This window comes from Arvicola amphibius, chromosome 6 (genome assembly GCF_903992535.2).
Source record: "Arvicola amphibius chromosome 6, mArvAmp1.2, whole genome shotgun sequence".
NCBI lineage: Eukaryota > Metazoa > Chordata > Mammalia > Rodentia > Cricetidae > Arvicola > Arvicola amphibius.
This window is the reverse complement of record NC_052052.2, coordinates 118,191,674-118,263,762: the sequence shown is the minus strand read 5'-3', so window position 1 is coordinate 118,263,762 and position 72,089 is coordinate 118,191,674. Positions and strand designations below refer to the sequence as shown.

At 41.0% G+C, this 72,089-nt stretch overlaps 1 protein-coding gene across 1 annotated transcript; it reads right to left on the bottom strand.

The window, feature by feature from the left end:
* Window positions 1–33,682: 33,682 nt before the first annotated feature.
* Window positions 33,683–54,333, bottom strand: Inhba (inhibin subunit beta A). The gene is given in 5 exon segments (XM_042055237.1): window positions 33,683–38,585; window positions 38,587–38,948; window positions 47,857–47,952; window positions 47,955–48,355; window positions 53,082–54,333. Coding segments are annotated over 4 exon segments (1,272 nt in total). The 5' UTR covers window positions 48,244–48,355; window positions 53,082–54,333; the 3' UTR covers window positions 33,683–38,060.
* Between the last annotated feature and the right edge of the window lie 17,756 nt (window positions 54,334–72,089).

Sequence of the window (72,089 nt, the reverse complement as noted above, 5' to 3'; positions counted from 1 at the left end):
TTTCCCAAGCTAGATAAAGACTTTACTGAATTTGTGGGGACTCAAATCCTAATGGTGACCCCGAATCCCATTTAGCTCATAAATGAGTGAGCTAGTAATATATTAAAACTAGTTCAATGAGATTATAGTCTTTATATGGAAAAGTCATTTGCATTTGTGATGTCCAGGGGAATTTCTACAATTAAAATCTATCTCTGCAGAGTTATAATATAGCCTCATCAATGGAAAATAATCTAAGCTGAATACTGTGCATATTTTGAGATAATACCTTAAGGACGTTCATGTTCTTTCATGCTTATTTTCAAGCCTTACGTTAAAGTCTGACAAGAACTAGTCACATTCTATTTCAATTTGTTAGCTTATGTGCAGTGTGTATAATAGGCCCACACACCTCTGCTAAAATCGACATCTCTTAATACATATACTCTACCACGTCTTTTCACCGCTGTGTGTCCTGAGGCTGGAGCAGTAGTTGCCACATAGTAAACATTAAGTAAACTTTTAAAAAGTATTTTACCTTATTTGAATAGATATTTTGTCTGCATGAGTGTCTGTGTAACATATGCATTCCTGGTGCCTGTGGACACCGGAGAGTCTATTGGGTACTGGATTTATAAAACTGGATTTATATACAACTTTAAGCTATCACATGGTTGCTGGGAATCCAACCTGAGTCCTTGGGAAATAGCTCATTGCTTTTAATTGCCAAACAATCCTCCAGACACAACATGACCTAAACTTCTGATTAATGGGAAATTTTGCTATTTATCAGCATGTGACATAATTAGATAGGCATCTAAGAATCTAAATCCTCATGGAGAGAATAACAGCTGTTATAGAATCTATAAGGTGAAGTATGCTCTCAGTGTTTTTACTTGGTTTTGGAGCCTGAAGTTAATTTTTTCATTCCTTGTAAAAAGTAATACATAAACTTTCTGAATTTACTTATACGTGTGCCTATGAAAATCTTGTCAATCACTGGAATAAAATGCTTTATTACACATGTGGGTTCTTTTCTTTAAATAATCTTCAGCAGGTATTTGGGCAGAATATGGTCTGGCCATGGGAAACTATGAATTTTCTATTTTCCTTTCACACAGACTCATTGGCTCTTTCTGAGATGCAAACACTTCCTCCAAGTTCATGGTCACTAACAGTCTAGATGCTGACACACTTCATTTCCTACTGGACAAGCTATTCTGTTTAATTACTTGGATTCCAGGTCAGATGTTAGTTGCTCTGCTTATCCTGCACTTGGATTGCCTCCGGGGTATTCCAGTTGTCCCTACAAAGATAATTTGTAATTATTATCTAAGTTAATTAAATGTATTTTAAGTTTTGTAGAACTAAACATCGTACATTAAATATATTTTCCCTCACACTTCCCTACCCTCCAACTTGAACCACCACATCCTGTTAGTTTCCTTTGTCCCCCTAGACAGATCTACTCAGTCTCACATACACAATATGTATGGCGATATCCATGTATGTGTGGTATAATCTAGGAGCATATGATATTTGTTTCTCTGAGACTGGCTTAACTCACTTGCTATGACTGTCTCCCATCTCATCTATCTCTCTGCAAACCACATGACTTTATTCTTCTTTATGACTGAAAAATAAGATTCCGCTGTCTTTGTGTAGTTTATTACCTTTATCAGGTTCTCTGCAGTTGGCCACATAGATTTGTTCCATAATTTAGATATTATAAATAGTGCTGAAATGAATATCTCTATCTAAGTATCTCTTGATGTGTGGACCTAGAGTCCTTTGGGTAAACAGCTATTCTGGATATTCTATTTTCACTGGATCAACTATCTGCTTTGCTGTAAAAAAGGATTTAAATTTCATGAGGTCCCATTTTTCACCTAACAATTTCAGAGTATTAATCGCTACATTAAGGCTTTTGAAGCATTTTGTATTATTTATGTGCTGGGTGTTATAAGAATCTAGTTTCATTCTTGTGAGTATACTTATCTAATTTTCTAAGCATGTTTGTTGAAGATGCCATCGTTTTTATTATACTTTTGGCATCTTTATAAAAATCCTAGAAGCTATAGCTTTATGGGTTTACATTCAGTTTGTCTATGCTATGCCACTGACTTACACATCTGTTTGTGCTGTGGAAAATCCTTCTGTATATGTGTTGCTTTTATTGGTTAATGAATAAAGAAGCTCTTTGGCCTGTGATAGGGCAGAATAGAGCTAGGTGGGGATGACTGAACCGAATGCTGGGAGGAAGAAGGCAGAGTTAGGGAGATGCCATGTAGCCATCAAAACAGACAGATGCCAAAAATTTGCCTGGTAAGCCACAGCAATATGGCGAAAAACAGATTAATAGAATGGGTTAATTTAAGATACGAGTTAGCTAGAAATTTGCTTAAGTGATTGGCCAAGGAGTGATTTAATTAATATAGTTTATGAGTGATTATTTTGGGTTGCAGTTACATAGAACAAATGAACAGCCTCCTACAACATATTTGTTTACGTGGACAAGGCTGATTCTATTACTGTGGCTCTGAGGTATAGTTCGAAATCAGGTGTGTTGATCCCTCCAGAAATATTCTTATTGTTCAGGATTGCTTTGGGTATCTCCAGTCTTTTGTGCTTTCATACAAACTTTGAGATCGTCTTTTATAGTTTTGTGATGTTAAATTTATTGCAATGTCATTGGCTCTCAATTACTTTTGATACAATAACTGTTTTCACAATATTTATTTTTCCAGTCCATAAATTTCTTTCTACATTGTTTAAAATTTCTCACTGTAGAGGTCTTTTTATGTTTAGATATGTCTTCTTATAAAACATTTGGGGACAATTGTGAATGGAATTCTTTCCAGGATTTTGTCTTAGAATGTTTGTTATTGATATAATACATCAAAAGTAATAGGATATAATATGAACATACAAAAATCAGTAGCATATATACATATGATATATATATATATACATATTTCCATCTACTGCCTTGAAGTCTATATTGCTCTTTTTTGTTTGATTGTTTTGTAAAATTCCAAAGAAATTGTTAAGTTATTTATTTAGGATCTCTTTTGTGTTTTAATGTAAGCAGAAGCTGGCCTCTCTCCTAAACTTTCTTTCTTGTGTCCCAAAGGTTTTGATATACTATGCTTTCATTTTCTTTCAATTATGTGAGTTTTTCATTTTCTTTCTTCATATATTCAATGGCCTACTCATTGTTCAGTTGTCTGCTTTTTAATCTCTATCAGTTCACATATTTTCTGCAGTTTCACTTGCTGCTATTTTCTAGCTTTATTCCACAGTAGTCAAGGAAAATACAAAAATTGAGAGCAGCAATAGCAAGAGTTATTTTTGAAAGGTATATGTTGATCCATGTCATTTTGTAGACTCAAAATGCTTGGTGTTATCCTAGTACTTTCTTGATTAACTACCATCCCATCGTCCTATTATTATTTCCTGATGTATTTTGCCTTTTTCTTTTTAATCTGGAGATATCCCTCCAAGACATTATGTAGTCTTAGTGACTCAGTCATGCATTCCCCTATTCTACTTTTATCATGGATATATTTTTTGTCATCCAGATAGGAAAGTCCTCAGTGATTATACTAGCCAAAGTTGACAAGTGTCATTTCAAGTCCTTCTGATTTTAAAGCTTCTGTTAAAAGAACAGCTCTTACTCTGATATTTTCACCTTTATTGTGAAAATGGTGATTTCCTCTTGTGGCTTCCAATAAACTTTCCTTGATCTATTATTTAGTAATTTGACTGTAATATCATATGGAGATATTCATTTCTGACCTTATCTATTTTCTTCTAAATGTTTGTTGTACCTCGATAGGTATCTCTTTCCCTTGATTGGGAATTTTTCTGATATGATTTTATTGAAAATATTTCCATGCTTTTAGTATGAAATCTTTTCTGTCCTCTATGCCCCTGATTGAGACATGGTCTTTCCGTGATATTCGATAGCTCTCACATGTTCCAAGATCACTTTTTTATTATGAATATGTCGTTTTTCAGTGACTCTACCTTATCTTTAGCCCAATATTTTGTCTTCCCTTTGGTCCATTTTATTGAAGAAAACTTCCAAGGAACATTTTCATCTAACTTACTTAACGTATCATTTCAAGTATTTCAATTTTGGTATTTTTTCTCAAGTATTTCTTGTCTCTCAAGTGAATTCCATTTTTACAGCATCTAATCACTTCTTTGTACTATTCAGCTGTTTGTATTCTTATTATTTATTTAGATGTTTGTGACTTCTTTGATTTATTTGAGTACAAATTTTGGTAAATAACCCAAAGTACTCATAGAAGACAAGAAAGTAGAAAAGGACCTAAGGTAATTAGGAAGAAAAAAAGATCCATAAAGGTGTGGGTGGGGGGAATAGATGCAGGTACTATAGTCTATAAAGATGTAAATGGAAAAAGTAAAAAGAGCAGGTGTAACTGGGGAGGAGATAGGAAAGCTAATTCAGGGGGAAGGAGGGATGTATATCACTAAGGTTGTTTTAAAAGGACATAGAAAAATATTATTTTATAAGTTCACTTAAAATAAATATGATATGTGTGTGTGCCTGTATATATAGGAAAACACTCTTTGGATTATTTACCTCCATTTCAACTAACTCACTCTTGATGTGGATCATCATTGTAATATTGGTAATTTGGAGAGGAGACATATTGCCCTGGTTTCTCTTGTCTCTGTATTTTCTCTCCTTAAGACTGTGCATTTGGAGATTAGGTTATTACTTGGATTATTTTAATTAGGGCCACTTTCATTCTTCCAGTAGAGGGGGTCTCAGTATTCAAGAACTAGGTATCATTTTCCTCTGTTAGACTCATATCAGGATACCAAGTTTGCCTCATAGTACTTCCTTGAGAGTAGAATACTGGTCTGTAGCAATAATCACTACAAAGAGATATGTCCACTGTGAAACCATAGCAACAGTTAAATAGAAACCATCACTCTGTAAAAATTAATCTCTCTAGGAAGTGAAGAGACACTAAGAGTGCTGTGTGCATTAACATATTAGTTACTGAGGGTATAATTGGAATGTGGGCAAAAAGCAGATTATGAATAAGGATTGGTCATGGACTGACAGAGGAAAACATACAGTAGGACACATAAGTAAAAGTGGGATTAGTATCAAAATGAGAGGTAGCTGATGTGGTAGCTTTGGCTAAAGGTAGACTGAAAATAGAGAACTAAGCATACAATCAAGAGGCTAGAGAAATGAGTCTGTAGTTAAAGGCATTGGCTAGTCTTTCCGGTTCCATAGGTTCTATTCTAAGCACCTACATGGAAGTGTACAACTGAAATCTATAGCTTTAGTTCCTGGGGGATGGGGGAATGGCTTCTTCTGGCCTCCAAAGGCATCAGCATACAAGTGGTGCAGAGACATGCATGCAGACAAAATATTTATAAAATAATAAGATAATAATCTTTAAAATTAAGAACTACAATCAGATACAGACAAGTACCAGCTTTCAAATGGCTGAGATACTGGGACCTCACAAGCCAGGCCATTCTATGCTATTTGGAAGAAGAAGATAAATAAGGAAAGAATAAGGAAGGAAGAAGAGAGTGAGGGAAGAAATGGAGGAGGAGAAATAATAATAATATGTAATAAAAATAGAACAAGGTAGAGATGGCTATCTGGATTATAAGTGAATATTAAATAAAAGAGAAACATTGTGAAAGGGCAGCAGCTCCAGAGGGATAGAGTGTATGAATACTAGCTGGCCTGTTTGCTGATTCAGCTTTGAATCTCTCAGTAATTTTTCCCTGTTGGCTGGGAATTCCTTGGGATGTCTAGTCTCAAATGCTGATCACAGCACTGGGGAGTCCTGTGTTACCTCTGTGTCTTCCTTTGGAAGATTGGCTTACAGATGCAGGTCTGGCATGTGGGCAGTGCCCCATAGATGAAACCTTACTTGGGAGGAGCAATACCACTGAAAACCCTTTAGGAGCCTGCTTGGAAAATTTTGGGCCTGTCTACGTACAATTCTTTCCATTGTCCTGCTTGGAACTTGTGGGAAAGTTTCTCTACAGACTTGAACTCTCACCAGATTTCCAGAAGTTCTGATTCCAAGTTCTCTGGAGCCTAGCAATATTCTTCTGGACAGATAAAAATGAGTGTACCTGTGGTAATTGCTCTGAGTTCACAAGAGTATGGTTCATAGAGGGTCTCAGACTGTGTGGTCTCTATAATAACAGAGGACTTTTTGAAATACCTTTATCATTATTCCACAAAATGCTTAGTGTCAGTTGGTAAACACCTAGCACCAACAGGTAGTGTCTATCTGCTAGTACCACTGCTTCACTGGGTCTTCATTCTTTTTCTGATCTTTAAGATTAATGACAGGATGAACCCTTCTTATGGCTGTCGCTGGCCCTCAGAAACTGCTGTCTGTGTTCTCTCACTCCGAGAGCAGGGAGCTCTCCACAATATGCCCTTTTCTGTGAGGTACTTTCTAGAATTTTCCTTGCTGCTTTCTAAATTTTCCTTTGCTATTTCAACGAGAAGTATTTGGGAATCACCCACATCTTTTGATACCTGTTACCCAGCTTTCCCCATTTTAATTTCTCGAGAATCATGAAGGCTATGCCTGAATATCATCCACAACCTTAAAAAAGAAATAGCAATGGGCAGTGGTGACACACCCTAATCCCAGCACTTGGGAGGCAGAGGAAGGTGCAACTATATGAGTTTGAGGCCAGCCTGGTTTATGGAGGGCATTCCAGAACAGCCAGATTGACACAAAGAAACCCTCTCTCAGAAAAAAGAAAGAAAAGAACCAATACTTACATATGAAGCAACAAACACAATTCTCTTTTCAAGAGGTTATACATATTGCTGTCCCCAAAATAAATGTTAAAAGTTTTTCCCTAAGAAATTATCACTTTAAATTCTTCACCTTGCTAGATTGTTTTAATGATATAAATTCTAGTTTTAAAGGTTATTTTTTAAAAAACCAAAATTTTTAAGCTTCTATTCAAGCTAGAGTTTAGAATACTGATTTCACATCGTCCCACATTCAAAAAATATACTAAAAAGAATATGTGGAAGAATTAAACATTAAAGAATAGGTATCTATTGTTTATTATGTGCACAATAGTGTGTTAGTGATTTGTAGTATGGTTTATTTTATATAATATCCCTCTGAAAGAGTTATCATCTCCTTCTCAACACCATCAATCTTTGTATATATAAGAAGCTGAGGGCTCTGAAGCCAGAATAATTTGGGATGGGGCTGAAGTTGGTGGGTTCAGAGCCAAGTGCCTTTGCTCTCATCTTTCCTTTAAAGCTACAGCCCCTCTCTTCTTTGTTTCATATGTTCCTCTGTTAACTGGTAGAGAAGGCTCATATACTAGAAAAGAGAACTGCAAAAGAATTTTTAATCACATTTATATATAAAATTAAACTTTTAAGATTTCAAAACTTAGCAAAGTCAATGTGCAGAAATGGTATTAAACTGACTTCAGATAAGGATTATAAAAGGTTAAATGTGTACTGCTATCAAAGTGTTCTTGCTGGGAAATTTCTAAACTCCTATTTTTTGTATTGCAAAAGGTTTTGACAATAATATTTGTAATTCTTATACTGATTTGAACTAGGGTTTTAAAAAAATAACTACAAAGAAAGACCCTGACTTGGTTCTAAACAAACAGCAGTGTGACGTTAGCACCTTCGTTTTAAACTTTGCTGAATGAAAAATGATAAAATTATTTAACTGGCCTCATTGGCAGCTTAAAAAAATATAGTGAAGAAGAGAAGAAATTCTTCTCAACACACCACCCATCCCTTGATCACATTGCTCATACACTAAATTAAATTTTCTGAGTACTACACATCCTACCTCAGGGCCTAGCCTGGTGAGTCCTTCTGAGCCTTCCCTTCACCATGTATCATTTTTAATTCCAGGAACTAGACTGAGTTCCACATCTAGTGTCCTGTCCTAATCTGGACATCCCTGCATATACTCCCTAATACTTCTCAACTTTGGCCAGGACACACATCTTACTTGTCAGCCTTGGACTACTACCATCTTTAGCAATTGGAAAATGCAAGTCAAAGCAATTTTGAGATTTGTATCTCTCCCCATTCAGAATGGAAAAGATCAAGAAAAAAAACAACCACAATGCTTGAAGGAAATAGGAATTCTCATCTATTGTTGGTAGATTATTCCAAATTGGTCCAACCACTCTGGAAATCAATGTAGAGAAGTCTCAAAATACTAAAACTAAATCTATCATTTGACCAACACATACCATTTGTGATAGTTTGAAGGAAATTGCCCCCCAAAGAGAGTGGTACTATTAGGAGGTATAGCCTTGTTTGAGTAGGTGTGGTCTTGTTAGAGGAAGTATGTCACTTGTGGGGGTGGGCTTTGAGGTCTCCTATGTTCAAGCTATTTCCAGTGAGACAGACCACTTCCTGCTGTCTATAAGAATAGATCTCACAGCTACATCTCCAGCACCATGTCTGCCTGCAGGTCACCATGATGATAATGGAACAAACCTTTGAAACTGTAAGATGCACCTCAATTAAATGTTTTCCTTTATAAGAGTTGGCATGGCCTTGGATGGAGAAAATGACAGAGCCCCACATATGAGCACCGGACTGAGCTCCGAAGGTCCTGATGAGGAGCAAAAGGAGGGAGATCATGAGCAAGGAAGTCAGGACCGTGAGGGGTGCATTCACCCATTGAGACGGTGGGACAGAACTAATGGGAGACCACCAAGTCCAGTTGGAATGAGACTGATGGAACAGGGGACCAAACCAGACTCTCTGAATGTGGCTGATGGTGGAGGAGGACTGAGAAACCAAGGACACGGCTATGGGCTTGGACTCTACAGCATGGATGGGCTCACTGTGATCCTTGTCAGTTTGGTTGCTCACCTTCCTGGACTTAGTGGGAGTTGGGAGGACCTTGGACTTAACATAGTGAAGGGAACCCTGATGGCTCTTTGGTCTGGAGAGGGAGGGAGTGGGGGTATGGGTGGAAGGAAAGGGGAGGGAAGGGGGAGGAGGGGAGGATATGGAAATTTTTAATAAAAAAATGAGGGAAGAAAAAGTTGCCATGGCCATGGTGTCTCTGCACAGCAATAGAAACCCTAACAATGATACTCAGCATTCTACCCTGCAGATACTTGCTCAGCCATATTCATTGCTGTTCTATTCACAGTGTCTAGGGAATGCAGCAACCTAAATTTTCTTCAAATGACCAATGTATAATGAAAATGTAGTATATATACTATGCAACACTTTTTAACAGTAAAGAAAAATGAAAGTTGAAGCTAAATGGGTAGGACTAGAACATATTGCATTGAGTGAGGTAATCTATATCCTTCCTATAGCACAGATTCCACTTGTTCTATCTCATCTGTCTACCCTAGCTTCAAATCTCCAGATTTAAGTCTGTAACCTGCAGTAACTACAGAATCCAGGAAAGTAAAAAGGGACCATGAAGAGGTCGAACAACTAAAAAAAGAAACAGAAGAACGCAAGCAATTTGAGGGGAGAAAGGGAAGGAATTAGTGAGACTTTATTGGAGAGAAAGGAAATGGGGCTGATACAGAAGGAGAGGGAGGGAACAGGGGTAATAATATTAAGGATATTTTAAAAGTTAAGGAAAGAGATTGTTGTTTATTACATAAAATAAAAAATAATACATGTAAGTCTATTATACCTTCTGTGTGCTATGAATGTTTTATTACCATTGGGCTAATAAAGAAGCTGCTATGGCCTTTGGCAGGGCAGAATACATCTAGGTGGGGAAATCCAAGCAAAGATAAAGGGTAAAAGAAAGCAGAGTCTGGGAGACTCCAGCAGCTGCAGGAGACAAAAGATGTGAGGGAATAGCCACCAGACGCATGGTAAAATATGGAATAATAGAAATGGGTTAATTTAAGTTATAGAGCTAGCTCATAATAAGCCTGAGCTAATAGGGCAAGTTGTTTATAATTAATATTAAACCTCAGAGTGGTTATTCAGGAACTGGTGGTGGGAAAGAAACCTCCAGTTACATCTATGTATATATATACATTGTTTCAATGTAGTTATTCCTCTGAAGCTGCCAATGCTCTCCCCAAAACTCATAAATTCTCTAGCAATAACCCAATATCAGGCATGAAAACTTTCAAGAGTTTTGTCAGAGAAGCTCAAGAGGCACACAAAACAAGAAATGATTTTTATTACCCTTGGCCACCTCCCACAGGCTGAAGGTAAGTCCTTAATTCTTAGAGTATAGTGGTTCAAGTAAGAATGGCCCACATAGGAACATATATTTGAATGCTTGGTCCCCAGTTAGTGAAACTGTTTGGGAAGAAGTGTGGTCTTGGAGTAGGTGTGTCATTGGAAGTGGGCTTTGAGGTTTCAAAAACCCACCTCAGGTCCAGTCAGGCCTCCCCTTATCCCTCTCTGTCTCTGTCTCTCTGTCTCTCTGTCTCTCTCTCTCTCTCTCTCTCTCTCTCTTTCTCTGCCTGCTGCCTTTGAATGAAGATAAGAAGCTGTGAACTACTGCTTCAGTGCCATACCTATCCATTTTCCACCATGATGACCATGATTTACCCTCCCAAACTATAAGCAGCCCCCAATTAAATGCTTTCTTTAATAAAAGTTTGATTTGGTACTGGCGGATCTCTCAGCAATAAACAGTAACTCAGACATGATAATACCATGCACTTTGGACATATCACCGAGATATTCTAAGCTGGATCTGACCTGAAAAGCCTCCTCCAGAGGACTACCTACATAGTACTAGAAGATACTGTATAGCTTATGAAGGATGAAAGTAACCAAAAAGCCACACCCAGCTGTGACACCTATGAACACAATAAACACCAGCATGGCATTCTAACCCAAAGGGTACAATAAGGTCACTCAAAAATTCAAAGAACAAATTAAATGATCACCGGAGCTCAGTCCTAATTGAAACATCTATAATACAAAGCTGCACCTAAGATGCAAAGAGCATCATGGAAGAGAAGACAAAAAGACGGTTAGAGTCAAAGAACCAGAAAAACTGATGTGAGATTTTTGTCTCCCAAAATAGTCATGAGGATTTACCCATGATGCCTCAAAACATAGCTGCTTACATAAACATGAGCAAGCACAACACTAACAGATGTGTAACATAAAAGGGGGCAGTCTTATAGGGCTCCATCCTTAGATTAAAAACCACAGAGAAGAAAGAAATGCTGAGAACTTGAGTCACTCTTCTTCCTCAGGAATGGGTTTCCTGAATAGTTATCAAAAAACAAACTGGTCAGCCTGAAATAATTTATACATTTAAGTATCACTAAATTAACTATATATGCAACAGCAACAAGGTAAAAAAAAAGCTATAATTTGAGCAGAGTGTGGGTGAAAACATGGGGTGGTTAGAGGGAAAAGAGGGTAAAATGATGTGTTTATTGTATTAATTAAAAATAAGAACTATAAAACAGTAGAAACAGCATTTCAAAACCTTGAAAAAGCTATGTGTGGTATTAGTTATCCAAGTTCCAGTAACAAAGGAAATTGAGTCAGGATGCTGATATGAGGTCTAGGAGTTCAAGGCCAGACAAGGCAACAACAAGGCCTCATTTCTCCATATTAAAAAATTAAAATATTATTGAAATGATATCATAGTAGAATAGAGAATAGAACATGAAAATCAATTATTTGTGGCTTATCTTCTATTCTTCGAGGAAACAGTGAGGACATATAGAAGATATGAAATTCTCTGCAAGTATTTTCTCAAATTCAGTTCATGGGAAACTGTAATCAAGAAGAGCCAAGGCTACACCTCATTCTAGTAACTGAGGCTTGGTAATATATCAAAGTTTCCCACATGGTGCTTTTTTTTATGCTTGAAGGAGTGATGGAAAGCAGCTAATCTTGGCACTGTGAAAGGCCAAGAGAGGTCATTGGTGAAGGTGCAGCAACAGTTGCTGTGGAGACCCCAGAATTGAAGGGGGTCAGGGAGAGAACTGAGGCACCATGTAGCAGGATTGGATTACCTAAAGAGAGGTCACAGAGGTCAGTGGTGAAGGTGTAACCTGTGGTAGAACCCAATCTATGAGGAAACTCGAGTACTTTGGGGACAATTCCCAAGGAGAGACAGCTGTGGAACGCAGCCTGGATAAGCTTACAAAGCAAGCTGTCCTGTACTGAAGATAGAGAAGAGGATATGGGGCCCTTTGGAGGCCAAAGAATCATGAATGGGTCCCACATGTCAAACTTGAAACTTGTTATGTCTAACTTGGGGTTTGCTTTGATTTGAATGTTGCTTTGCCCTGCGCCTTCCTCTTAGAAGAAATCTGTTTGTTTATTTCCAAGAACCTGCAACGGAGAGACATTGAAACTTTTCACTGTTGCTGTTTGAGACAAGGTTTCTCTGTGTAACAGCCCTAGTTGTCCTAGAACTAGGTCTTGTAGACCAGACTGGCCTCGAACTCAGAGATCTGCCTGCCTTCTGCCTCTGGTGTACTGGGATTAAAGGTGTGCACCACCGCACCCTTGAACTTTTAGAGACTAGATATTTTAAAGAGATTTAACTTTTAAATATTAGAGCATTTGAATTTTTAAGACTGTTAGAATTTAAAAAATGCTTATGTTTTGTATTTTGATAGTAATATTAATATGTGATGGGGACAAATAAGAAATGAGATGTTATGGTTTAAAAGTGTTTATAGTTGTGTGTCAAGCTAAAAATGGATCAAATGTGCTTGTTGGTTCTTGTCAACTTGACATAAACCTATCTAGGAAGAGGGAATCTCTTTACAGAAATTTTCTTACTAGAACAATGTACAAAGAAGCCTGCAGAGCATTTCATTGATTTACAATGAATGGGAAAGGTCCTAGACCACTGTGGGCGATGCCATCCCTAGTCAGGTGGTGCTAGGATATATAAGAAGTCAAATCTAGCAAGCCATGAGGGAGAAAGTCAGTAATCAACATTTTCCTTCATGATTTTAGTTTACCTACTTCCAGATTTCTTTTTGAATTCCCTGTCCTGACTTTTCTTTCATAATGAACTGCAAGAAAACATAAACCCTTCCTTTCCCAACTGCTTTTGGTCATGGTGTTCATCATGGCAATGGAACGCGAACTAAGACAACTTACAATGCTATACTTACTTTCAAGACTTTGTTGGTTTATTGTGTTCCATCTAAAATGTGGTGGCCATTGGCCCGATTAAACACAATGGCTCCCTACAATAGCTATAGAGGTTTCTTCAGAGTTCCTTGGCAATCTATCCTAAGCAGGTACATGTAAACTTGGTAGTAAGCAGTTATTACATTGCTTATGCTTATGTTCAGATATGGGAATGGTGGATGCAGCTAAAGGCTGAGACTATAGAAATGAACTAAGTAAAGGCTTTGGGGGCTGTCCATTACCCTCCCTGTGACATTTGGAAAGGATATCAGGCTTAACAATTTAGAGTAAATTTTTGGTCCCATTAGCTCCGACTTCTCTCTGTCCTCAGTTCTGACTCAAGAATTTAGAATAAACCTATATTTCTCGCCTGAACCCTTATTTTAACTTAAGAGCTTATATTCTGTTCTGAAACTCATCAGTCCATGACCACCATAGATGAATGTCCAGAATGACCACTATAAGACTGTGACACACTAAGGTGGGAAATTTTTAGCCTTGACGCTGAACAAGGTTTGAAATCTGGCCAACATGAAACAACTTCGTTCCTTGTAGCCATGTCCTTCTTCTTCATCTTAACAAAAGCACTACTTAGTCAGACAAAACATAGGTGTTTCTGCTTCCAGTTAGCATCGTGGAATGTGAAAAGACAAGAGAGTATGAGTTGAGAAAAATATAGGGGAAACAAAAGAAATATGAAGCAGCTGTGACTATTTTAAACCTTGACTTTGCCCGAAATGCCTGTGTGCATAGATCCATATTTTAAAATGCATCTGAACATTTACCCAAGCCTATATTTAGCTCCTCGATTATTTGTTCTGCCTTTCTTTATCATGATTTAGGCTTCATATTTCATTGTGTGGAAGGCATATGTGGCAGGCTAATGGTCTAAATACCTCAGTCTCATTTATAAATATTTATTGCCAACTGGTGTGTTCGTGTCTTTGAAGTCATGTGCGCGGCTCATTGTGAGCCTACATTTCCCTCCTCTGCTGGAAGAGACAACCTACTCAGCATTTTCTTTACATCAAGGGAGCTTGGCCTCTAAGTGATTTCTTTTTATAATTCTTCATCTCACATCGTTCACCTCTCTAATTGTCATAACTTTTCCTCCTTTACTTAACACCCCATATGGTAAAGACAAGAAGCAATAAACGTACTATGGTGATCTGTGTTGCCAGTGAATGAAAGCTGTATTACAACCAACAACGAGTGTCACTGGAAACCAAGTGACAGTAAGTTTAACAGAGACCAAAAGTCTCATAACACAATATAACAGTCCAGAATCCACATTTGTATACCAGGACCAAAAAAATCTGAAGCTAAATGAAAGATGATTTGAAAGCTCCCAAGACAAATCCAATACCCATTCACGATGCAAAATCAGCAATATATCAAAAGAGGGCAACTTTATATATTTTATTATTTTGTTAAACTATACATGTTTTTGGCTCCACTCCCTTCCTCTTCCCTCCACTTCTACCCTCTCCTATAGTTCCCATACTCCCAATTTACTCAGGAAATCTTGTCTTTTTCTACATCTCATGTAGATTAGATCCATGTATGTCTCTCTTAGGGTTATCATTGTTGTCTGAAATTCTCTGAAATTGTGAATTGTAGGCTGGTTTTCTTTGCATTATGTCTAAAAGCCACTTATGAGTGAGTACATATGATATTTGATATTTGTCTTTCTACGTCTGTGTTACTTCACTCAATATGATGTTTTCTAGCTCCATCCATTTGCTGGCAAATTTCAAGATGTCATTTTTTTCTGCTGTGTAGTACTCCTTTGTGTAAATGTGCCACATTTTCCTTATTCATTCTTCAGACAAGGGCATTTAGGTTGTTTCCAGGTTCTGGCTATGACAAACAATGCTGCTAAGAACGTAGTTGAGCACATGTTCTTGTGGTACGATTGAGTATCCTTTGGGTATATACCCAAAAGTGGTATTGCTGGGTCTTGAGGAAGGTTGTTTCCTAATTTTCTGAGAAATTGCCATACTGGTATCCAAAGGGGCTGTTACAGTTTGCATTCCCACCAGCAATGCAGGAGTGTTCAAGAGGGTAACTTTTGAACTTGATAGAATATCTTCAAAAACCTTATCTAACTTTTGTTAATTATAAAATATGAATTAGTTTAACCTTGGACTAACAATGGAACAAGGATGTCTTCCCTGACTCAACTAAAATGCAAATAAACCTGGAAGTTACAGCTTATGGAATAAGGCAACAACGATAAGAAATAACAATAAGAAATAACAATAAGAAAGCAACAAAACTGTTTCTTTTGACAACTAAAGGAAAACATTTTTCTACCAAAACATTTTTAGGAGAAATGAGTATTATCAGTGAGTCACACTATATAAGAAAAGCATTCAAAATTGATTGCATTTCTATAAGTAATAATTACCACATAGATACTGCAAGCCAAAAAAGTATTATTTATAGTACTTTAAAAAGAGAAAAAAATAGGTGTGATTTTAACAAACCTGCACAGAGCTTCCAAGATAAAAGAAACCAAGGCAGAGTGAATAATGCAAAGACATATAGTATTTATCGATTGAAACAATAAGATAGAAAAATGCTATATATCTACAAATTGAAGTACATGTATAATGCCATAGTTATCAAAATCCGTACATAATATTTTGTAGATATGAAATCTTCCAAAATTTTTATGAAAATCAAGGATCTGGAACAACTGAAACAGTTTTCTTTATCATTATTTCACACACATATACATACATGTCCACTTTTACCATTCCTTCCCAGTATCTCTTTCTAGCCTATACTTCCACTGAACCCCTGCTTCTTCCCTATCATATTTCAAGTCATTTTGTTTGTTTATTTGTGACCCATTGCATTTATGTAGGGTTGACCTACATGGGCATAGATGAGGAAGAAGGAAAATTTCCCGGTGACTTCACTACTGAGCAATGTTACTAGTCCTTCCCCAACACCCTTTAAGGGACAGTGATCTCCTGGGGAAGTGTGGATCCTCCTGAGACTTTCCTCATCCATGACAGAATATTGGTGGGTCCCAGCTTTTTGGAAGTAAATCCCTGCTCTGTAAGCTCAGGGGTCCAACAACCGTGTCATGTGCAGAAGACAACTTGGCACAGCACTCCTTTTCATGCACTGGCTCTTATTTCTACTACATCGTCCCCATGGAGACGGTGATGTAGCTGTCCCATCAGAGATGAGCACTCAAGAGCTAAGAGAGGTTTTCAAAATTGGAAGGAATCAGACAACACAATTTTAAGACTTACGGCATATTTTGAGAAAGAAGAGAACATGAAGTTGGGTGGATAAGAAGGTTGGGGGGGCTCTGGGAGAAGTTTGGGGAGGATATATAAACATGCATTATATTTTTTTCTTTCTTTTCTTTTGTTTTTGTTTTGTTTTGTTTTTTTGAGACAGTTTTTCTCTGTGAAACAATCCTGGCTTTCCTGGAACTTGTTTTTTAAACTAGGTTGACCTCAGACTCACAGAGATCTGCTGCCTCTCCTCCCAAGTGCTGGAATTAAATGCGTGTGCCACCACAGATTCTCATGGCTTGGCAACTTCTTTTCCACAGAATGAACGGAAAGAGACAGATAGATAGAAAGACAACTACCTGGGAAGAACAAAAAGATCCCTCCAAATCTAATCTTGGAAAGGACTTTCCCAACGTTTCTATGGTATGTTGTTGATCACACAGTGATCCAAATGCAATGTGTGATCTGATGGGAGGATCACCCAAGGGATAAGTTCAGAAAACAAGGCTGGGGTGTGGCTGGACTGGAGTCTGGCTGTCAAACCAGCAGGATACAGATGGGGTATTGATACTTTTATATTAAAAGAGTATAATTGCTGCTTTAAAATCGTAGAGAAAATGAGCACTGGAAGTAACCATTGTCCTCTATGCAGTTTCACCTACTGTTAAGAATATCATTTATCCAATCTTGAATTTTGCAATGCAAATGGATGGAATTAGAAAACACTATCTGAGTGAGGTAAACCAGACCCCCAAAATATGAATATGGTGGTGTACTCACTCATAAGTGGATTCTAGCCATAAACAAAGAATATTGAGCCTATATAGTTCATGATCCCAGAGAAGCTAACTGATTAAGGTGAACCCAAAGAAAAAACCATATAGATACACCTGGAAATTGGGAAGCAGACAAGATTGCCTAACAAAATTTGGGAGCATGGGGTCGGGAAGTAGAGGGAAGGAGAGAAGGGAGAAGGGAGGGTTGGAGAGAGCTTGAAGGAATGGGATAGTTGAGATGGAGGAAGGAAAGATATTAGAGCAAGAAAAGAGATATCTTGATTGAAGGAGCCTTTGTGAGGTTAGTGAGAAACCTGGCTCTAGAAAAATCCCAGTAATCCACAAGGACCCCAGCTAAGACCCTAGCAATAGAGGAGAGGGGGCCCTGAACTGTAGTCAGACTGATGATTATCTTAAATATCACAATAGAAACCTTCATCCAACAACAGATGGAAACAGAGGCAGAGACCCATGCCGGACACTGGACTGAGCTCCCAAGGCCAGATGAGAGTGGAAGGTGGTGAGATTCTGAGCAAGGAGGTCAAGACCATAAGGGGTTCACCCACTGAGACAATATGCCTGAGATAATGGGAGCTCACCAACTCCAACTGGACTGAATTGTTTGACAGTTGGGACAGACTATGGCTAATGACAATGGCACTGGGATTTGTCTCTGCTCTGCATGTACTGGCTTTTGGGATCCTATTATCTTTGGATGTATACATTGCTCAACCTAGATGTAGTGGGGAGGGCCTTGGATTTTCCACAGGGCAGGGTACCTTGCCCTCTCTTAAGATTGGAGGGGGTTGGGGAAAGGGTGTGTGGAGGGAGTGGGAGGGGAGGGGAGGAGAGAAAGAAGTGGGAATTTGAATTGGTATTTTTTAAAGTAATAAAAAAATTAAAAAAGAAACATCAATATCAATGTCCAATGCTCTTGAACACTTCTAGCTTTTTGAGCAGTTATTCTCCAGTGCTGAACAATATGTGATTCTGTGGGTATTTCATCTATTAAATCTAAACTCACTTGACTCGGGCATTGTAGAATTTCTTAATATATAACCTAGCACCACCTCCTACTCACATACGTTCATGCCCACTCACACATTTACGCTTCTCCTACCTCATCTTCTAATGTGCCGTAAAAGCCTTCCTGCCTGACATGGAGAGAGCTAGTTAATAGGAGAAGAAGTTGGTTGAAAGGAGGGTAATTATACAAAATGACATATGTCCATAACATTTGGTCTTAACATAAAATATGTCACTGTAGATTCGTTCGTCAAGCTTTTGACACTGGGCCAGGGCCTTTTCTTTGAAAGTGGATCTCTGATTAAAGGTTGACATCATGTTTCTTGTATGACTTTTACAATTTCCTGTGCAAGATTCTTTAAGTCAAAAACAAGAACTTAAGTATATCTATATTTTATGAATTTATGAATGTGGTTTTTTTCTATATTTGTTTTTTGTTTGTTTCAGTTTTGCTTTGTAGTGTGTGTGTGTGTGTGTGTGTGTGTGTGTGTGTGTGTGTGTCTTTACTCTTAACATCATCTAATGCCATGGCTAATTTAACCACCAAAGTTTTAAATAATTTCCCACTAACTTTTAGAATCATTTAATTTACTTATTAGCTTTTAATAGATTATGTTTTTATACTAATACAAGTTTTTATGTGACACAACACAAGCAACATAACTAGATTTACAAAGAAATACAGCTGAACCTATAGTACTGTGCACCCAAATACAGAGTGAGGGGTAAGAATTCAGAAGGCTGACATGGGGCACAGTCACTACGTATATACAGTCATAGTGATCACTGGAAAATGCACACAGGAACCCAGGCAATACATGTATGCAGTTTTCTGAGAACACTGAAACTGCACACAATGACCCCCTTTCTGCATGTGTTCACTTCACTGAAAACATGGAAACTGCACACAATGACCCACTCATTGCATGTGTTGAGTTTGCCAAGAACACTGGACACAGATCTTTACTCTGGACATGTAGATTATCTATCGGTTCAGTGTTTGACTAAGTTGGTTTACTAAAAGACACTCTATGATCTTTCATCCCATGGGAAGAGCACTGTGGAGGGTTGTTTGTATAGAGCTAAGATCATTAGCCTCCCAGGGACCGGTAAACAAAATAGGTAGAAGCATTGCCATTGCCATAAGACTATAGAATTTAAAAAGAGACAAGAACTATTTCAGCTGATAAACAAACAGTATTTTGCACGTAAGTAGAAGCCACTAGACTTTCTGAAAAGTCACTTGTGTGACTATGAATAGGCTTATGTTCATTTTTGTCCATTTTAGGTTGTGGAGAGTGGAGATCCTCTTTTCCCATCAAGGTGGATTTAAATATCATTTGTAAGGCCAGTAATTTAACCCAAAGCATAGTATTCACTTGGATTCCAAAGGTTTATTCCTCCATACTACAAAGAAATGGTTTATTTAATAGAATAAAATGCTATGGTATATAATCTTCACTGTTCACTGTAGTCGAGTCCAGATGATCTAGAAGTATTATCACTTAGTGAACTGATCCCAAGTCCATAAGTTCTGTCCCCTGATCTCAGATAAAACATGTCCTCCAGTCCCCATGTTTAACCTCTGCCCATTTAGATCAGATCATTACTACATAAGATATGAGTGACTTTGCATAGTTACTTCTTTACTGTTTAAAGTAAGCCATGAGGAGCAGTCTAGAGAAGAGAAGACAAATACAGAGAAGATAATACTTTCCAGATTTTTTGCAAAGGTCTCATCAGCATTGCCTGATGACACTCGAAACCTGACTTGGTATGATTAGAAAATACAGTTGGTGTCATCAACTGCATGAAAGTGTGGTCTTCGGTTATACAAACAACAAAATGTTCTAACTCACTCCTGTCTGGCGACCAGTGCTGCTTCATATACCTAAACCAATACCATTCATATGGCTTTTCCAGTACTTGGAAGCTTTTTCTCATCATGGGCAAAATTGTGTTCTTTACATGAGATACTTTCATTATCATGTCATGTTTAAATGCTGATTCAGTTTATATCATACATTAATATGCCTTGTTACCTAAAAATTTAAGACTGAATGAAAAGTTTTAACAAAGTTATTGAAGAAAAACTATTTGGGTGAAAAAATAAAAGCTTTAGTGATTGATGATAACCAAGCAACAACTATATACACTCCTAAGCAAATGCCACTGTCAGAGATCAAGCCCTGCAGTGCATGGGACCAGGGCACAAAGAGGGAAGGTACATTCATGGCAACCCTTCTAAGAGAGTAATCGACTGTCATAACCCAAGGCCTAGGGTAGAGGCCTAGGGTGTGAGGAAGAAAGGATGGTACCACTTTCGATGTCAATGACCTGGACCGAGCAGGAGGAGGGGGTTTGTTCTTGATAATCTTTGGGGAAAAAAACATATCTCTACTTGGAGTTGGTGGAGAACACCCATTAGACACTTGCGAAGGTAAACACTATTGCAGCGAGCTCATGGGGCAACCCCCACACCATGTGCAGAAGGCAGCGCTTCACGGCAGTTTTTCATATCCTTCAGCTATTGAAGTCTTTCTGTTAACACTTCCATACCCTATAGATATGGATATGGGTGTCCCACTTAGGGCTGAGCAGCCAACAGTGACATGTTAGCGCCCCTTGGCCAGCTATGAGTTTCTTTTTCATTGCTGCCCACTGTAGATGAAGCTTCTTTGGTCAAAAATGATGGCAGGGTAAAACTTTTGGGTATAAGCATAAATATTTACGATGCAGTTAGATAGCATGTACATTTAGCCAAACAGTAGTAGGTTCACATCTAGGACTTCTGAGCATTGAGTTGTAAACAAAAATGGTTTTTCAAATATATTTATAATAATAGTCTTGAATTCCCTTCTATAGAACAGGTCCCAAATCTAATCTTAAATCAGTGGGTTATCCTCCATAAACTTCACAGCACAATTGCACCAGTGGGCATCTTTCCTGGCAGACAAGTATTGTAGGATGAAGGATTCACAAGTTGAGTGATACCAATAATGGTTTTTCCCCAGAAGACTGAACTTTTAAAATGAGCCAGAAGGGAAGAAGTTTCCATACAGTTCCAGCTTGGGTTCTCTGTGTCCTGTAGACAAACTGTGTTGTGTCTGTACCAATAGGGTCCTATCATCTATTTACGGTGAGTAATCAGGAACTGTTACAACTGTTTGTGTTGTTTTGGAGACATCTAGGGCTTCCTTGACCAATAACTCATAGAGAGCTACAATTTTCATTTAGTTACCAATGTTTTCTGGAGAAAGCATTGTCTGCCCATGTAGGTACAGATATTCAAATTTTTAATTGTATCTTTTAAATTAGCTTGCAAAATAGTAGGTTTCCATGGGAATTTTGGTACGTTCTTAGAGTTTTTCTAGCCCCAATCACAACCCCTTCTCCATTCTGCACCCTCTACCCTAGCCCTGATTAAACTTTTAACCCTAAGTATTTCCCTTTCCAATTTCATACCACATCTGGTCTAGTCTCTCATACCCTGTAGAGTATCCCCTCCCCCCCCCACGTTCATGGGCCATTTCTAGCTTCCTGACCTCAACAGGCACTCCAAATTAAACACACAAATCTAAAATTCAAAACTAAGATCCACATATTAGAGAAAGCATATGGTGTTTCTCTTTCTGGGCCCGGGTTACCTCATTTCGTGTATTTTTCAGTTCCATTCCTTTTCCTACAGACTCTCTTCTCTTACAGTTGAATAAAATTCCATCATACATGTGAACCACATTTTATCCATCCATCAGCTGATGGATATCTAGCCTGATCCCATTTCTTAGCTATTGTCAATAGAGCATCAATGAAAACATATGTATCTGCGTCTCTATAGAAGAATGTAGAGTCCTTTGGTTATGTGCCCAGGAGCAGCAGAGCAGCATCATATGATAGTTTTATTATTTAGTGGCCACACCAGGTTGTGCTCCAAGTATTCCCTTTCTCCTCACTCTCATCAGTTTTTGTTGCCATTGGTTTTCTTGATGATACCTGTTCTCATCATGGGGAAATGGACTCTCAAAGGTTTTAGTTTGCATCTCTCTGGTGGCTAATAACACTGAATGCCTTTTAAAGTGTTTTTTAGCCATTTGTATTTCTTCTTTTGATAACTCTCTATTCAGTTTCATGGTTGGTTTTTTTTTTTCTCGTTTTTTTATTCAAGATTTCCATCTCTCCTCCTCCTCCTCCCCCTTCCCTCCCCTCCCTTCCACCCATACCCCCACTCCACCCCTCTCCAAAGACAAAGAGCCATCGGGGTTCCCTTCACTATGTTAAGTCCAAGGTCCTCCCAGCTCTCCCTAAGTCCAGGAAGGTGAGCAACCAAACTGACAAGGCTCACAGTGAGCCCGTCCATGCTGTAGAGTTCATGTTCATTGCCATTGTCCTTGGTTTCTCAGTCCTCCTCCACCGTCAGCCACATTCAGAGAGTCCGGTTTGGTCCCCTGTTCCATCAGTCCCATTCCAACTGGACTTGGTGGTCTCCCGTTAGATCTGTCCCACCGTCTCAATGGGTAAAAGCACTCCTCGCGGTCCTGGCTTCCTTGCTCATGATCTCCCTCCTTTTGCTCCTCATCAGGACCTTGAGAGCTCAGTCTGGTGCTCCTATGTGGGGCTCTGTCATTTTCTCCATCCAATGCCAGGTGAAGGTTCTATGGTGATATGCAAGATATTCATGAGTATGACAATAGGATCTGGACATTTCTGGCAGGAGAGGGTGCCAGAAATGTTCATGGTTGGTTTTTATTAGGATATATATTTTTTTGATGTCTAGGTTTTTAGTTATTTGTATATTTTTTGTACTTTGTATATTCTATATACTCTGTATATTGTACATATACTCTATTGCACATAGAGGCAGAAAATATTTGCTCCTGCATTCCACAAACTGTCTCTTTATTTGACTGACAGTTTATTTTGATATAAAAAAAGCTTTACAGTCTCATGATAAACCATTTTGATTACTAACTTTATTACCTGAGTGGTCAAAATCTTATTTTTTTCATTATCTTATCTTTATACACATATCTTCACATGTATCCCTACTTTTTCATCTATCAGTTTCATTGTTCCAGGACTTATGTTGAGGTTTTTATTTATTTTGAGTTGATTTTTTTTTTGGCAAAGTAAGAGATAAGAAGTCAATTTCTTGACCAATTTTCCCAGCATCATTTGCTGAAATTTTTTCTCTGGTGTGCGTTTTTTGGCATCTTTGTTAAAATCAGGACTTCTGTGGTATTTATATCTGCATCTGCTATTCTATTTCAAGACCCGTGTGTCTGTGTTTATGCAAGTATCTTGCTTTTATTATTATGACTCTGTAGTATATCTTGAAATCAGGTATGATGATATGTCTAGCAATATTCTGTTTGTCATGATTTCTTTGTGTTTCCATAGATTAATTTTAAGATTTTTTTTATTCATGTGAAAAAATATTACTCCAACCTTCATTTGTATTGCCTCGAATCTGTAGACTGTTTTTTCCAATCATGGAAAAGTTTTTCATTTTGTAGTAAATCATTTGTAATTTCTTTCTTTAGTCTTTTAAGTTTTCATTATGGAGATCATTTATCTCTTTCCCTACACTAACTGCAAGATGTTCTTAATGTTGTTGTAAAAGACATTGTGTCCTTTATTTCTTTTTTCAGATGTCTTCAGTATATGACCAAGCTAATGATTTTCTTGTGTCAATTTTTTTTATCCTGACCATTCCATCTAAATGCTACAGAATGCTCATGTTTCTCAGCAGCCCATTGGACTTTCTCCAAATTAATTTTTTTAAGTTTTCTCTTTATTCTAGATACTAACCCTCTGTCAGAATTACAACTGGTAAATATTTTTCCACTATATGGTATAGTGATAATTTATTTGTGTTTTAATAAAGCTTGCCTGAAAATCAGAGTGCAGAGCTAAGCCACTAGAGCTAATTCCAGCCACCCTGGGCTACACAAGATTGAATCTGTCTAAAAATGAGAAGTAGATTTTTCACAAAGATGTTCCCAGCACTAAGAAGTCACACGCCTTATTCTCAGCACTAGGGAGATGAAGGCAGGAGTGGTATGTCTGGGTGGAGAGGGGTATATAAGGCGGGAGGAGACAAGAGCAGTGCAGTCTGAGGTTCAGTGGAGAGCAGCGCAGTCTGCAGTCACGTTGAGGACAGGATCGCCCCTTTGTCTGTCTGAGCCTTGGTAGAGGTAAGAACTTTCTAATGGTTTGGCTGCTTTGCTTTTCTGATCTTCAGCTTGAACCCCAATATCTGTCTCTGGGTTTTTATTATTTGCGCTACAATGTGGCTTCTTTTTTACTCCAATGGTGGTGTCCTTTTCTGTGCAGGATTTTTTAGTTTCAAGAGAGCCCACTGCTTGTCAGTCTTAATGCTTGTGCCATCAGGGTTCTGTTCAGAAAGTTCTTTCATGTGCCAGTAAGTTCAAGCATAATCAATATTTTCTCCTGTATTAAAACCAGGCTATCTGTTCTTATATTGAGGACCTTGATTCATATGGAGCTAAGTTTTGTTCAAGACAAGAAATGAGGTTCAGGTTTTGTTCTTCTACATGTTAACGCTCCAGTTTGACCACCACCATATGCTGAAGATACTGATTTTTACTACAATGTGTATTGGATTCTTTGTTAAAACTCCAGCAACTGTAGGAATATAGGTTTATATATGAGTCCTCAGTTCTACTCAATTTACCAGTGAGTCTGTTTCTATATGTCTATTATGTGTACATTTTATCTTTTCAGAGTACCTACCACACGTCTATATATCCGTTATGTGTGGGTTTTATCTTCTCACAAGAAACAGATATACTTACTACACATGTCTACTCCATGTCGATTTTCTCTTTTCCCAAGTACCCACTGCACACATCTCGGACTCTCACTGGCAGTTCTATATTGTTCTGTTTTGTACTTGTTTGTTTGCTCTGCTTCCTCTGCCTTCTCTTCAAACTCAGATATTCTGTCCTCTCTTTGATCCATTCTCTTCGTTCATCTTTCCATGAATCTTTTTAATTGATTCATTGGGTTTTATTCATTTCTAACATTTTTTTTCTAGTCCAGAAGGAACTTTATTGATTTGTCTGGGAAGACACAAGTTTAACTTAATGTTCTGTTTCCATAAAGAGACATCATGATCAAGAAAGCTTACATACGGAAGCTTTTAAATGAGGCATTGCTTAGCATTTCAGAAGGTGAGTTCATGATCGCGTGTCAGGAGTGTGACTGCGGGCAGACAGGCATGGCTCTGAAGCAACATCTTACCCTGGTTTGCTTCTCTATGTCTCTTCGTAGAATTCTGCTTCCATAATCTTGCTTCACGTTCCTTGTTTCATTTGTTTGTGTTCTCAATCAGGAGATTATTCCCTTTAATTTCTTTGAAAATATTTATAATAATTCTTTGGGGTTTTCTAGGATTTCATCTAACTTAATCTCACTAGATGCTATTACTATATAGTTAATAATTTTTGCAGTAATTGTGTTGTGTTGGTATTTTTGTGTGTTTCTTACATTGTTGAGATTTATTCATCTGTTGTTATTTCTTTGCTTGGTTTATCTATTATTATTAGTTCTTTAACAATTTTTTTAGAAATTCGTACATGATCACTGCATCTATACCACTCTTGCCCTTCCCTTTTTCACCTTCAATTCCTCGCAAGTCAACCTCCCAAAATCATGATATCTTCTTTGGTTAGTATTGTTACACGTATATGTGTGTATGAGTACATATATTTGTACCTATGCACACATATGTATATATGGCCTCTTGAGAATATACATGTGTCCAGGGCTGACCACTTTATATTGTCAACATAGACGAGAGATTGTCCCTGGAGGAGACTGATTCTTCCTCTCTTAGCAAGCATTGACCACGTGTAGCCAGCTCGTCATCTAGGAACCAGACCATGTGGAATCCCCCTTGCCCACATTAGCATGCCACCTTGTATTATAACTATGCTGGTCTTGTTCAGACAACCAAATGGGTGAGAGTTCATGGGTTCAGCTCCCTGTCATACATTGAAGACACTATCTCATAGCAGACTATATGTGTGTTTTTATTGTTTTTGCTATGTTCTTTCAGTTGACACATTTGCAATGTTAATATGGAAACTGGTTGTTGTAGAGTTGAGTGTGTAGTTCAGAAAATAACTCTTCATACCAGAAGCTTGGAGCTTCCGGTGTAAACTCCATATTATTTCCTGTAAGAATAACCACAGCTGCTTAATATTAGCATCGTGCAAGCATCATACTAGGTAATTAATAGCAGTTACTCAATTAACTTCAATAATTGTTGAAGGGAAAATATCTAGGGTGTAGTATACTTAGATTTTAGTATTGGAAGTAGAAGGGAAGAGGTAAGGATAATGATTAAATATTAGATCAACTTTGAAAAGGAAAATGTTGAGATGGGTAAACTAGCTAGAAGGGGAAAAACAGGAATAAGAGGTGCATATGTGAACTGTGGCTTGCAGTAAACTGAGTCCAGAAAAATAAACATTCCTAAGAGCGAACGGAACAATACACAAACAAAAGCAAAATCATCATGAAACATATATGCAAAAGTGGAAACTGAACCAAAGCAAAATAAAGGGATAGAAAGAGTACATATGAAGGGGGCAGCTGGCACAGCTGTGCTGAGTTAAAGGTGAGTCCTCAGATCCCTCTGGCTCTAGCAGGCTCCTTGTAGCACTGTGTGCAGGAGGGGATAATGAAAATCACTGGTCTCTGCTTCCTCGGCGTTCTTGGAGTTCTAGTGCGATAGCTCCTCGGCACCCCTGTAATACTCTGTGACCCCATTTTGGACCTGCAGTTAGGGTATATGTGAGGACAGCACTCGCCTCTAAGTTCTGCTGCTCTGGGCGAGGCAGCTTTGCTTAGCAGACAGGCAGGCTGATGTGCAGAGAGTTTCCTGCTCGACTGTACATATTGCCTTTCTGCTCTGCTTCTCCACAAAGATCTCCTCTAGCTTAACAAGTTAATTCACTGGACTCTTGTTGGATAAGAGCTTTTGGCATCTTATCTCTATTTTATCTCTTATTTCCTTGCACTCAGTTTCAGTGATGAGGTTTCCAGTCTGTCCTCCATCTTACTCAGAAGCTGAGTATTTGTATATGTGTGTATGTATATATGTATGTGTGTGTATGTGTGTATGTATACATATGTTAGAGAACCTATGGATCTTCCTCCTTGGCTTCTCTTTGACTTTCTGGAAGATGAGGTGAGTTATTTGACTCCATCTAGTGTTTCCACCAAGATGTGGGGCTTGTCTATAGGCCCCGAAAGCTAAGACCTCCAAACTGTGAGCAAATATAAATCTTGGTTTTTTACAAATTGTCTCTGCCATATTATGAGAGCAGTAACTGTGCATCAACTATGACCAAATGACTGTGGTAACTTAAGAAGGGAGAAGACTTCTCTGGGCTCAGGGCCTTGAAAGTTTCTGCCCATTAGTGGAACTCATTGCTTTAGGCCCTATGGAACGGCAGGATGTCTTGGCAGTGGCAGTCAGTGGAATGACTCATTCACCTCATGGTGGTTAGAAAGCAAAAAAGAGATCCAGTATCCCAGTGTTCCTTCAACCACATGTCCATAGGATCCTAACGTTCTCTCAGTACCCCTTACCATTAAGGGCCCCTTTCAGTAGCACAACAGGCTAGAGACATAAGCCTTTAACATTTGGGCCTTTGTGTTAAAGGTGTACCCACTGCCAATGTATACTGAGTAACATACTACCCGTGAGTGTAGAAAAAGATCATCTAAGCAGAAGGAACACCTAGACATAAACAGCAAGTATGATTTGTAGCAGTTTCAATTTCAAAGAATTCAGAGTCACCACCAGTAGGGTAGGACAGGTATCAGTTTTCTATGTGGTCTATCTTCATATTCTTATAAAAAAAAACAAGCAAACAAACAAAAAACAAAACCTCAACTTCACAGTGCTTTTCCACTCTGCGGGCTTGTTAAAAAATTTCAAAAGGGTGAAACGTTGAGCCACTGTCCCATAAACGTCACAAGATAAATATTTCCAGGTCGCTGTGAACTTGTGACTTTAAACATCCTCAGTGACATGTAGAGGGGTTATGCGTGCTGACATCAGAAAGGTCTGGTGCAGGACGTGAAGCTCCACTTGAAGCTTTTCCAGCCTAATCTTAGTCCCCCTTTCTCCTGGCTTTCAGATTAAAAAGGAATATTCTAAGAATATGCCATACCTAAAAACCACAACAACAGTCAGCATGGAATGATAAACCTAAGGGCACCCATATGTTAGCAGTAACCAACAGCTGCAAAATTGGAATTAAAACCTGCTCACCAGAAGGGAAATCATGCCTGTTACTAGAAATCTACCCAACCACCTATGGCTAGTGAGCTTGCAAACTTAGAGGAGACCCTACAACCATCAGACTACTAAACCAGCGTAGTTCCTACCTACATTTTAAATACTCTTAGACCCATGGGGAGTTGTAGCTCTCACTCCTCCTAAAGGAAATTTTCTTTGCAGTCATCAGAAACCATTACAGAAAATCACAGTAAGTCAAAATGCAGATAACAAATGATTTGGGGGGTACCCGTCCACAATGGATACATCTACAACACAATTCCAGCACTTTAAGATTCAGGAATAATCAAGAAAGAGGAGAACAGAAAGACTGTTAGAGCCAGAGGACTATTGTTGCTGGCTCTTGGGAACCTATTCCTCATGCTGGATTGCCTTGCTCAACCTGAATACAGTGGGGCGGGAGGTGCTTGGTCTTATGGAATGATGTAGGTGGGTCTTCTGTCTATGTGTTAATTTCATTGGTTAATAAAGAAACTGCCTTGGCCCTTTAATAAGACAGATAATTAGGTAGGCAGAGTAGATAGAACAATTCTGGGAGAAAGAAGGCAGATGCTTCAGGCAGTCACCATAGTCAGTCGCCATGCCTCTCCTCTCTGAGTTGGACGCAGGTTAAGATCTCTCCTGGTAAGTGACCACCTTGTGATACTACACAGATTACTAAATATGAGTTAGTCGAGATGTGAGAGTTAGCCAATAAGAGGCTGAAACTAATGGGCCGGGCAGTGTTTAAAAGAATACAGTTTCTGTGTAATTATTTCGGGTGTAAAGCTAGCCGTGTGGGAGCTGAGTGGCAGGACGCAGCCTACTTCTCCATACTACAATGGAAGTTTGATATCTCATGATTTGCTGATGCCTATAGGTGGCCTGCCCCTTTCTGATTAAGCATGGAGGGGTGGGTTGAGCGGTGGAGTAGAAGGGAAGGAAGAAGGGGAGGCTGTGGTCAGGATGTGAAAGGAAGGAAGGGAGGGAGGGAGGAAGGGAGGGAGGGAGGGAGGGGGGGAGGGAGGGAAGGAAGAAATGACAGCACCCATGGGACTGCAACAATATAATTGGCTAGACAAGATCTGAACAAGGATAACTCCAACAGACATGTCAACATATAAGAGGGACTCTCATGGGGCTTCACCCTTAAGAACTGTAGGCATCTAAGGAATGCTCTGAGAGAAAGACAAATAATCATCCCAGAAAAGAGCATCATAATTGGTTATCTAATACAAAGTGGTCAGTCCTGAAATCATATACTAATAAGCAACACTAAATGGACAGTAATTATATATTTAGGCAAATATAAGTATTTGTTATCGCTATACATATATATATGCTATATTATGGTTGCATATATAATAAAGATATATATATATACAAAACTGTCAAAAATAAAGTCATCTTTTCAAGTATGGGTACACAGGAAAGATTGGAAAGAGGAGATGAAATGGGAAAATGATATAATTATATTTTAACTTTTAAATTTTTAATTTTAAAAAAGTAATTCTGAAGAAACCCATCGGTCAACATTTTTTAATAGATTTCACAATTGTTTTTTTCTACAACAAATATAAATGAAATATTTTAGTGATGTTGGCTATATTTAGAAAATACTGGGATATAAGAAACAAAATAACAGCAGGATCATGGTGACTCTCATCTATAATTCCAGTGCTTGGGAGTCAGAGGCAGGTGGATCTCTGTGAGTTCAAGGTCAATCTAATCTACAGAATGAGTTCCAGGACAGCCAAGGCCACACAGAGAAAACCTGTCTCGAAAAACAAGGGAAAAAAAAAGGAATTTAAGATGGAAAATATGTTTCGTCTATGCCCAACTACTTTGTGTTTTAGCATCCATACGATGAAATACAACTAATGGATAGTAAACCAGCCCTTTCTGTAGATGTCAACAATGAGACCCATAGATGTCAATGCAATCTGACTTGCTGAGTGATGCAATATATTCTTCATTCCTGTGGGTTGATCCCCAACTCTTCCCTTCTGAGGCAATATATTCTTCATTCCTGTGGGTTGATCCCCAACTCTTCCCTTCTTGCCACAGTGCTCCTTGGTAACTGCAGCTCAATAGGGAGTTGTCTGGTGCACTTATAAATATGTTATGTGTACGTAGAAGCAGAAGGAAGACCATAATTTGTGTTGTGGATTCACCAAAAGAGAAGCAACAGCCACGAAGTTGTTGGACAGGGAGTAGAACACAGGAGGGTGCAGCCTTGCTAGGTTCCCGCACCAGCTCTGTCCCATCCTGCTTCTTTGATAATAGATAACCTAAGATTCTGTCACAATTTCCTCATCTGTCAAACAGTAACCAAAGTTCATATTGAGAAAGTGGAGCTAGAATTTGTATATGACTTGAAAGCATAAAGGACTTTGTTGGGTAGGTGTCTGTGTGATGCAGCCTCAGCCATGGGCAACAGGCTTCCTCAACTGCCCTTGTCTGAAAACTATTTCCAAGCCTGGCTTGAAGTAACCAGGTTGTCGTTCCCTTAACTGGTAAATACTGTGTCCGGCATCACACCTTATACTGAACCAAACTGTCAAAAAAAATCTATTTAGAGATCTCCATTAGCAAAACAAATATGTACATCATGCCAGTGACTTCCTGATGCTACTAGCTATCCCTTGGTCCAGTAAAGACTGGTATATATGCACTGTTTTGTTTGTTAGTGGTGTAGGATGTCCTTCTATATATGTGTTGCTTTTATTGACTGATGAATTAAACTGTTTTGGCCAATGGCTTAGCAGAGAAAAGCCAAGCCCTAAATGCGAACAGAGATATATAAAGAGAGTTGGCGGAGTCAGAGAGACACCATGTAGCTGCTGAAGGAGAAAGACGCCAGCCAGAACCTTAGGTAAGCCACAGCCTCATGGCAATAGACAGATTAGTAGAAATGGGTTAATTTAAGAAGTAAGAGTTAGTTAATAAGAAGCCTGAACCATTGGTCAAACAAAGTTGAAATTAATATAGTTTCTGTGTGATTACTCGGGTTTGGGCAGCAGGGAACAAAAGGACAGTCTCTGTTTTCATGTTAGTGTTAGCATTGGTTGATTTCTGACCTATGATCCCCAAAACACTTTGAATATCATAGCCAGCTACTAAAGATAACACTCTAGCCTCCAAGCATTTCATCTAGGTGGTGATTCTACAATGTTTAGGATATGACTACTCATATGGAAAATTAGTTTATCATCAAGAGGCTGTCCCATTTAACGACAGCATTACTAAAAGTCTTTGAGGGATAAACAAATTGACCATGAAACACAAACATTTGTTGTTGAGATCAATGGCAGAAGCCTCCCTGGTTCCATTTAGAAGAGTTTGATGCCAGTCTTCAAAAGACTCGGCAGCACTAGCACAATACACACTTTGAAGCGGGGTGCTTTGTCATCCCTTGCCTTAGGCCTGCCTGCTTCTGGCATAGATTAGCAAAGCTTGACTTTTTTCACTCTTTCACAATGGAAGAGTTCTGCCTTAATGACCATCTCTATCCCATGAGTACAGAGCCTTACACACAGCTTAGCCTTGATACTCCACTGTGTTTAGACAACTTCATTAATGAAAGGCGGACTCTGTGGGAGCTTTTGTTGCCACATTATGGTATTTGTGTCAGAACACTGTGTGCCCCACATCACAGTGATGCAGGCAGACCAGCACCATGACAGGAAGAAATATAGCAGCAAATTAGCTCTGGCCAGGCTTGGATTTTCTGTGCCTTTCTGATAGAGACTAAACAGTGACCAGCACTTCCTCTGACTTCTTCCGGTGGGGACCAAAAACAGGGGGCCCTCCATCATGTGTGTTCAGGTAGTAGGCCTAATATTTCCCTAACCACCTCTAGATCTTAGCTGCCGTGTCTTCTATAAGAAAAATATTTCTCTGGTGTGTACTTGATGAATCTAAACTCTCTGGAACACAAGATGTTATGAAATTAGGCATCATCTAGTGAGGCAATTGTACGTTTCCAAACAGTCTTGAAACTGCTCCGTGGTACTTGGCTTGTGGGTAAACAATTCGCTTTTCCTATTCTTCTTACTATAGTCACGAATTGCATGATAATTAAGGAAAGCCAGAGAGGGCGTCGTAGAGACTCTGGAGCTAAGCCTTCCTTTCACAGACAAGAGAGAACACTCAGAGCTGCAGCCACGCAGAAATAGCAGAGTCCTTTTAACTGGAGAAGGAATCCAGGCACTAATTCTATCCCCAAACTGACAGTGCCTCCTAGCACAATTGTTTTGTGACAAAGCTGAAACCACAATGGACTTGGGTTTGGGTGTAAAATGAGGACACATTCTTTCTCCCCTAATGTGTCTGTTTGCAAATTACCAATATTTCCTTTTAAACTTCAGTTGTTTTTCTCTAGGTTAAGATAGTATCTATATAAATTCACAATACAATTTCATTTATAAGCCATTTGGTTGGGTGGGGGGTGGACCTGACCTGTGTAAGAAATTGGACTAGGCACACGTGCACTCATTTCTTTCGGCTCTTGACTGGATGCAATGCGACTAGCTGTTTGAAGCTCCTTCCTTGACTGCCTCACAACGGTGAGCTTGACTCTGGAATTGTAAGCTGAAATCAACGCTTCTTTTCCTTATGTTGCTTTTTGTCAAGTTTTCTTCTTTATCACAGCAACAGAAATTAAAATAAGCCAGGACCCAAAAAGAGGATGGTATTAAACCAGATGGAAACTATAGGAGGAAAGATTAAATTATTAACTAATGCTTGGGTTTACATGTAGTCCCAACTTGCTTTTCTTAGCTCTGGTTCTAGAATAAAGTTTGTTTCTTCCACATGCGTATTGGTCTCTGGCTTGACTTACTCTAGACAAAAAGAAAAGAAAAGGAAACAGAAAAAAAGAGTGGCAAGAAGAGTAAAAAGTATCTGCTTTATAAATGATTGGCACTACCATTGAAAAAACAATAATAAAACAAAAGCAAGATAAATATCATAGCCTAGTGTTAGCTTCTGACATGGAGGTATAGATAAATACTCCTCTACCTGACTTCTCTCAGTCAGCAGTTTTCACTTAGTCCTGTAAGCAGCCCATTTCTCATCTCTGGAAAATTAGTAGAAACAAAATTACCACCTAGCAAATGTGTAGTGGTTTGTATGACAGTTGATCTTGGAAAACAAGTAGACAAATAACAAGAATGAAAAATACATCCCAAACAGGTCTTTTTATTTAACATAAGGCCAAAGAAGCTATCAGGCATTGCTGAATACTGCCTACTAACTGTACAAAATATTGACTGCATGCCTCGCAAACACCAGAATATCCGCTGGAATGGAATAGAAATAAATAACTTCTGCTATAAACACATGAAAACATATCCAACTGTTATCTCTTTAAACATATTGTAAATAAAAAATTACCAGTACTTCTACAAAATAAATATTAAGAAACCATTGACATAGTTGAAATGCACTCATATAAATTAACAACTTTAATTACATTAGCCAAACAGACATTGGTTAAAGAATCGCATATAGTATGCAAGAGAACTCACAAAATAAAAATAAAAACAAACAAACACCAACCACATAACACAAAAGTTTTAGAACAAAACAGGTTTCAGATTATCTTGGCTTTCATAATTATATTTTTCTTTTAAAGAAAAATATCAACCCATTGTCAATGCACTGTTTTTCAAAGCATTTAAATAGAGGGTAAAACCCACTGAAAAATTAATACAGAAGAAATGATTCACTTTATGCATAAAAATAAATAATAATATAGCTGAGACATGTGATTCTGCTCTTGAAGATGTGAACAGCATCATAGCATTCATTATCTCTGAGCCATCCAATAGCTTCTCCGTGTTACAGGGTTTACTTTAAACACATACAGTGTTCATCCCCAAACCTCCTGCCCACACCTACAAGTTTCACGTGTGCGGGCGTCGGGGGTAACTGAGTTTTTGTCTATATTGAAAAGAGAAATTGCTAAAAGGCCCACAGGAAATCATATTTTTTCAAGTGACCACAATCATTTAGATGTATATTTACTACAAATGAGGCATGTTTACTCTTTTTCCTTAGTCACCTCTTGAGTTCAGTCCCGCAAATGTGAAACAATTTTGCTTATTCTGCCTTTCAGGAAGATGCAAGGCCTCTCTCCTTGATAATGGAGTGTGGAATCAATCTTAAATGAACATGGAATTGGTCGGTCTTCTAGGATAAGAAAATCCCAGTCATTGTGCTGGAATGTGCCTTATTTTAGGGGTGTGGGGGGTGTCAGTCAAGCTTACAAAGTATTTAATTTTCAAAGAGATGTTGAGCACAGATGCTCTTCATAACTTCTGGAATTCATGTGGGCAGATACTTCACAATTATCCTAGAGAAAGTGAGAAGACTAGATAGAGCCACTTTGATGCTAGGTAAAACACACCATGAAGAAACTAAGATGTTAGATGGTCAAAGCTTTTGATTTTTTTGGACTAAGCAGCTATGTAAAAGGACCAGTTGTTCACAAGACTTGTGTTTTCTGAGAGTGCTAACAATAGCAAAATATCTAATGTGCTTAGAGATGTTAACAATTTAAATTCTATTGCAAGGCCATACCAATTTGATGAGCTCTGATGTGGTTTATTGGTATGTGACAACCAAGTCACTTGATCTCCAATCATTACACTGTCCTGTGGAATTCATTTTGTTCCTAGATTTAATTACTATGGTTACTAATCAAACCCGCGCTTACCCCCAATACATCTAGAATTTAAAGGACTTTAAAAGATTACAGATCCTTCTCAGATGAATGAGAACTATAATTAGTAGTTTCATAAATCCTGCTTTTCCCATGGTCTAGATAGGCTCTGATATGGCACAGTAGACCTCTACTATGTCTATAGGTCCCAGTTTTAGCTCCAGTACTAAGGAAACCATTCAGAGGACCTTAAAATTTTTCATTAAAAATTGGCAAAGTTGAACCTGGCCGTCTACTTCCCCTCAATTTTCCTCACCATGCCATTTGTCCCCACATGCAAGATCTCCAAGGTCAATGGACCTTAATTATAATTCATTTCTTATGCAGTACATGCATTTCCTGCATAAAACAGGGAAGGCCCCTGAAACATAGTAAGTATGTTTGCCCAGTAACAAGACTAAAGTAGATTGCCTACATACAGCCTAATGTGATGGTGTATATTGACTTAGTATATAGAATATATATATTGATTTAGTTATTTTTTAAGAGTTAAATCTGCTTTTGTAAGATTTAATTTCTCACTTGTATTTCATTTTCCTACAATGACTTTAGTCTATGGACTGACTTAATGCTAAAAGTTTCAATGTTTTATAAAATACCAAGGAATATAGTTTTTCTCAATTAGAGATTTTCATTTTTTTTATAAAGTTTTCAAACTTCCAACAAGTCCGTAAAAATAAGGCTCTGTATTTTAAATACATAGATGTATAGTTTATCAGTTGTTTTAGGCAAGCAAAACAGAGGGCTAAATTAGAGACTTGGGTTTAAGCATGTATTTTGATATTTATAAGACAATCTTTTCAGTTTTGCCTCTGAAAAATACAAACTTACAGGTCAATATTTTTGGCTGTAAAATAAAATATTAGAGATTTGTACAACTACCCTACTCCCTGCTTCTAAGTGTTCTTGCTCTTATCTCCCACTGCCTTAAATACTTTCTTGAGTATTTTATTATTTAAGTAGTAACAACACTATTTTTTTAAAAAAAAAAAAAGAACTTTCATTCTAGCCTAGAGATATTTTTTCCCGAAAAGTTTCTGATTTAAGATTGATTCCATAAATAATAAATATAAGTTGAAAAAACTCAGCCCACTGTTTTTATTAACATCCTGTTTTCCCCACAGGGGATAACTTGTAGGGAGCAGGGGTGAGAAAGAGGGGGGTTTCATCTTGTACACTTAAAGAGGGCCTCGCTGGATACTCGCTGGGATTTTCAGGCTTTTTCCCATCCAAATATTTGAAATGTACCCACCTAATACAGAGTAAAAGCAAGAAAAATCTATCACTTATCCTTCTTAAAAATACTGTGTTTTGCACACAAACATTCATTGTTTTAAGAACATTTAAAAAATGACAGCCTGAAGTGCTTAAATGTGTATGGACATGGTACAATACATGTATATATACACACAGATATGCATATGCACAAGCAATGTATATATACACATACAAGCATGTAGTCTCATGAATTTGAACTTGATAATCCAACAGTGTACACTACTGTACATCCAGTATGAAATGTCCTGTTTCATGGATGTAAAAACGAGTCAAAATCCAAACCTCTCAGGTCTCTTAAGCCTGAACACAATCCACCTGACTCAACCTTAACCCTCAAGCCCTGACTCATTGATGGCGAACAATATCAACCACAGACAGACTGTTTAAAGGCTCACACAAATGTCTTTGGTGTATGTGTCTATTTTTAAGGTACAAAATCATAATAATAATTATAATTATAATAATAAAAATAGCTATTTTGTGTGCTGTAGCAGTTCTTTTATAGCTCACATGAAGTGCAGCTCTTAAACCCCACCCCCACCCCCACCCAAAGAAAATACTTGTTAAATAAGGATTAGACAGGTCAAACACCATTGTAGTGCAAATAGTAAACGATAAAAAAAACAACATTTACAAAATATAGAAATGTTTGAATCCAACAGATGGACAAACATATTCCTTTCAAGTATCTCTCCTTGAAGAAAATAAAAATTAATCAGGTTACTTCCAATACAAAAAGTCTCTCTTTTTGTCCTCTTTCAGGTAAACAGTTTCAAACCTATTAGGTTGCATAGTTCTAAGAGCGTAAGCACCTTAACGAAATGTGACTTGGTATTCTTTCTTCCTTCGTCTTTCACTCCTCCCATTCTTGTTCTCAATGCTTTATGTTGGCTTTGTCTGGTGGCAAAAGTGGTACAGAAAAGAAAATGTGACCACCTGCACAGAATTGTTCTTTTACCAGTATGTGTATGCATGTGGTGTGTGGAAATACCTCTGTGTGTGTGTGTGTGTGTGTGTGTGTGTGTGTGTGCCTGTGTGTGTGCACACACATATGTGCACACACTGAAATACACAGAGATAGTGTCACATAGACATACTTATGACCTGGGTATCTGGGTGGGACTGGCCCTTTAAAACTCATGGCTTTCTAGACATATTTGGGTTGTGCTAGCCCACATTACTGCAGAATAGACAAGTAGACTTCCAGGCTCGCAAGGGAACCGCAAGAGGCAGGAGAGAGGACAATACCCAGTTTGGATAAAACTGATGCAATCAGTTTGGTTTTGGAAGAAACGAAGGGTACACCATTCTCTCTTTTCCTCCCAATCCCTGTTTCCTTCTCTGCTTCATCTCTGAGCCCTGGCTTAGGATATTTTCCACAACTTCCTTCATCTGTTTCATTAGGTTTTGTTTTCAGTTTAGTTTTTGTTTTTGTGGGTTTTTTATTTCTATTTTTCTGGTTGTTTTGTTTAATTCAGATATTTTATATTTTTCTTCATTTTGCCACTGTCTTCTCTGGACTTTCTAGATCCGTTTCCTCTGGGACCTGGCAGCTCTAGGAGCAGCCGCACTCCTCCACGATCATGTTCTGGATGTCCTTTTTGATGATGTTTTGGCCATCATCATAATACAGCATGGACATGGGTCTCAGCTTGGTGGGCACACAACATGACTTAAGGTTGGCAAAGGGGCTGTGACCCCTCATGCGGTAGTGGTTGATGACGGTTGAGTGAAAGGAGAGTGAGGACCCAGAGGTCCCTGCTATGTGGCTTGGGCACTCACCCTCACAATAGTTGGCATGATAGCCAGAGGGAGCAATGATCCAGTCATTCCAGCCAATGTCCTTGAAGCTGACGTAGAACTGCTTCTTACAGCAGATGTTGACCTTGCCGTCACACTCCAAGCCCCGCCTACGCCTGCGGTGAGGATGGTCTTCCGACTGCCTAGCCTGCAGCATGAGGAAAGGTCTGTGTGATTGCTCCTTTTCCTCTTCCACCGCTCCATCACTTCCATCTTTCTTCTTCCCATCTCCATCCACTTCTTTCTTCTTCTTCTTACCCAGGAGCACGAGGCTGGCACCCGCTCTCCTGGCACTGCTCACAAGCAATCCGCACATCCAGGGAGCTCTTCCCCTGGTCCAGCAGGCGCTGGATGCTGCTAGACACGGGAAAGATGTGCCAGGTACTCTTCCGAGCATCGACCACTTTCTCCGATAGCAACAGTTCACTCCTCTCCCCCTTTAAGCCCATTTCCTCGGCCTCTTCCCCCATGTCCAAGCTGCCCTGTGGATGCTTCTGCTGCTGAAACAGACGGATGGTGACTTTGGTCCTGGTTCTGTTGGCCTTGGGGACTTTCAGAAAGAGCCAGATTTCTGCACGCTCCACTACTGACAGGTCACTGCCTTCCTTGGAAATCTCAAAATGCAGTGTCTTCCTGGCTGTGCCTGAAGAGGAAATGACACAAGAGAGAGAGGGGGGAAAAAAACCGCATGTTAGTTGAAAATTGCACATCTATCACTAACTTCAGACATCTTTGTTATCTACTATCTCTGACAATGCAGTTTACAGCCCACACGTGAGATAAGTCTGTTTCCTTGTGGCCACTGAGTCAAAAGGGTTTTTACAGTTTTGAAATGATTTAAGAAAATAGCATTTTTTAACAGGTGATACTTACCGGAATTATAAACTTCAGTACCTGTAAATGCAGTTTTATTAGAACAGAGCCCCATGAATTTCTTTCTATGTTGCCTGTGACCAGGTTTTGCTTACACACAGCTGCATAGCTATGGGTGACACTAACAGAGATAAGTGTGGGGGCCTTGCTCTGTGATGGAGGAAGCCTGAGCTTCTGCACAGATTTCATTCACTCCTGCATTTAGTTTAATCTATGAAATGAGAATAATGTGATAACATTTGACCGAGGTTGGAAAGAATGGAATGGATTCACCTAACTGAAAAGCCCTGGACACCTTGGCAAGTTGTGGCATTAATGTCCCACAAAAACTCTGCCCCCTGCAGCTATGTGTGTGCCCGTGTGGGCCAGACTCTCTGAGACCATGTCTTCTTCCTGTCAGCAGTCAGCACCTGGCCGAATGTGTCTGTCAACCTGTGCCCAGCAGGGCTTTTACCAAACGACCTCTGAAGCTTGGCATTGGGCCTCTCATCAAGTCATTTCTCCGTTAAGCAGTTAAAGAAAATCTTCCCTAAAAGTGGATCTTACCCCAGTTGTCCCCTCTCTTGTGGCCTTCTGGTTTCAGTATCCAACAGAATCCCACGAGTTTGTACTGTGTGCCCCATACAAATCCATGTCCCTATGGCCCAGCTGTTTAAGCTTTTGCGAACTCTCTGCTCTCGACCCACCTGCAGCAGGGACACTGGCTGTTCCTGTGCCATCCCAGGCCAACCTAAACAATGGCTCTGCCCATCTGAGCGGATATCACTTTCCATTGCCTCCCTTCTCTTCACCACCCTCGCAGCAGTTTAGTTTAGGAACCAGCTTAGGTCACATCTGTCTTGTTCACTGCGGTGGTGTGATGTGCAGCAGAGGGCAGGTAGTTACTAAGTTACTAATTCACAAATGGGGCCGTATTAGCATTGAGTTGCCTTAAATTAAGAAAGCAGCTCCTAACTCTGAATCCCTTATTTTTTGCCTCTGTTCATTTAAAATGCACCAAATAAATACCAAAAATATACCTCCCTTTCTATCTGCTTTTCAAACTAAAACATCCCCCAAACCACTCAGATCTACCTAGATGCGGGGGCCAGAACCTCGCTATTTCCTTCTCTTTCACAGACACTGGTAGATTTATTACACTGTATCATTTATGATAAGAAACACGTGTCCAGACTAGAATTCTTTGATTGAAAATGTATTTCCCTTCCCTTCCATATTGCTATCGGGAGGGCATATAAAAGCATGCTCTCTTTTACCTGACCATGTCCATACTAACAGCTGTCTGCTCTACGTGGAGTACATGTACAATCTGGGAACAATCTTCGAGAGGTCTATCTTTGACATCACAGCTCCCAAGGATGGTCTCCTAACCGGTTTCCATAGCTAACAGAAACCCAGCCATAGTCATCAGTGGAGACTTTTAGATGTTTATGGTCCCGTAAATCTCAGCACAGTCTCCAGTGTGCTGCAGCAGAAGGCAAGCTTTCCTGTGCATGGTACACTGTAGATTCCAACCTCAGTCTAACACACTGTACACTATGATCACAACAGCCTCACAAAGACAAGCACCAGGGAGCACTGACTATAGACATGGAGAGCCCCTGGCAGCTGCCTAGAAGTTTGCCAGGAAGATAGGGTAAGCAGAGACATTCCACTGAGTGACTTCCCATTTCTGTCAGGAGTCAAGTTAAATAATTAATAGATTTTGATTCCATGGCATTGTAAGAGCAAGAACAGCGAGGGAAGGGAAACAGGGTGATGGTTTTTTAAAGTGAATCCTATCACCCTTTGCTCAGGTTAAGTGGGTTTATTGTTGTTGTTTAATTTTATAAGAAAGCAAAAGACTCTAGGGAGCAAAATAGAATAGTTCTTATAAAACTCCATAAGGGTGATAGGGCACATGAGGTTGGGGTGAAGGAGGGATAGGCTCCAGGGGTCCTGGAAGAGCGCTTGTTCCTCCACTGTAGGGGCACATCTGCTATTCCTCTGGAAAGTATCACCACCTACCTAGTGTCTTCCTTCTTGCCTCCAAGCAGCACCCTTTCTGTAGTTCTGAGCTCTCCCGGGGGGTCAGGTCCACAGACAGGGAGAACAAAAGTAGCAGCTAAATTAGAGAACCCCGGAGAGACTACCTTCTTTCTCTAGGGAAACAGCTCCTGACTGGCAAAGTGTACTAGGTCTCAAGAAGGGCAATCCTCTCCAAACCTCTTCTGTCCTCGACCACTTGGCATGGGGTGTGAGGGGAAGGGGTCTGAGAGCCATGCTGACCTGCTCCTACTGAGCTTCCCATAAACAGTCCTGGGCTGCCTGCAGATGTGGGGGTAGGGGACAGAGAGGATTAACTGGCGTGCTAGAACAAGTGACTGCATGTGAATTGCTTTTTATCATGGTCAGCAAGGCTGAGACCATGTGCCCCTGTCAGACAGCCTGCAGGATGGCCCCTCACTGCATGGGAACAAGTTTCTCATGCATGGGGTAGCTCCACCCCTTCTTCACAGGCGCTGTACTGGGAAGCAAATGATTTAGTGTTCCTGCCAGAGGATCATACAAAGGGAGAGCTCATTAGAGGGGGCTCAGTCTGTCAGGTGCTGCTGCAGTAGACTCAGAGAGTCATCATCAAACGCTTTTCAGGCTGGTCTTGGCTGACAATTAACTGCAAGCCATTGCCTGTGTGTCACGGGGAGGCAAGGGTGCTGATTACGCCCGCAGTTTAATTAGCCAGCCGCAAGCCTCGGCTCCTGTATTTGTTTCTGCTCTAGCTTGCTTCATTTCTCCCCCATATTTCTGACATTGGATTTTCCCCTACTAATTGACATGCCTGTCCCCTCCTTCTCCTGGTGTCCATTTCTGGAACTGCTATTTGTGTGTTGCCATGATGTTTTATCAGGGGAAAAAAAAATAAAACTGAGATCCATTTCATGAAAATGCTGTTGCCGTATGCCCAGGAGGACAGGGGGAGGAGAGAGTCAAGTCTTCCTCCGTCTACCTCATACGCAGGTACATTTTATAAGTTCTATTGTATTCTGACTTATTAAGCAGTGCATTTTTTTCTTTTACCTTAGCTTTCATTGCAGAAGGGTGTGGGGGAGAGCGAGATGGATGGGAGCTGAAGCAGATTGACCGTTTATCAGACCTGTTGGTTTCAGAAATATATTTCAACGCTCAAGCTAGTTTACATAGGATAAAAAATATAATCTACTACCTGAGAGAAATGGCTGTATTTGCAATGACGTTTCCAGGAGGCCCCATGCTGAACATGTAATGATTTGGAAAGGGGAAGAAAGATATCTAAGGCTGAGATGCTTAGGATCAACTTCCCATCCATTTCAGGCCTGACTGAAATAGCATGGGCTGTAAAATTCTGGAATAAATGCCTTCCGCCAGTGCTGCGTAAGCAAGTACAGCACTCGGATGTACAGGTGTGTGCTGGGTTCCTCCACCAGGTCCGCAGCTCCCCAGAGAGAGCTGCTGGCTCATTAACCTTTCATTAACAACCCCTGTAACGTTCTTTTCCTCCTCTGTGCTATTTCTGTCCTGAGGCTTGTGAGCAAGGCTTGTATCACAGCCTGCTCTGTCTGAGTAATTCACTAGAAAGTCCCACGCAAACCCATGTGGATGATCCTACCTCATCACTTAAGCCCCTGTGAGCTTGGTGGACACACAGCAGAGCAGGAAAAAAAATGGGCAGAACATTTAGTAGGGATAAATGCTGTCCCCTTATAGGGAATACCTTTGAAATACTGCCTTCCTGGGAGGGCTAGGCAGAAAGGAAGTCTATGTCAGCCTAAAGGAAGGGGGTTTGAAGCAATTCTCTTTGCTTTCAGGATTTTCTCTAGCTTGGTCACAAAGGTATGCCAAGGCGTCAGTAAGCAGGCTTGCTTGCTCTCTTCCCCAACATTAGTATGTAAATGCCACGTGCACCAAAGTCCAGGTATCAGATTGTGAGCATATGACTGAAAATTTCCAGTAAATAGTCAATACACACATAAAGTTTCAGCTCAGTTTAGCCTGGCTTTTCCTCGCCAACATCCTGGGTAAATATGCTGCCCTTTTACACGTCGGTAATGATCTCATCGCTGTTCATGTGGAAAGCCTTGCCATTCACCGGGCACACTTAAGCTCGGCGTGAGAGAAGCACAGCACGGGCTGTAAATATGTGTAACTTTAACTTCCCATTCTTCTTCACGCTTGCCCTGTGCCTAGATCCAGCCCAGTTGAGTGGTACAGGGGCCAGCGTCACAGACCCAGTGTCCTCAGAGATACTAAGTCAGCCTCTGCATGGTCTCCAGGGGTTTCTGCAAAAGGCATCAGGGAGGTCTGAGAGGTTACATCCCCCTGTCCTACAATCGAGCATCTTGCCTACAGCAGGCATGTTAGCTTGCTTGTACCAGTTATCCCGTCTACCTTTTGAGCTTTCATAGCTCTCACTGGGATCAGTTTTGAATTACTGTCAATCTTCAGGCCTGAGTAACTTATCCTCCATCGCCTCTCCCATTTAAATGATGATGAAAAGGGTTAAATGTTTGAGAAAAAGAGAGAGAGAGAGAGAAGTCTTAACTTCATGATATAAATAGAATAAAAAATTCTCAAGAGTCAAGCTGGAGAGTTTTTCCAGAGTTCATGAAAACTTTTACACTTGTAAATGTGGACCTAGGAACCAGTCAATCATGAAGAGTTCTGAGCTAAAGCGAAGAGATCATGCTCAAGTGTGATATGGCAGAAGGGTCAAGACAAACAAGTTGTTTTCATAAAAAAGTGGAAAGGTACTCCTTCTCTCTCCATGTGAAAACTGCCTCTCTCCCCTGACATCTCCCTATCCCCACTACAATACACCCACTCCACAGGCAAAAAAGAAAAAAAAAAGCCGGTGCTCATCTCTTTGCACATCCTTCCCCCACGGTTTCTCTCCACACTCTCAGCTGGGAAACAAATGCGCCCCCAGCAGCTGAACTCCATGTTCCTACCAGGCGTTAAATAAATAGTCTTTTTTTTCTCTCCCCGTTAGAAGTCACTTGTCATCTGTCCCTTGTGAAAAGCATTGATAAAGCAGGCTAACTAGGAAGCGCAACTGGGGGAGATGGAAGGTGTTTTTATAAAACCCTGGAGACCGTGTTAGGGAGCGCCTCTGCTCACATCAGTGTGGCTGATGATTCACACACATCCCAGCCCTGCTTTGTTTGTTTTTGAAATGTATCACTCCTCTGTGGCCGATGGAGCTGTGGGATATTCATGTGAACCGCAGCTTTCCTATTGCTGTGCCTCTGTCTTACTTAAGGTATTACAAGGAGTTGTGCACCTCCCAGTCCATAAAATCCTAACCCTGCAGGAAGATGGGATTGCAGGAAGGAAGTAATTGATAATCTTCCAGATTAGGGTGCTTCAAACTGGGGCTTTCGAGTAGGCACAAAACTGCCTTTTCCAGATTAGCTGATAGAGATGAAAGTTTAGGCATGCGCCCTCTGGTGGCCAGTCTTTTCCAAAATTCAGATAAGTGTGAAACCCTAAGAGGCTCAGTGAGGTGTAATTCACAAAACAGGTCACAGAAAGGCAGGGGCGGGGATGGAGCTGTGCGAGTTTTACTCCATTTTCAGATGGATTTCTTGGGGTGTAGAAAAGTAGTCTTCTGGGGAGCTCATGTCTAACTCAGATCTTCTGTCCCCGGTGTCCTCCAAGAGAGGCAAGGAATGCCACATTAGACAACACCTGGACAGTGGCTATTGATTCAGACATAGTTTCTCTATCCTATGTAGGCTAATTGTGAAAATCAGCAGCTAACCATGGCAGGATCTATGTAGACTCAATGATAGCTGTTACTGTACAACTACTATAATAAAGCAAAAATAGAAAAAATTCAGTGTATCAGCCAAGACATCCTCTGATCTCAATTTCATTGACAATTATAAACCATAGTTGGATTGCCTTTACTCGTCCATGCTGCCATTCCTTTGAAGAAAAGTGAGTACTGAAAGTTTGGAGCCAGTCATATGCTAACTTTGGGGGGGCACTCTTGGATGACACCTATAAAAATAAAATTTATTTATTGGAACAGATTTCAGAGAACTAAGAGTGAATACCTGCTGCTTAGTCAAGGCAAGCCACAAATCCAAATCAGCTTCACAAATTTGAAATATTTCCCACCTGAACACAGTAGGACAAATTCAGTTAAAAGATCAAGGTACTTTTAGCCCTTGGAGTCTCTTATTCTCATGGGTTTTTGCCACTTTTATCTAATAATCATGACTAAGAAGACCAAAATAAAACACATATCCCATCCAAAAAATCTTGATATGAAAAGGCACATCTATTGTGTGCTTACAGGTACACTCATCAACTGCACTCTATGTTGTACAAACGGTTGCAAAGAAAAAAGAAAAAGCATCTTCCCCTTTCTTGTTCTGGAAGTATGTTAGTGTACTACATAGGAAAGTAGAATTACTCCAAAAGGCACAAGACAGATCTTTGCAGTTCATTTCATGCACTTGCTCTAACTGATCAGATGATACATAATGTTTCCTGCATCGGCAAAATACTTACATCATATTCTACGCTACTTAGAGAGTAGATGTCATATACTATGATCCTTACTTACATCTGTGAGGTTATAGTAAAATCAACAGGAAGTTGATGTGTGCAACTTCTCACATGAGCGCTAAGCTACTGTAACCAATGCGCCATGTTTCCTGGACTATAAGAGTTTCCCACTTGTAGGTTTACAACTCAGTCAATGTGTGAGTCCAGGGAATCACCATTGTAAATAGTAGCTCATTTTCTCTCAAACTAAACAACAGAGAATCAAAAATGACAAGATCCTATTTAACTGAGAGAGTCATTAATATTGAGAAGGCCATAATAAGAAAGAGCTAAAACCGTTCAATTCTTTGCCAAATCTCTCCACTGCCAAGCCATGAATTTTCTGTAAAAGCCCACTAAGTCAGAGGGAAGGCACCCAATGTGCAGTTAAACATGGTGGAAGTCAGAATGCATACTTAGTCACATGACAGAGTTACACACCAAGTAGTAGAAATTGTAACTGAGGCCAGCATCAGTGAAGGTTGTAATAAGAAAGTGTGAGGACCAGGATCAATCTTCAAAAACACAGAACCCATCCCAGACACACAACCCAATGTTTGAAAGATTTTCTTTCACCTTCCAACTATGACAGTTGAAGAAAATTGAGTAGCAACCTGAAAAGTCCAACCTGTCTTTTCCTCAATAAGGTTCAGAAAATAAAGTCACAATGACCAGGGTCTGGGGAGCTATATCAAGAAGGAGCTGATGGGTAAGAAAGTAGGAAGGACCTGAGAGTTAACCTGTCTAGGAAACTGCAAGGATAGCCTGGCTTTCTCCCACCCTACCCAGCCCCCGAGGATACCCAGGTCTTCCAAGGTTTTCTCGAAAACAGAACATCTGACTCAACAGGTTTTCAGGATTGGAAATTTTGAGTGTCGCCTTAATTGTTTATACTGCTGCGGTAAACTTTTAAACAAATGCTGGGAGTCCCGTACGTACTTCACTAGCCATATGCTACACCACACAAAACAATGGCATTCCTTTCAAATGGCTTTGGCAGGGATCCTATTCCTTAGCCTGGCATTTACCATGAAAGTGAAGAAGTATGATTAACTCATCTGTATGCCAGCTCCCACAGTCTTACAGCCCTGCAGTGAGATCTGTGTGCTCTGATGGTCTGAGCAGCCAGGTCCCAGGCTGGGGCTCAGCTTTACACAGGTATTTTCTCTACATCAACAGGTAGTGCGGCCTGAGCCAATGGTTAAATCTATTCAAGTTCTTCCTCTTAAGGCTTGAGTAGTTCATCATAGTGTCTGAGAGTACATTGTCAGGTTGCCTTCCTTGGCAAAAGTTCTTAGTAACTTTACAAAGAATAACACGGGGCCCGGGAAGTGAGGTTCTTTGGCTTTTGTTGATGCTGTTGCTTTATTATTATTATTATTATTATTATTATTATTATTATTATTATTATTATTATTATTATTATTATGGTTGTTCTGTTTTATTCGGAAAGCAAAGGTGCCACTGTCCCCGAAAGTAATCACCAGTTTAAACGTTAACTGCCCTGGGAGTTGCTCTCTGCTGTCTTGGGTGGGTTTGTGCATAGAGGCCGGGCTTTCCAGAGGTGAAAATGATTGTCACTAAGAAATACGCCGAGTCTGGCTCCAATGTAGCCCCAGATCAGACATTTAAAGGAGATTTGGTTTTTCAGACAGTGGCTTCATCGCTGCCTTTGCACCCGGCCCACCGGGCGCTCTCACTCCTACCACCAGAAGAACTTTGGCTGGGGTCCAGATGCTGCCTCTGCACCCCCAAACCCCCAAATGCCCTGCTTTCATCTGGCTGCTCAGATCTGGTTGTCCTAGGCAGGGCAGCCAGGGAGCCCCAGGCAAACTGCCTTCCAGCTCCAGACTGGCCCAAGAGCTTCCTCTCTGGGTAACCGCTGAATTTATGTTAGCAAGTGTAAGCTAGCCATCGCGGGGCAGGGCTCCCTGGCAAAGAAGTCCTCTCCCTCCCCCTCCCTCTGCCTCTCCGGCGCCGCCACCACCACCTAATAACTAATAACCTTCCCGAGCAGTCTCTAGCGGGAGGGAAAGAAGTTCCTGCTAGGACTGTCAACGAAATACATTTCCTCTGCCCCGCCCCCACCCCCAACGCCCGGCACCCACCTGACTCGGCAAAGGTGATGATCTCCGAGGTCTGCTCCATGAGCTCATTCATTTCGGCCCTCCTGCCAATGTCGTCCTCTATCTCCACATACCCTTCTCCCCCACTTTACCCACATTAAGCTTTCTGATCGCGTTGAGAAGCGCCGCCTTGGGCACCGGCTGGGTGACATCGGGTCTCTTCTTCAAGTGCAGCATGTTTAGGATGTGTTTCTTGACAGCCTCTACCATCTCTGGCTGAGAGTTAGGTCCATCCTTCGGAAGGGTGGCCAGCGCACAGGACGGGCAGTCCGGGGCTGCGCCGTGCCCCTCGGATCCTGGGGTGGGGGAACTCCTCACTATAATCCAGCAACTTGCCAACAGAAATCCTCTCAGCCAAAGCAAGGGCATCCTGGCAGCAAAAGTCGTGTGGTTGCCTTCTTTAAAGGCCCTGCTTTTCCTCCCCCCACCTCACGCACAGGTTTTTTGGACTTTTTTTTTCTTCTCCTCTTCAGCAAATTCTCTGGAACAAGAGCAAAAAGTTTCCTGTGAAGTTTTCTTTGCAGGTTCCCTCTCTGAAGGCAGTCAGGGCTGTAGGTTTGTGGCTGTCAGGGAGGAGAGTTCTGACTGTCTCCGAGTAAAAGAGAAGGAAGGAGGGAGGGAGAGAGAGGGAGGGAGGGAGGGAGAGAGGGAGGGAGGAAGGAAGAGACAGGGTGGGGGGGAGACAGAGACTGAGAGAGGATGGGAGGGAGAGAGACAGGGAGAAAGGGGGAGAAAGAGAGGGAGAGAGCAAGGGAGGGGGAGGGAGAAGGGGGAGGGGAGAGAGAGAGAGAGAGAGAGAGAAAGAGAGAGAGAGAGAGAGAGAGAGAGAGAGAGAGAGAGAGAGAGAGAGAGAGAGAGAGAGAGAGAGAGAGGAGACGGATTGGCCCTAAGTGAGCGAGTGAATGGGAGAGGGAGGGCGTCTGTGAGTAAGAGCTGTGACTGGGGAGGAGGGACAGCCCGTTTCTGACAGGCTGCCTGCCTTCTGCTCCTTGCTCCCTCACGCACACCTCTCTTCAAATCCTACCCTTCTCTGGGGGTGGGGGGTGACTCTTCGGTCCTTTCTACAATAAATGCTCCTAATTCGGTTTACTTTTGGTCTAGAAATTTCTTTCTTTTTCTTCTACTTTTTTTTTTCTTCTTTTCATCTTTCTCTGCTCAATCGGGTTCACCTTCCTTCTTTGGAAAGGGAAACCCAAACAAACTAAATGCGCTCTTTCCATTCACTGAGATAACTTGATTGGAAAGTGTGCCCCTGAAGTCCTCTCTCCCATGGCCTTTCACTACCCGGGAGCAAGCAAGCACCCACCTGGCCTTGAAGTGGGGCTGAGGGAAGTCCTCAGTAGATACAGGTCAGGGGACTGGGCCTGGGGCAGAGGGGCTGAGACAGCTGGTTGTTCTGCCTGACAGAATCCAGAAGCATTTCTTTCTGCCATTCATTCATATTTAAATGTCCAGGGTCCTCGTGCCAGCAGGCGATCCGATGGGACCTGGAGCGCAGCAGAACTTTTGTCTGGGGTCATATAATACACTCTGCTTTTGCCAACTGGGCACCGCAGCAGGGCATTGGAAGCTCCCTTGGGCAAGCAGCATTTTACATGCCCTAATCAGAGAAGAGGTACTCTCTTCTCTTCTCTCTCTCTCTCTCTCTCTCTCTCTCTCTCTCTCTCTCTCTCTTTCCCTCCCTCCCTCCCTCCCCTGGATGCACACATCTCACAAATTATAGCCTACTGTCCCTTTTCCTGGCTTCACAGATAAAGCACAGAATTCATTTGGCCTTTCTCGCATATTCTTTCATAAAAAGAATATACTCTTATGATGTGAATAGCTGCACTATGGGGAAAGAATCTCTAAAATATATTGACAAATCCTTTTTCTCTGGCATGTGCTAGTTTTATTTTGTTTTCTGCATGCCCACCCCCAGGCTTGACCATAGTATTCATGGCAGCCAGTTTAGCTGCTTCCTAATTCCCTTCAAAGTAACAGCAGAGCTGAAATCATCAAGGATTACAGTGCTCACAGAACAAGACAAATGTGCATTTTCAAACAATGGCTTTCTGAGGCTTTTTTTTTTTAAAGTTCTGCACACCCCCTTTTCATTTTCGGTCTTATTGCTTTTATCTTGCAGAAGTATCTTTAAAGCGTCCATCTGTTAAAGCTGTCCTTCCCTCTCAGTTTCTTCCCTACACATAAGCCCTCTTCGTTTCCCTAGATACACTCTGTTTCTACCTGACGCGTACCACGTTCACAGCATTTTAATCTAGCAAAGCAGGTCAGGAGGACAGAGTTAATAGGTGTGAGGACTAGAAGCATAAGGTCTACATACAAGAAGAGGCTGATAAAATCGTGACACTAACTTAAACTTCCAGTTCTGACAGGTAGCAACGCCTTTCTGAACCTTACAAAAGCGACCTTTCTCAGAAGTAACAAGGCACAAGACAGTCTTGGTTACAAGCCCTCTGACACCTTTGCAGAGGTGGGAGGACTCTGAGTTCCAGAAACACTGAGGACTCTGCTGTTGTTGCTAAGACTGTCCATATTACCTAAAAGTCTCATTTTTTAGGAAGGAGGGTTAAAGAATGAGGGAAGTAGGGGCATGGGAATTACAATGGTTCACTAAAACATCTTTGTGTTATAATAACGTCACCCACCTATTTGGAGTTACAGATACAGAACCCGGAGCATTTTGTGGTGCAGTTAAGTTTTACAAGACAGACTAACATAGAGCTAAAAGTTTAATGACTCTAAACAACTCGAGAGTCCTAATAGTAGCATTTGGATAAGAGCAACTTATCAATGTTTGGATTCTCTCTGCATGTGAATATGTGTGTGTTCCCTGAATTTACTGTTTGCAAATGGAACTCTTAAAAATAGCTTTCTCTTTGGCATATGTACTTGTATATGTGTGCTGAGTGGGTTGTATAAACACATAATCTATTTGCATGCTCCAGGACTATTAAAAACAGTATTAACCTGCCTACACAATAGAATACGATACAAATTACAATACCTATGGAGGTGCCAAAAAGTTGTAAAAGTCCCCTTAGCCATAGTGACTTTTAATGTGTAGAGAGCGCATAAGCAAGAATTTAAAAGCATTACCTTTCAGATCCCTTCTGGTTTGCCAGCCGGTTCTTGTATCATGAGGTCAGAGCTGTCTGAGCTCCTCTTCATGGCATTGGCCACTGTGAAGTTTTATACTGTAGTACTTAGTCCTACACTCCCACATTGGTACCTTCAGAGAGGAGGGCTGGGGCTTTGTTTTAGGATTGGTTTAGGAATCAGCATGACATCCAGCAGATGACTAGTTGTTCCAGAGTGAGACATTTCATAATTCATTATCTAGGGAAATCCCTCTTGGCTTCTGAGACAGTACCTAGGTGCTATAGTGAGCAGGAAAGCCCGTGGCTAGATAGTCCACGCTTTACAAAAAAGGAGAGAGTCAAGCGCACGTACACCTGTCCGTCTCCAAGACTGCCCCGTTCTGACTTCATCCTACTCACACTTCACGTCTTGTTCTATTCAGGTTCAGTTTCAATGTCTGTACATAAAAAACATCTGTTCCTGCATAAAGCTCCCTCTATTTGCACAGCACTTTCCTTTCCCGCAGCAAAGAAAATTCACAGTGTTCTTTATAGGAAGTCTAATTTTGTAATATGATTAAAATAAGCCAGTTGTCTTGAGGAAAACCTAGGAAAATCTGTATGTCCATGTGGTGATGGTCTCTCTGCCTTGACTCACACTATTAACTTACACCTTGAAACTGAATGCCTGCTTCATACATCATTTATCACCCCAGACTTGGGAAATGGTCCTTCTTTGCAAGTGAACTTCCTAACTAGAAAACAAAACAAAACTACAAACACACACACATACACATACACACACACACACACACACACACACACACACACACACAAGCATACATTGTTCTTTTAAGCTAGAATTTCAAGTCCTATAATTTATAAACATTATCAACATGAGTTTAATGAAAAGAAGTGAACTCTTCTTTGAAACAGAAATAAAGTTAGTTTGGGGACTTTTCTTTTGGGGGGATCACCCTGGCAGGGAGATAACGGAGGGAGGAACACCCCAATAAAGCACAGTGAAGACAGGCCATTGTGCTCAGGAAGGAGTACAGCCAAAGCACTGGCCAGGTTCACATGACAAGTTGGATAAAATGTGCAAAATTGGGAGCTAATGAAAGCCATATGACCCGATATGTTGTTTTGTGTGCCGGATTTAACATGCATAAAATAAACTTTTCACTGTGCCCACAAGCAAAATGTAGAGGCTCTGGTCTCCTGATGTGTAGTGGGGGAAGGTTCCTTTAGGACACCAGGAGCTGTCTGCGCAAGGGTATCTCTTGACTACAAAGTGTGGGTGCTAGCTCTGTGTGGGGGAGGAGGAGAGGAGCATTCTAAGAACTGCAGAAGAACTGAAGTAGGAAATGAAGTTTCAGGGGAAGCAAGGAATATGAGTGGCAACGATAGAAAGAAAAGCAGAGATGCTCGATCCCATACTCACCCCAGGATGAACACAAACCCTTGGAAGAGAGGCACTTCAATACTGTTTGATAAGAGGCTCTAAGCATCGAAACTCACCTCCTGCCTCACACACCATTTCAGGGAAAGCACCACTTACACCCCAATGTAGTGTGGGTGGCACAGGGAAGTGCCTCGATCAGACCCCGAACTCTGAGGCTTCCTCATCATTTAAACACAAGCCTCAGTGTTTCCATCTATAAAATGGGATCTATAATCTCAGTGTCAAAACTCAGTGGTCATAAAGAATGTTATCTCTGGTACATGTGTGTCGTGGGAATGTTCAGGACCCTGACTGCAGAGGCCACCTTACAGGGGTCACTCTGAGACCTTGTTGGCCTTTGACACCACATAAGTGCCCACCTGCTAAGCCAGTCTATCAGCTATGACATGACGTAGTAGATGGATCCCCCAACCTCAGAGCTGGGAAACTCTCCTCTCTTTCCGTGGAAATTAAGTTGGGGTGGTGAAGGAAGCAGGCAGGTTAAAATAGCTTCTGTGGAATATTCTGGGCTGGGGATCAGCGTTTCCCTGCTGAATTCCAGGGCCCAGGGCGTGCGCTGGTCAGCGCAGCTCTGAACCGGGTTGGTTTCTCTTTCACTTCCTGCCCCTCCCGCGAAGACTCCCTGCACCCAGGCCCTGTCCCTTCTCAGCCAGCCACCGTACCTTGAGCAGCACCTGCTGGCAGTTTCCAGGGATCACTCCCGAATGCGCAGCTCCAGCCCGGCTCGCGGGACGCCTGGACTCAGGGCCAAGCCGGTCCAAGCGGCCGCCTCTATTTTTACCCTGAACACCAGCAAGGGCAACTTCGTTTAAAAGCGCAGCTCTTGATTTCCCCCCCCCCCCCCTTTGGGCAGCTAAAGAATTCAGGGAGGGGAAGAAAAAAAAATCACTGTTCAGTGAGTGCAGCTGGGAATCTCTGATCCCAGCCCTCAGTGCCAGGGAATGTCAGGGACCCGGACCTGCAGTGGGGCTGGCGGTCTCAGGGCCGACCGAGGCGAGCGGCAGCACAGGCCTGGCGTCCGCAGACTGCCCCTTTCCCGAGTGTGGAGTTCGGTCCCACCGACTACCGCACTGGCAGAGTGGCCCGCTGCCACCGCGCTGCACCTAGCGGAGGCGTTCTGATTTACTGGCTACTTCACAAAGCTCCAACTCCAAGCTGGCCCTGTGCTCGCCTGGAGGAGCAGCCACTAGCGAACCCGGGGAGCAGCTTGCTGTGAGGAGGAGCCCGGAGGGAAACTGGTACCTTATTTTACTGTAATTGCAAAAGAAACGATGTGCCAGAGATTTATATTTAGAAGTTGTATGTTTCTACTTTTATGTAAATGGAGCAATTAGGGCCTGTCTTGTTTCTGCTAACTCGGATGCGTGAGCATTGCTGGGGAGCTGGTGTTTTCAATCACAATTAGCGAGCTGGTCAAGAAACAAAGTTCTTTTGAGGATAGAGCTCCTTTGTGCGGGTGGGGAGACCTGCATTTCGGTGCTGGCCTGTGGCTTGGGGTGACACGTATCTTAGGGGCACAGCTAACTCTGGACTAGTGTGTTTGCCCTGAGCAGCAGCTGGGCCAATATAAAGTTGGCAGAGATCAAGAAGTGAGAATATTCACTTTTTCTCTCCGGCAAACCGTATGTCCTCAAGCTTTCATCCAGACTATTTAATCGCTCCTACCCTCACTATTCCCGAATCGAGGAGCCAGGCTTTGGTAAAGGGTGGGGGGCCATTGTCCACGACTCTGTGGTTAGTGGCTGCTCATAGAACCTGTGATTCAGCCAAATATACAAACAGGGGATGTGGACACCTTAGCAGGTGACTGAAGAAGTATTCCTCTGATTCAGCTGAATGACAGGAGGCTGGTGGTTCAGAGGCACGGACAAGCTGCTGACAACTCAGGGTGTTTGGTTCCTTCCCTGAAAAATCTGTTTCCAAAAAAAAAAAAAAAAAAAAAAAATCATGATTTCTGCCTCATCCCCACTGGAAGTGAACATGAAACGTGACTCTGGAAATGAAAAGGGCTTTTCTAGGTGTTCTCGGCAGCCGAGGGTTTATTCTGCGGTTTAAGAAGGAAACCCATGCCTCCTTGTGAGCAGTCACCCCTCCCCCAAGGGGCAGAGTCAGCATCCAGAAAGCACGAGGAAGGATTCTGAGTGGGAATTTTCTGGGTAGACTGTGGGAGTCCCTGGTGGAATGCATCTCATCCAATGGCTTCAGTAGAGTATGGGTTTGGCAGACCTATCTTGTTTCCTACCGACCACCAGCCTGGAGCCAGTTTGGACCAAATGTTAGAACAAGGATTGGGCCAGAAACAGAGCAGTGCTTTGCCGTCAAATCAAAGGGGGATGTGTGTGTGTGTGGGGGGGGGGGGGGGTTGTACTTCAAAACAGAGGTGAAAAAGGAAAGTGGGAACATTAAAATTCCTCTGAAATGTATCAAAATGAACAAATCAGAAATAGTTACTCCCAAAATCCTATTTCCTAAAACTCACACTTTTCTCCACAACTACAAGAATATACTCCAGGCCTCAGGCTACCTAAGAGGGCCCTGCTCTCAGAGTATTGAAGATCGTTAACTGAACAGTGCACCCCAGATGCTAGAGCCTGAACGGGAAAAGAAAAAGAAGAAGGAGAAAAAGTAAACTATTCTTCTTCGTTCCAGAACAGTGGTTTTCAGCAGAAATGGTTTCTGCTTCCCGGGACATCTGACATTGTTTTCAACTGCCACAACCAGGATAATGAGGTTGCCACTGGCATCTACTGAACAGAGGCCAAGGGATGCTGAGAGCCCCTCCCCCCACAATGCACAGCACAGGACGGTGCCCACTCTAGAGAAATTAGCAATGATTATACAGTGGAGAAGCCCTGAGTTAGCGTCATGATTGTAAGGCTTCACCCAATTCCCTTTCCATCCGTGCTCCAAGAGGACTTGGAAACCCAGGCTACAACACTGGAAAGGATCCAATTATGCAAAGTAATTAGTGATTTGAAGTGATGCTGCTTTCGTGTGTGGTGTGTGTGTGTGTGTGTGTGTGTGTGTGTGATGCCCAATGGCAAGAGACCTCACAAGAGGCAAAAAGATAACTGACTTTTCTTAGGCCACCTGTTGTTTCCACCTAATCTTCTCATATGCCCCTCCATACATTTTCTGCCCGTTTTTGGGTCAAACCAAGGACAGTCTGGTGGCAAGCAACAAATCTAAATAAACTGAGTCATACCCAGGTGTTCGAAGACAACATATTTGGGGGGAAAAAGCGGGGGTAAATGAAGAACTGGCATTCTCACTTCAAGCAATTCAGTAACAGGTCAACAAACGCATTAGAGAATTCCCCAAAGTAAATTTTACTGATGTGAGATAGCTATGTTTATCTTAACTTTTAAAAAGAAAAAAAAATAGTTTCATTTTATTTTCTAGTATTTTTAAGAGAATGATATACAATAACACCCAGAGGGAAAAAAAGCTGGAGTTCTTGCCTAAATCCTAGTGTACATTCCAAACGACATAATGTCCTGCGAATGTCTTATAGAAAGGAAGAGTCTTAAAGCAAGGCTGGGCGGCCCTCCTGGTGCGGCTAGTTCTCTGAGAGGTCCCAGGCATGATTGTGAAAGACACAGAAAAAGCATCATCACACAATGGGAAATATCTCCGACAGAAGTAGCCGAAGACAAGCTAAGCATGCCATGTGAATATTGTTCAAGTTCATGGCTTAGTTTCTGAGTAGCTCAGGTCATCCAGAAAGGAGAAGGTAAGTCAAATGTTCATCTGTCAATGGACAGAGCCATAAGGGGAGGTCTTAGACATCATGACGCCATGCCATCTCCTCCACGATGTGAATCATCGTCTACTCAGGTAAATGGTCATTTTAGAACCAAAAGCCTCATCAACTCCGAATGATTCATAAATACCCTGGATTTCTTCCCAAGAATGGCTAGTACATGCAGAAACTCAATAATCACTTGTGACCTATAGAGAAACCCACACAAAAAAAATGCCTTCTCAAATTTGACCAACATACATAATGTTCAAAACTGATCATAACTCAGTTTAAAACCCAACCAGAAAACATCGGCTACCTAAATTGATTTATTTCCCCTCGAAGATTATGGAAAGCATTCTCAAAGACACCTAGAACAGAGCATTACCTCTTCCCTTACCTGGATCCCCTAAGACATCAAGTCCCTGGTTCCTGGGGTTGAAGACACAGAGATTTAACGTATAATAGATTCCATTAGAATGCTAAGACAACAGAGACTTTGATTCCAATCCAATTTTGCTTATCCACAAGATACCTCTAGAACATGTCCTCCAATTATAGATCCAAGAGGGGAAAGCCAATAAAAAGCTTGAAGCTGTCGTGTGTGTGTGTGTGTGTGTGTGTGTGTGTGTGTTAGATCAGGAAATTGTTCCCTCCTGCATGTCCTGATAAAGTCCAAAGGTTGTGTCCCCTCTGTGGGAGCAGCTCCCAGGTCACGTCTAAGCCACAGTGGCGGGGGTGCTGTTCCTCACTGCACTGTGACCTCCCCAATGCATGCCCTGGCAGCACACGCTGGCAGCAGCCAGGCCTGGTCAATAAATATTTCCAGGAGCCCTACTCTAATCTCAGGAAGGTCAGGTTGGAAAGGTGGACTAGTAAGGCAGGACTCTGTCCGCATTAATCAGTTTGGGGGAGCAAAGTGTAAGAAAGGATAATCTTGTGTCATTTAGCGGAGAGTCATTGAATTCCTGTAATCTTAAGCTTTCCAATGACAGTTTATGGCCACAGTCCCTGCTCTGACAACTCACTCCTCCTGAAAGAGGGGCTGGAAATGACAGGTGGAAGAACAGTTGTTCTAGTAAAGCTGAAAATCTTGTCTCTCAAAGACCATTTTGTGATCACTTTAAGAAAACTGAAACGACTAGAAGGGCAATAATGTCATTTTGGCCCCACTCCAACACCATTTATCCTATGAAGAGCGGAACAATTACAAATGGTACTCCCTGAAGAGAAGAGTTCACCAATAACTTCCTAAACTTTCAAGAAGCTGTTGTTTTATTAGATGCTGTTAGCTTCATGTTAGTCCACAGGGGGGGAAAAAATGCCCACATACACACGCCACGACTAAATGTAGTCAGTTTGCTCAGCTGCTGCTGACGTCACTTGCTTGCCCACTAGGAGTGAGTTACTGTAATAACCCCCTTTTATTAATCATAGGCTGGAGGAAGCACAGAGTGAGTGACATCATTAAGCGAAGGGCTGGCTAACTCATGCTCCATTTACTCAGCTTTATTATACCATTTCTCAAGTGTCATATGAAAGTGATTACCATTTCACACTTTCCCCCTCTGAGCAGCCATCGCTAACCTTCGCTTCAGACTCCCAGAGAAGAGTTCGTTTTCATACAGAGGCACGAAAGGGCCAAGTCTCACTAAGGGTCTTCATTCCAGGAAATAAAAACCCCAGGGACAGTTTCTCCTGGGCACGAGATCGAGGCAGTCTCTGAAAGGATGCTACTCCAAACGACCTGTGCTTCTCTTGGACCCCGGTGGCAGTAGCCAATTGCAGAAGGCAGTTTCTGGCATGTCTTTGTGGTGGCCTAGGCCCTGGGGTTATGGACACCTGAGTTCCAAATGTGAAAATCCCACCAGGAGACTGGCAAAAGTTAGGGAATAGTCATATGGGTCTGAAGTTTAGACTACATGGGATTAATTCGTTGGTTCAGACCTTGAGGACTTTTAACAGATCTTTGCTATCATAGTTCAGTTCCCCTGACTAGCAAGCGCTGGTCCAAAGGCATGTCCTCCACAGATAACAATCGTTGTATACAGGATAAAGGCATGGTCACAAGCCCAGCACATAGACCATGACTCATATGTAGACAATGCAGCCACCGGCTAAAATAAGCCTTCACTGTCCTTCTACATGAACCATCAGAAAGAAGCATTCTGTAGCTGACCAGGTTAGCTTAGGAAAATGGAAACCCAGTTGCATGCTCACTAAAGACACTAACTTGAAAGTCACCAGCCAGCCAATATTTGTGTGGGCCAGTTCCTCATGTGCTCCTACTTACCAAGTGGAGAATTTCAGGGACAGAAGAGCAGCAGGATAAAAGGGAAGGAAGGCCACTTCAGCTCAAAGATTGCAGAGAATACCGCATCATGCTACCGTCACATTTTCTGTCTCTCATCCTTTTTTACTTTTGGTGTTTGTTGTTTTGGTTGGTTGGTTGTTGTTGTTAGACAAGGTCCAACAGCCAGAGAAGCCAGAGCTTGACCTTGCAATCCTCCTGCCCTCCACCTCCCAAGTTCTTAGATTATAGGAATGTGCTACCACATCCAACCTGTCTTTTTTTTTAGACCATACTAAAACTGTCTGACTTGTCCCCATGATGATGTATAGACACACACAGAGACACACACAGAGAGACACACAGACACACACACAACACACACACACACACACTTTCTGCACACCAGTTGTCTCCAAGCTCATAAACTGGCATCTAGCAGGTGTTCCCTTACTTGATGTCTAACCTCAGGGTGTTTGAGGAGTCAGAGTCAAATAAAGTTTAGTTGACACACTATGAAGATGCACTGGTAGAACAGAAGAGAGGAACAGAATCCTTGGGGATCTGGGTCATGGTAAAATTGACTCAGCCAAAAGCAGAGGGCAATAATCAGGGGTGATGTCCTACTCCTTGGGTCTTTTCCAGCTCAGGACTGAATCATGAGCAGTCTACCAGGAGATGGGCAGGCCTTCAGAATGAGAGGCGGCTCCAGGGAGAACATGCCAGACAATGTTACACGACAACTCAATTAATAATAACGCAAAGCAACTCTGAGATCTCCAGATTGTTAGCTTCCTTAAGCAAAAAAACGCCATGACGGGAAGGCACAGGTACAACCAGGTAATTGATGACTGATTCAAACTCCTGAGGGGCAAACTGAGCCTGTGGCAGTTTTCAACCTCTCTAGGGCTAAGTATCATGCTTTACTTCGCTCCTCTTCCAATGAAGGGGTACTCCTGAGTTAAAGACGGTGCCCGGCAAAGGCTCACCAAATACAAATTATAAACACTGTGTTTGTTAACACTGTGACTATAGGACGTTCCCATAGGGTCACTTGGAACTCTTATGAAATTTTCTCAGGCAGAAAAAAACAACCACCAGGAAATCAAATTCTGTACTGGGGAGAATATCCGGATTTACCAGGTGACTGAGCTGTTGCTTCCCTTGAAAAGAGACAGCAGCGCCCTCTTCTGGCACATTAGCATAGAAGGACACTTTAGAAGGCAGCTGAGGAGCCACTCCCAGTCATGGCTTTTCAGATACCACTCAATCTGAACTTGAGTTAACATATATTCTCTACACAGAACCATGAAAATGCATGCAAATATAAGAAATGTGAATCATATATGATCCTCCTTCCCAGAGGTGTATGTGCAGAACAAAACTGGAAATGAATAATTGGGTAAATTGACATTTTCATCTGTCATTCATTATATGCTGACTGTTTTCAATGACCATGTTTCTTGGAAAAGTAATGTCCAAATGCTATTAAATCAAACAAATGCCTTTATTTTAGAGCCAGCCAACTAACAGTGTATAACCAGTTCTGAAATTTTGTAGGCATTTAAAAAAATGCTTTACCTCATATCTTCTTACTTCCATAAGATAAATTTTTCTAGAAAATGAATTTTTGAATCTACAAAATGTGGACATATTTAATATTTCCATACATGGTACCAAGTTACCCTCTTGCAGGTTGTAATAGTGTAGGAATGTGGCCCCATGCCTGCGGGTCAGCCTGGGTCTTACCCTAGTTCCAGTCCTCCTACCAAGATAAATCTAGTGGACATGTTCTTTAATTTTGGATTTTTAAGTTACTTATTAAGATTAAATATTTCATTGTTCATTTGTATGAGTTTCTTTCGAGTCACAACTATGTTTCAGACTTACATATTCCAAATGAAACTGAATTATGAGCAATTTAATTAAGCATATTTTACTCTTACTAACAAATCTTTTTTTTTTTTTTCTTTTTTTCTTTTTTTCGCTTTTCAAGACAGGGTTTCTCTGCAGCTTTTTTAGAGCCTGTCCTGGAACTAGCTCTTGTAGACCAGGCTGGCCTCGAACTCACAGAGATCCGCCTGCCTCTGCCTGCTCCCGAGTGCTGGGGATTAAAGGCATGCGCCACCACCCGCCCGGCTCTTACTAACAAATCTTGATAGGCCAAGACTGCATTTTGCTTTTGGTTACCTATTCCACAACTCCTCCCCTGTTCATTATTTATCATTTCAGTTTGTTTGCAGTATTTCTCTAACAAAAGAGTACTTAAATACATGCAGACCTTTCTAGCATTCTCCATGTCTGCCATGTCTGCCAAGGTTTTTCTATCAGGAAATCCTACTAATCTCTGTTTTCTTCTAAATTTCTCTTTTTACATTTATTTAATCCTGAGTATCCAAAATGAATTGTGTCGTGAAGACCAGAAGCTTCATGACGACTTCACATATGTAAACTCTGACCTTCTGGATCTGTCCTCCAGTTAAAATTTGTCTTTTAATAGTGATAATTCATTGAATAGCATTTTACTTTTAATGGAAGTAGATTTTTTCTCTTTATAAAAAAACTATTGCTTTTAAGAAATTTTTTTTCTATTGCACTTTTGACTAGTATTTTTTGTTTTGTTCCTACAATTTTTTCCACATGTAAGTCAATTGTTGATTTGAAATATCTTTAGGTTTTACAGGTCCACTTTGCCATTTTGCCGAATCCTTTTCTGTTATTTGCAGAATTTATTGCAAAAATACCCCTGTTGCAGTTTTATTCCTTTTCGGGTGATTCATTTGTTTAAGAATTTATTCTATTTACATTGGGGTAGTGGTGTGTTCATTAGGAGTGCCCAAGGAAGCCAGGCAGTGGTGGCGCAGGCATTTAATCCCAGCCCTCTGGAGGGAGAGGCAGGTGGATTTCTGTGAGTTCGAGGCCAGCCTGGTCTACAAGAACTAGTTTCCAGGACGGGCTCCAAAGCTACCGAGAAACCCTGTCTCGAAAAACCAAAAATGAAAAAAGAAAGAAAGAAACAGAGTGTCCAAGGAGGTGAGAAGTGTAAGATCCCTTGGAGCTGGAGTTACAGGCATTTGTGAGCTACCTAACATGGGCACCAAGAACTGAACTAGGGACTCCTGCAAGTTCTCACCGTTAACCACAGAGCAGTCTCTTCCACACCCTGTGACTCACTTTGAATTGTACATTTTTTAAAATAAAAATAACATCTTTTTCCCCTTGACCTTGCCCAGGGAGGCAATTTATTATTATTTTTTGGATGAGTCAAAAGTCTTCAGAATGCCCCTAACTGTAGTAGGTTGCACCCTAATCCAGTTGAAGGCTAGCTCAACCCTCACATGGAAAATGACTCTTCTTTGTATCTAGGAGCAAATTTCAGAAGGAGGAAGAGAATGTAAAGACTAGAAAGATTCTCACAGCAGGGGCTACTTATAAAGCATCTTATAGCACCCTTCCCTCTATTCAGGACCACAACCCTGATAGGCGGTAGAGAGTTGTGATGATCCTGTCCTCTGTCCTTAAATAGCTTAACATTTCCCACTCTGCTATCTGATAGCTGAGCATTGTTTTTGTTTTTGTTTTTGTTTTGTTTGTTGTTGTTGTTGTTATTGTTGTTGTTGTTTTTAAGCTGGGTATTGAATCTAGAGCCCTGTGCTCTCTGAGCTAGCATTTTACCAATGGGTACATTGCCACCTCTCTTTTACTTTTCACCATGAGACAGTCAGTCTCATGGTATTTCCCAGGCTAGCTTTGCACGCAGTCTATAGCCCAGACAAGCCTTGAACTTGCAGTCCCTTACCCTAGCCTACTGAATAGCTGGAATTGCAGGCACCTATTACCAAGCCCAGCTTCTGATAACTGACTTCTCTGATGGGATCATGAGTTAGAACGTCATCCTTTAAGTGCAATAAACCAGGAACGTGTATTTCCTGTCATTGCTGACTTTGAGACATCACCATTTGAAGATCCATTTCTTATAGCAGTGAATGCCTTCCCAGGAGGGAGTAGAGACTGGGAGGAAGATCTTCAAGACAGAGTCCCTGGGAGCCCTGTATTTAAGTGTAGGAAAGAGAAGGCTGTGCAGAATTTGGAACAACAGTCAGATGGGAGAGGAAAACTGAGTAGAGAACACCTTGCAGGAAGCCAAGAAAGAATTTGGAAGTATCTGGTGACATAGGTCAGCCAATGAGGGTACAAAGAATCTGGAAGCTGGGACAATTCCTAAATTGCTGCCAGCTGAAGGCAGTTGAGTTTCTGGAGCCTTACCTTTGAAGCAGACTTGAGGCCAGAGCATCTCATTGCCCAGCTGCTGTAAGGTGAGCATCTTATTCACCGGATGTTCCTCTGAGACCTTCTTCCTCACCACAGGCCCTCAGATAATAGAACCACATAACTATGAAATGAAACCTCTGGAGCACGAGTCAAAGCCCCACCCTGGTGTTTTGTCACAGCGATAGAAAGCTGACTACCACAGATAAAGTCGAGGGGCTCCAGGTGCCAGTAGGGTCCAGGGACATTAAAAGCGACTGTAGGTCCCAGTGGCATCAAATCACTTTCTTCTTGTGTGTTGCCCAGTTGGTTTCTTAGCTCACAGTATACAGGAGAGAAACTGATTGTTTGATGAAGCGCTACTGTCCTAACGTCCATTCTACCATGGTAAAAATATCCCCCAGCCCATGCTGTAAGACAGATAACATAGCTGTGGGGCTGCACATGCATCTTCAGTTTCAGAGTGTGGCCATTGCCATTGCTTGCCAGTTAATGGTGCATGCAGAGACATCTTAACATAGGTTCTGGTCAGACAAGAGTCCCCACACACAAAAGAGGAGGTAAAAGCAAGCCTGGCAGCATAGCACATGCCTGAAAGCCCAGTGCACAGGGCCCAGGTAAGAGGGCTCTTGTAGAAGGATTCAGGACAGAAGGGCTCAAAAGAGCACTGAATACTCAAAGCCAACCTGGGCGACATAGCAAGACTTATCTGGGGTAGGGAAACGAAAAATTGCCAATAGAAAGCTGATAAATTGATGCCTGAGGAGAAAGAAAGAAATGAATTCAGAAGGCAGCCAATGGTTTATGCAAATATCATTATGTAAGAATACAGGAGATAGACACAGGAATGAAGTTTAGCTATGTCTGGAGGAAGATACAAAGAGCTAAGAAGCATGGAGTTTCCAAAAAACCCACCAAATGACAAGATGCCAAGGCAAAAGGTAATGAAGAGCTGATCCACACAGTATGTGGTTGGAAAATGGATTTCTTAGACTGGGTAGTATGAAAGTCCCTGCTATTAAGGAATTTAAAGGCCAGCAAGGAGAACAGAATGAATCAAACTTATGGCGTGTGTAGGAGGCACCCAGGATATACGGTATGATAGCCAAAGCTCTAACATTATTCTTCCGAGTGAGCAGGAACACAATGTGGGTGTTATTGTTGTCGTGTGAAACATTTGATGTATGTGCAATCCCTTTTCATCCACCAAGCAACCTTTTGAAGCAGGATTGCTTATAGTTCCCATAAAGTCACTTACATTTCGAAAAGCCAACTAGCTCATCCCCAGGACATGCACTGAAGGGGCAACTGAGCTAAGATTTCAATAACTCTAAGGCATCTCGTGTGTGGCAGTGGCAAAAGCCTTTAGTGGCTCCACTCTAGACTCACCCATGGTCCCACATCTGGGAAGCTGCGTGACTTGAGGAAATACTGTTCACTGGGGATCCAATGTCTGGAAAGATGATAGTGGACCAAGCATGTAGGGTAAAAATCTGAAAATAAATCGCAGCTTACTGACACTGGAACCAAGCGGGAGTGTTGAGGAATCCACAAAGAGCAGAAGGAGGATGGGGGCAGGGCCCATTGGGAGGAATTCTTGGAAAGCTTAGATTCTTAGGCAGAACCTAAGAAGGCCTTGAATTAAGATGGTGGTAAGGACTGGCAAGCAAACATTAATTGGCCTGTTCACTTTGACACATATGTGCGTGTCTGTATATACATATACATAGCTTATGGGTTTATATATACTAATAGATATTAAAGAAACACTAAGATGAAAATTAAATTTAGGACGAGCTTGGTTAGCGTGATATCTTCCACTTGATTGCTACACCAGTTCCTATGATAATGTCAAAAAAGAAGCATTGGTGTGACAGTAAGGGACAGATTTTAATGTACATGCACAGGTGATTAGGGTTGGTGACTTAAGAACTCAATCTCCCTTAATCCAGTACATGAATTTCACTACGTCTAAAATCTCCAGCTGTTCCCTTTTGGCCTAAAGCCTAGAATAGAGAAGAGGTACGGGGCTCGTTGAGTTTCTTCAACCGTGATGGGATGAGTAGTATACGCTTGAGCTGTCATCTCTTATATGTGTCCACCAAGATGTCTTCTGGATTGCTCTATGCAGATCACAGCTAGGTTGTTTCCTCCTTCATAACTACGGTTGTTTTTTGATTTTTTAAGTTCTAGTAACTATAATAAGCACTTATAAAAAATAATGAGCAAAATTGAGCAATAAGGAGAATATTTTGAGTATTGCTTAGTACATGGTATGATCTGATTTTTCAAAATCCACACTTGCAAGGCAAGACACATGGCATTTTTTTAAACCTCAACCCATACAAGTGAGTAAAAAGTCCAAACTCCAGTTATGCTTTTTTCCTTTCATTGGCCCAAAGCATTCTGAGCGTTGGCCAAAACAAAAACAAAAACAAAAACAAAACAAAAAAAACCCTTTCTGTTTAAAGGTCCCCAACATGACCACTGACGGGTGGCTAAGAGTGTTCGTGAGTGACACAGAACCACCAGGGACTGTGGCCTAGCTACTGTCTCTGGGTATTGTCTAGTCTCTTGCTAGTCTCTTCTGGGGGGGTGATCGGCAGTTTTCCACCCCTCTCCTGTCCCTCTCTTAAACCTGTCTAGTCCTCCATCACTTCTCACTCCTTTCCCTGTGTCAAATGACCATCACTGTCTGTTTCAGATTTAGGAAGACTGTGCCATGAGGAAGTACCTTAGGCAAGCCTGGACTTTCTACTATTCATATGGGGAAAAGATAATTGGAGTCTAGATGTATGTACTCGGGTCTTTTAATCCTATACCAGCAACCTTTCATAGATATCTCTGATCCATTTTACACAGGAAGTAGATGAAGAGTTTGAATTAACTCCTTGTTCAATTTTCGACTGCAATTTGCCTTGACCTGGAAAGTTATTTAAACTGTTCTCACAATCAGTAGAAAGAGTCTGTCCCACAGAAAATTTCAGTGAATGTGTTTCTTCCTTTCCCACCCCCAGCCCTCACAACTGCCCCTGGGTCCTGGTTGTCTTGATATTCTGGTCCCTGGTATCTTTGGGAGCTCACTTTCCTCTCTGCTAGGGTCACCTTTCTTCTCTTCTTAGTCTACATTCAAACTCTTTTGAGACATTATCCCTATTTTATGGGTTCAGTGGGTTTTGACGATTTCTAACTCATCCCCTGGCACCACATATTCCCTGAGCTTTATACCCTTAGAAGCACCCATATTGTGACTACCCAGGGATTCCCTGTAGGCTACTTTAACTTAATCCATCAACTTCTTCAGTGACTACTTTTGAATGGCAGTCCCCCTGGCATTCTTCCCACTGGGACCTTGACTATTTTTCTCTTTCCTACTCCTAAAAACAATTAAGAGCCATGCTGTGCCCATTTCCCTGCTTCTTGTTCCTATGATATAGGCTCTGTGCTCCACTGAAAAGTAGTAGGATAATAGAGCAAGGTCCTGTGACTGAAACCTTTGCCCATGTTCTGCATTCATTGATGATGAATTTTATTAAAACCTATGAGAAACAGTAACCATTACCATATGGAGGTACATTGTTCCACCATAGATCATAACTGTTAACTAATTAGATAGTGAATCTTTTGGACTAATGTCCATGATGTTTTTTTTCTCTCATATTTTCTGTATCTTAACTCTGAGTCCCAGGACTTCAGCTCTGTCATCTATCTCTTCTACTTTTTGTTTTTAACTAGAGAATAATACTAGTGTTCTTATAAGCTGAATATAAGTCAAAAAAGTTCTCTTTGCCCTTTGGGCTTCATTTGTTCTAAAACATTTTAGAGGGGAAAAGTAAGTTCTGTTCTTTACCTTGAGAATTTTTTTTCTGTTTCCACACCATCAAACTGTTTTATATGCTAGGCTGCTATACCTCTGTATTTCCTCAGGCCTGGTACTGTTATATTGTCTCTGTAAGCTGGGTGGATTGTGCCTGTTATACAACTGGCATGCACACTGTGAACTGGAGTGGGTGCTTTTTGCTTGAGATCTGGTCTGCTTTCTGTCCGCTACGTCTGGATGGTAGGAAATTTGACATCTGGATTGGTTTACTTCTCTGAATCTTCATCTCGGTGACCCTAAGTCTGTCTGGTATTATCATAAGAACTCTAAAATATAAGAATCAATTGTTATGAATGCTTTCTCTTGTTCTAGTGCACTCAGTACTTAGAGGATTTGAGAAAGGGCTTCTGAGGAAATGTAGCTCCTACCCTGATCCTGAGGCATAAAGAATTTATCTCAACAGAACCAACTCCTCAGACTGTTTTCTTTTTTCTCCAATTTTTATCTTAGAAACTTCCTAAAGTTAAATAAGAACATAAAGAGGCAATTCCTATCTCATAACCATAGCTTCCTGAACCAGGAATAAGGAGATGTAATGTAGATCCCGGCCCCATATGCATTGAAGAAGCCCCCAAGACACTGATTAAGCCATGGAAAATCTCTATATAGAGGGCATAAATCTCATCAAAGTTCTGTTAGAATTTAAGTAACATTATATATTTTTATGACCTTAGAAATAATGTCTTAAAAACATTCATCACTAGCCTTCATAGTCAAACTCTTAATCCAGCACATAACTTTACACACATAATACAGTGTATAATTTATACATTTTGTTGACTTTCACATTTCATGGAACATGGCTGGCATCCACGAGGAAGAAACTGAATAAACAAACTGTGGTGGTGGCATTGTCATCATCTCTTCATGAAATAAATATGCCAAGGGATGAACAACAGACAAATGGGGGAAAGGATGAAAGAAAAAATAGAGAATTAGACATTGTGGGTTCAATAAGTTGAATACCAGACTAGTAATTGGCAGGAAGTCAGTCCAATTACAAGAAAACTTTCTTAAGCTAACAGAAGTAGCAGAATGTATAGATTGAAAAAAGCTAAATATGTCTCAGTAATTATTAATAAAAATTAAGCCAAAATATCTCCCTTTCTTGTCAGATGAAAGGTGCTGATTTATTTTGTAGGTTGAACATGAGTTGGCCAAGTCAAAACCAGCACATAAGAACTAATTAAAATGTTCAAAAAAATGCTTGATTTAATTGTCTGTTGGATTGGTCTAAAAAAAATAGCACCTCTACTTTAACAAAAAGAAAATTGTCCATTCTAGGCTAAATTTGAGTGGCTGTCAAGAAGCACATATGCAAGTGTCCATGATTGGCCTATGCTATCGTGCAAGAGGTTTCATGACCTTTTATAGCCGCATGAGGATATCATAAGTTAACATTTATTAAATACATTGCCAGGGGCATGCAGCAGTGCTGCATCAGAGTGGGGAGATTTTTCTTATAGTCTCAGACATTACCTCACAGCAATCTTAGATGATAATCCATCCAGGCCGACAATGTAAACTTTGCAGCGCATTGTGACAGCGTGACTTCATCGTCATGGGGATGTTAAATAAGACACAGGCTGAAAGTGACTATACTCGGCTTGAGACGACTCAAGATAACTTGATTCTTGACCTGCAAGATTCCACCTCTCCCAAATCTACAGGATGCTGTAGTCAGCCAAGATTGAGGAGTTGGTGGGACCTTTAATACAGACGTAGCTCTCAGAGAACTTCTGTTTTCCTCTGGTGTTTGAAAATAACCAAAAAAGGGAATCAGGAAATGGCTTTACTGGAAAAGGATAAAGGAATTAAAATATGTCTCTCATTTTGTCCTTGAAGCAGTTCTGAGAAAAAAAAAACTGACATGGAGCATTTTCACAACCCATTAGACAGAGATATTCAGACAAGAAAGGTCTTCCCAGCATTTCCTCCCATCTTTCTATCGCATATACAACCCTGCCAGCTCATGCTTCTACTCACAACTATTCTCTTGTGACCTTGAGTTTTCTAATCAAAATGAGACAACACAATCATGATTTACCTGCCCGTTCTAATCACTCTATTCCACATCAAGCACCCATGAGATGGGATGTGGGTCTGATCTATAATTAGTTAACATAAGAACAAGTAATGTAATACATTAAATTGTAAATTTTTAAAAGAGATTATTTATTTATTTATTATGTGTACACTGTTTGCTTGCATGTATGCCTTCAGGCCAGAAGAGGGCACCAGATCTTATTACAGATGGTTGTGAGCCACCCATGTGGTTGCTGGGAATTGAACTCAGGTCCTCTGGAAGAGCAGTCAGTGCTCTTAACCTCTGAGCCACCTCTCCAGCCCTTAAATTGTAAATTTAATGTGTTATTAGATCACATAGGCAACAATATTTCTATGTTCATCATGAGCCTGAGTCAGTTTTCTTAGCGTAAAGCATCTCCATGTTTGGAAACATGCCTGGGAGTTGCTGAAGCTGTGTTACCCTCATGGTCTTCTAGAGTCGTGATGTCCAGCACAGTATGGTGCTGCCAACCACTGATGTTCCTGCAACATTCCATGGGAATAGTGTGTCTAAGCGTTCTGGAACTCCCTCATATCCTGTCTACACTTAACACATGCTGCTTAACAAGGCCAACCGGAGAATTGTTCTAGCTCGCTTTTCTTTCCCCCTGAACACCTTGATTTAAGGAGCCACAAACGTTCCCCTTAGTAATTTATTCCATTGCTAAAATTGTTTCAACAGTCCAAAGGCATTTTTCCTACTCTCTTATTTGAATGTTTGCCTTCCCCTTTTGATAGTCAGTTAGTACTCTTGCTCTTGTGTTTGTACATTACCCTATACTGTTTAGTGATTAGTATGTCAGGCCAGGAGAACATCTCTTTGAATTTCTTGTTTTTGTGTAGTCACAGCCAAGGATGTGTTTTTAGTTTCTATATATAAACTGAGTTTGGTTCACAACTACACAAGGAGAAAGGAAAGAAAGAGGGGTTGGGGTTGGGGGAGAAAGGAAGGAAGATCTCAACTTACTCATTGACTTTTAAGAATTTGAAATTATGAGACAGAAAACCAAGAAGTTACGTGGCATGGCAAACAAACACAAACTGCCTGACATGTGGCTGAATTATTTAATGACAGCTAACATCCCTATGAATAACGAAAGGCTAATACTAAGACCTGTATGGGAATTGAATGACTCTCCCAATTGCCCTCTTCCTGAGAACTGAAATGCCAGCTCAGTGTCTAGGGCCTAAGTGATCCTAGAGGCAACTGTGAGCCTGTGAGTCGCTGCTCTGTGTAATGCAGCTGAGCCCATGAGCTCCCAGAGACAGATGTGAGTGCCTGAGTCATGCATCTGTGTGATGCAGTCAAGCACAGGAGTCCGGAGGTGGCTATGAGTGGAGGGTCTGTGTAATGCAGAGGAGCCCTAGAGACAGATGTGAGTGTATGAGCTGCAGGTCTGAAAGACCGCATGTCAGCAGCTCTTCCTCCCAGAGGGACTGAACACTGTGGCTTGAGACCTGTTGTATCACACCGTTCCTGTGCTCCCTTCTCTGTCCTAAGTCCGTCTGCAGGCTTGGCCTCAGGAGATGTCTGGCTTGAAAACCATTTACCTCTGACCCCCCACATCTACCTCATCTCAATACCAAAAAGGAGATATCTGCAAGGATAAAAGCTACTCCAATCATCTTAAGGAAGAGCAAGTGCCTGCTCAACATAAAAAATTCCCCAAATTTATCACAATCTACATCAAGGCCTATGGTGTATGCCTGGAACACAGCTTTGACTAAAAGTAGCCTCTCCAGGTCTCAAGAGAAGGCAGATGTTAGCAGCTGCTTCTTTATCCACCATACTCGTCACTATAAAGATTGGGGTGCTGTGGGGTCCACACTTAATTTTGCAAATGTTTAAGCCAAGAAGCATTTAATCTTCCCTTTCCTACAAGACAACCAGTTTTTCCTTAAAAAGTAATTCTATAAATGAACTCCAAAGAATTCTTTAATATCTTGAGATCATAGTAATAAAAAGTAATGTGTTGAATATAATTAAAGCTTATATTTTTTTTTCTCCAAAACGCCCCCAACAAAAAGTAAATATTTTGGCTGTGGCACAATTCCTTCATGCCAATACAATTTATCATCGTGGACTTATAGGGGTGATAGTCACTGTCTGTACTCTGTAGGTGGGTATACTAGGTTTTTAGAAGCCTCAAGTGTAGCATGGTCACACAACTGCTAGTAAGTAAGATGTCATGAACAAGCTTTGGAACTCCATACCTAGGAGTCTTCCTGATGTTGTTTTGTTTGTTTGTTTGGTTGGTTGGCTGGTTGGTTGGTTGATTTTTTTTTTTGTAAGATAAACAGGCTAGGAAGCAGAGGAAATCAAAATGAATTAGCCTCTGTTTTATAAATGTGTAAAATTCCTTTAAAGTGACATAATGCAAGGGTCTGGGACTTCAGTTTCAGACGCAAGCTCTGATCCCACTCTTACGACTGATTCCCTCTGGCCTTGGACACATAGTTTAACCCATCTGCAATATGCTCCCTTCCCCACCCCAGCTAGATCAAACACTGCTGGCTGACACAGAGCCAATGTCTGATATCTTATATATTTTCAATAAATGTGTGTTTCATTTTCCTTTAGTCTGAGAAAGCAACACAAAACTGTTAATTAGCTGATTAATAGTAGTAGTAATTGTAATAGTAATAGTAATAGTAATGTAGTAGTAGTAAATATGTCCCTTAGCAGAAGAAGCATCATGTAGACAACAAGGCTCCTAGTGGCCAGGCAGCTGTAGAGATAGTTCTGTCACCAATGCTTCTGTAGTTTGATGCCTGCTAGGCCCTGTGCTTTGCCCCAGGCCCAAGAAAAGCATATTCCTACTACAGCTGAAAGAATAGAATAAATTCTTTTTCAGAAAAACCATGAGACAAAAGAAAATGGAAAGAGCTAGGCAAGTAAATAAATTGAGTGGGTTAAGGAGTCTGTTTCCTTCCCCACACTTCTGCTTTTCTCCGTGGTCCCAGAACTGTGGTTGAAAGTGCCGAGACCTGTCTTCTGACTAATAAATATATGAAGGACAAATAGATGCCCACTGGCAGGACTTGGTCACCTCAAGGAGGAAGGCGTCTCTATCAGGTCCCTGCATTCAGCCTGCTCTTTGCTGTGGAGATAGATGCCTTATGCTCTAATTTTCATTTGTGCCACTCTGTAATGGTTTCTGTGAAATTATTTTATGAAAAGGTAGGCATAAGCAGAGAAAAACACATGGAGAAGTGAGGAAATACACCCCCTCTTGAACACTGTCTTTGCCATTCCCATATACTGCCCAACATAAGGATGGAGTCATTCTTTGAGGCTCTCAGCTGCGCCACGCTTTTCAGAGATTGCTTATGGCATGGCATGAAGTTTTATTTAAATAAGAAAACCCAGTAAAAGTGCCCAAGTTAAACAAATAAGATCTTACCTTTGGGTTTTAATAGCT